This window comes from Theropithecus gelada, chromosome 2, assembly GCF_003255815.1.
Source record: "Theropithecus gelada isolate Dixy chromosome 2, Tgel_1.0, whole genome shotgun sequence".
Taxonomy (NCBI): domain Eukaryota; kingdom Metazoa; phylum Chordata; class Mammalia; order Primates; family Cercopithecidae; genus Theropithecus; species Theropithecus gelada.
The window spans coordinates 99909882-99981970 of record NC_037669.1 but is presented as its reverse complement, the minus strand read 5'-3'; the positions used below and the strand labels follow the sequence as shown (position 1 = coordinate 99981970).

The 72089-nt window shown below is 41.4% G+C and overlaps 1 protein-coding gene across 3 annotated transcripts; it reads left to right on the top strand.

Annotated features, from left to right (window-relative positions):
* Positions 1-15944: 15944 nt before the first annotated feature.
* On the top strand, positions 15945-57763 carry ENTPD3 (ectonucleoside triphosphate diphosphohydrolase 3). 3 transcript variants are annotated; one of them, XM_025376763.1, is made up of 11 exons: positions 15945-16048; positions 16835-16886; positions 21107-21234; positions 29853-29970; positions 41441-41591; positions 44300-44459; positions 45455-45688; positions 51985-52257; positions 52426-52536; positions 52971-53108; positions 56417-57763. In XM_025376763.1, the coding sequence occupies exons 2-11, from the start codon at positions 16847-16849 to the stop codon at positions 56651-56653; spliced, it is 1590 nt and encodes a 529-aa protein (XP_025232548.1). In that variant the 5' UTR covers positions 15945-16048; positions 16835-16846; the 3' UTR covers positions 56654-57763. The 3 variants fall into 3 exon arrangements, with proteins under 3 accessions (XP_025232548.1, XP_025232550.1, XP_025232549.1); XM_025376765.1 differs by lacking the exon at positions 56417-57763 and adding an exon at positions 53934-54166; XM_025376764.1 differs by lacking the exon at positions 15945-16048 and having other exon boundaries at positions 16791-16886.
* Positions 57764-72089: the final 14326 nt, after the last annotated feature.

Here is a 72089-nt window from a genome sequence, read left to right as displayed (position 1 = left end):
CCAAAGCAGCATGGTGCTGGTACAAAAACAGATACATAGACCAATGGAACAGAATAGAGAATCCAGAAATAAAGCCACACACCTACAGCCATCTGATCTTTTGACAAAGTTGCAAAAATAAGCAATGGAGAAAGGGCTCCCTATTCAACAAATGGTGCTAGGATAGCTCTCTAGCCATATGCAAAAGAATAAACTGGACCCCTACCTTTCACTATATAAAAACTTAACTCAAAACAGATTGAAGATTTAAATGTAAGACCTCAAACTGTAAGAATTCTAAAAGAAAACCTAGGAAACACCATTCTGGAAATGGGCCTTGGGAAATAATTTATGACTAAGCCCTCAAAAGCAATTGCAACAAAAACAAAAATTGACAAGTGGGACCTAATTAACTAAAGAGCTTCTGCACAACAAAAGAAACTATCAACAGAGTAAATGGACAACTTATAGAATGGGAGAAAATATTCACAAACTATGCATCAGACAAAGGTCTAATATCCAGAATCTGTAAGGAACTTAAACAATTGAACAAGCAGAAAGCAAGTAACCCCACCTTAAACTGGACCAAAGATCTGAGCAGACACTTCTCAAAAAAAGACATACCAATGACCAAAAACATATGAGAAAATGCTGATCATCACTAATCATTAGAGAAATGCAAATCTAAATTACAACGAGATACCATCTCACACCAGTCAGGATAGCTATTATTCAAAAGTCAAATAACAACAGATGCTGGAAAGACTATGGAGAAAAAGGAATGCTTTTACACTGTTGATGGGAATATAAATTAGTTCAGCCACTGTGGAAAGTTGTTTGCAGATTTCTTGAAGCACTAAAAATAGAATTACCATTTGACCCAGCAATCCCATTACTGAGGATATATCCAAAAACAAAAAATCATTTTACCAAAAAGACACACCTATGTGACAGAGGCAATATTTTTGGAGATAAAATCTGAGAAGTTTTCAAAATTAAGGTATAAATTTTCAGATAAAAGGATCATGCAACACCCAAAGCGAGAATAAAACAAATTATTAATTCATTATAGTGAAATGAGCGATCAAAAACAATGAGAAAACCTTAAAGACATCCAAAAAGAAAACAGATTATCTCAAGTGGAACTGCAATTTGGCTGACAGCACTTATTATCAGCAATAAATAAATGCCAAAAGACAATTTAATATCTTCAAAGTGCTGAAGGGAAATAACTGCCAGTGTTGAATCCTATACTAACCAAATTCTTAGTCAAGAGTGAGAATAAAATAAAATGTACCAGTTGGGGTTGAACCAGATTAGGAGAACCATTAGGAGATGGGGGAGAGAGAGAGAGAGAGATTTGTCAGAAATAATTGATTTATGCAACTGTGAGGGCTGGGAAGATCACAAATAGGCTGGAACTTCATGGACAGGTGCTGAAGCTTATTGTCCACAGATGGCAATCAGGAAATCAAGATCCAGGGAGAAGGGAGAGCCATTGCAGACCCATAACTGTTTGGAGTCTCCCACACAGGGAACGGCTAGGCCTTCCAAATGATGTCTTCACAGAAGTACCTAAATTAGTTTACTTGAATAGTTGAGAGAAGGTGTGTATACTAGAAAATTGCTACTATCTCTCTTCCATCCTCCAGCTCTTGGAGGAGAATATTCCTTGTGGCCCACCATAACTGGAAACATTCTGTAAAGGAGATTCTGGAGATTGTAGTTCAGTCTAGCCAAGTTGCCTCCCATTGGCAATCCAACCACAAGGCGGCTGGCAAGAGAGCGTGGGTGACACAGCTTGTGGGCCAGAGCAGGGAGAGAAGGGTGGAGAATGTATTTAGTGCACAAAGGACATAACAGCATTTATGTCTGATAGAAAGGACTTTAAGATCAAAGCATTATCAGTAGTGAAAAGGAGCATTACTAATGATAAAAGGAATAGTTCACCAAGAAGATATAACAATACTGGACCTATACAAATCTAACAAAATAAGCTTTGATATTTAAAGAAAACATCACAGGAGTTATAAGAAAACATCCACAAATACACTATCATAGTAGGAGGTTATAACAAAAATCTCCCAGAAAGTGATGGATCCAAATGACAAGAATTTTCTGTCTATAGGAAATATAAACAACCCAGTAAGCTTCATATAGTGAACATATTTAGAATTCTCCTCCCAATAATTAAGAACACGCAGTATAACTGAAAACCATTCAAATGTCCTTCAGCTGGTGAATGGATAAACAAACTGAGTACCATTCAGCAATAAAAAGTAAATGAATTGTTGATACATGCAACAACATGAATGAATCTCAAATGCATTATGCCGAGTGAAAGAAGCCAGACTCAAAGGGTCACATGTTATACGATTCCATTTATATAATATCTGAAGGAGGTAAAAATTAAAGAAATAGAAAACAGATCATTGGTTTCCAGAAGGGTAGGGAAGGGGTTGACTACAAAAGAGCAGTCCAAGGGAATCTGTGGGGGGGCATTGAAAATGTTCTGCCAGCCCAGACAACATGGCAAAACCCTGCTTCTACTAAAAATACAAAACAAAACAAAAAAATTAGCCACTTGTGGTAGCATGCACCTGTAGTCCCAGCCACTCTGGAGGCTGAGGTGAGAGAATCACCTGAGTCCCGGAAGTCAGGGCCACAGTGAGCTAAGATCATACCACTACACTCCAGCCTGGGTGACAGGTGTGAGACCCTGTTTCAAAAAAAAAAAAAAAAGGAAGAAAGAAAAATAATGTCCTATGTCTTGATTGTGGTGGTGGGGTGGTAGTTACATGACTCTATGCATCTGCAAAAACTCACAGGACTGTACACCAAAAAACAGTGAATTTTTCTGCATACAAACATGTTTTTAAATTAAATGTTAAAAAGTCTTTTCAAGCTCAATAAAATAACTACAAAATTGACCCAGAACATGATCACAAAGAATGGCTTAAGAACTATCAAATGTCAACACCTCAAACCCCAAATTTTCTAACTATGGCACAATAAAACTCCCAATCAGTTATAAAAATTTAGTTCCCAAATCTTCTACTTTTGGAAACCAAAAAAATACTTTGAAATAATTCAAGGCCAGGCACTGTGGCTCATGCCTGTAATCTTAGCACTTTGAGAGGCCAAAGTGGGCGGATCACCTAAGGTCAGGAGCTTGAGACCAGCCTGGTCAACATGGTGAAATCCCATCTCTACTAAAAATACAAAAAATTAGCTGGGTGTGGTGGTGAGCGCCTGTAATCCCAGCTACTCAAGAGGCTGAAGTAGGAGAATCGCTTGAACCTGGGAGGCGGAGGTTGCAGTGAGCAGAAATTGCAGCATTGCACTCCAGCCTGGGCAACAGAGTGAAACTCTGTCTAAAAAAAATATTAAAAATGAAAAAAATAATTCAAGAAGAAATCACAATAGAAATCATCAAATATTTAGAACTGAATAATAACAAAAGTATCAAATATAAAAATGTGTTGAGCATAGCTAAAGCAGCACTTGGAGTAAACAGTATAGTCTTAGATGAGTATATGAAATACAGAAATTTTAAAAATAATAAGCCAAGTGTTTTGCTTAAGAAGCTAGAAAAAGGACACAAAAATGTTTTTAAAAATAGAAAGAAGAAAATAATACAAATAAGAATAAAATTAGCCATAATTGCAAACGAAGGCATATAAAGAGGACTGTTAATAAAATGACAGTAGAATTGTGGCTGAGAGCCAAATAAAAAAACTATGAAAAAATACAGAATCCAATCAGGTGGAAAAGAGGTAAATTGAAGCCAGTCAAGTGGAGAAGGAAACTAGGCGTATTCCAGCTAGGAGTATAGAATTTCATTTCCCCAAATCAGGTGATAAAAACTGGAAAGCGATTGCTATTAAAATTGCTGCCCAGGGAACATGTGAGGCACTTGTTTATAAACTAGATCCCACTGAAGGGCTTTGGCTGAACCTGTCCATGCCTGCTTGGTCCCAGGCATAGGCAGAGTCCAATTCTTAAAGAGGGTTTAGTGTGTGCCCATCTCTGCTTGGGTAGAAATTGGCTTAATACAGAAGTTCTCAGGAACCCCAAAAGCGTTTATTTCCATGAGGTTTAGTTCTCAATATTTAATGCATTAGAGTTAAAAACTTTATTCATTTAAAAATAAAAATAATAAAACCAATACAACATCATTTGCAAACAATGCAAAAATGAGAACAATCAAAATATCCACAAGTAGGGAAATCCATTAGTGAACTGTAGTTTATTTATATAGTAGAATACTATACAGCCTATTTTAAACTAAATCTATAAATATCAACATGGATAAATCTCAGGGAAAAAACATTTTGAGTGAAAAAGACACGTGGCCAAAAAAGTGGAATATACAATATCATGTATGTAAATTTTTAAGTCAGAAAAAATTAATTGGTAGAAGCAGATCTCCAAATGCCAGGTTGCCTTTGAATTTATTCCAGCAGGCAGTAAGGGATCACCGTTGAGTGAATGAGTCATAAAAAGAGTTTGAGCAGGAAACCCACATAACTTGACCTTTGCTATAAGGAGATCAGTCCTGCAGGGTTCTTAGCCTGGGAGCCACATAGAGAATTCAGGGAGTTGTGTCCTTACATGGGGAAAATATACATCTTTATTTATAGAAAATGCAATGTTTCCTTCAATTATGAACACAGGTAATGAAGCACAATAATAGCAAGACCTTGACATTGTCCCCAATAGAAATCACACATATTTTCATGTCACATTATAGTTGTGATGGATGTCTTTAAATATTCTTTATGTTCATCACACTTTAAAATCAGAGTGGAAGTTAGACCTGCTTCTGAATTTCATTATGTAATGAGTTAATAAAGAAGCACATATATATATGTTAAACCACAAATTTGATTTTTGATATGGTTTGGCTGTGTCTCCACCCAAATCTCATCTTGAATTATAGTTCCCATAATCCCCATGTGTCATGGGAGGGACCCAGTGGGAAGTAATTGAATCACAGGGGTGGGTTTTTCCCATGCTGTTCTTATGATAGTGAACAAATCTCATGAGATCTAATGGTTTTATAAAGGGGAGTTCCCCTGCACATGTTCTCTTGCCTGCTGCCATATAAGACGTGATTTTGCTCCTCATTCACCTTCAGTCATGATTGTGAGGCCTTCCCAGCCATGTGGAATTATGAGTCCATTAAATCCCTTTTTTTAAATAAGTTACCCAGTCTTGGGTATGTCTTTATTAGCAGAATGAGAACAGACTAATACAATTTTTAAAACATTTTGAAATGCATTTAACATAAATAATTTATTTGTAATTCTGTTTCATTTTATATATTTAATAACATGTTTCTGAGAACATCCATCAGCTTAACCAGACTGCCAAAGGGGTTCATTGCACAAAAGTGGTAAAAACAAAGTAAAATGGCTAAGAATATGAAGAAGCCTGAACAGACCAATAACAAGTAACAAGATTGAATAATAAAAAGTTTTTCATCAAAAAAAGTCCAGGACCTGATGGTTTTACTGCTGAATTCTACCAAACATTTAAAGAACTAATACCAATTATTTTCGAACTGTTCCAAAAAATTAAAGAGGGAATTCTTCCGAACTCATTCTATGAGGCCATCATTACCCTGATATGAAAACCAGAGCGAAACAACAAAAAAAGAAAACTACAGGCCAATGTCTCTGATGAACATAGATGTTAAAATTTTCAAATAAATGCTGGCAAACCAATTCAGCATCACATTTAAAACATTATTCACCATGATCGAGGAGGATTCACCCCAGGGATGCAAAGATGGTTCAACATATATAAATCAATAAGCATGATACATCACACTAACAGAATCAAATATATAAGCCATATGATCATTTCAATAAACACACAAAAAAGCATTTTGTAAAATTTGATATCCCTTCATGATAAAAACTCTCTACAAACTAGATATAGAAGGAATGTGCCTCAACACAACAAAGGCCATATATGACAAACTCACAACTAACATCATACTGAACAGGGAAAAGTTGAAAGCTTTTCTTCTAAGATCTGGAAAAAGACAAGAATGCTCACTTACAACAATTTTATTCAACATAGTACTGAAAGTTCTACAGATCAGTTAGGCAAGAGAAAGAAATAAAGGGCAACCAAATTGGAAAGGAGGAAGTCAAATTATTCCTGTTTGTGGACAACATAATTTTATACATAGAAAACCCTAAAAGCTTCACAAAAAACTGTTGAAACTAATAAACAAATTCAGTAAAGTTGCATGACATAAAATAAACATACAAAAATTAGTAGCATTTCAATACACCAATAGCGAACTTTCAGAAATCAAGAAGCAATCAAATTTACAAAAGCTACCAAAGAGAAGAAAAAGAGAAAGACAGGCGGAAGGGAAGAAAGGAAGGAAAGAAGGAAGGAAGGAAGGAAGGAAGGAAGGAAGGAAGGAAGGAAGGAAGGAAGGGAGGGAGGGAGGGAGGGAGGGAGGGAGGGAGGGAGGGAGGGAGGGAGGAAGTGGCTCATACCTGTAATCCCAGCACTTTGAGAGGCCAAGGTGGGCAGATCACCTGAGGTCAGGAGTTAGAGACCAGCCTGGCCAACATGGCAAAAATCCATCTCTACAAAAATACAAAAATTAGCCAAGTGTCATGGTGAGCACCTGTAATCCCAACTACTTGGGAGGCTGAGAAGGAAGGAAGAAAGGAAGAGAAAGGAAGAAAGGAAGGAAGGAAGGAAGGAAGGAAGGAAGGAAGGAAAGAAGGAAGAGAAAGAAAGAAAAAAAAGAAAGAAAGAAAGAGAAGTCTAGGAATAATCTTAAGGAAGTGAAAGTTTTATACACTGAAAACTGAAAAACATTAGTAAAAGAAATTGAAGAGGACACAAATAAATGGAAAGATATCACATGTTCATGGATTTGAAAAGGTAACATTGTTAAAATGTCCATAGTATACAAAACAATCTACAGATTCAATGCAATTCCTATCAAAATATCAATTATACTCTTCACAGAAATAGAAAAAACAATAATAAAAATATTTGTATGGCACCACGAAAGACTTTGAACAGCCAAAGCAATTTTAAGCAAAAAGAACAAAGCTGGTGGCATCACACTACCTGACTTCAAAATATACTACAAAGCTATAATAATCAAAACAGCCTGGTACTGGAATTAAAAATAGACACATAGGCCAATGAAACGAAATAGAGAACACAGAAATAAATTCACACACTTACAAATTTATAGCCAACTGATTTTTGACAGAGATGCCAGGAAGACACACAGAGATACTGGAGGGGGAAGAAAAAAACAGTCTTTTTAAATAAATGATCCTGGGAAACTGGATATCCACATGCAGAAGAATGAAGCTAAACCCTTTCTCTCACCACATACAAATATCAAATCAAGTGGATTAAAGACTTAAATGTAAGATCTGAAACAAAAAGACTACTAGAGAAAATATATGGGAAATGTTTCATGACATCAGCTGAGCAAGAAATTTTGGATCAGACCTCAAAAGCACAGGCAACAAAAGCAAAAATAGACAAACGGGATCACATCAAATTAAAAAGCTTTTGCACAGCAAAGGAAATAGTCAACAAAGTGAAAGAATAATCCACAGAAGGGAGAAAATATTTGCAAACTATGCATTTGACAAGGAGATACTATTTAAAACATGCAAGGAACTCAAACAACTCAGAAAAAAAAAAAAAACCCACAAATAATACAATTTTTAAGTGAGCAAAAAACCTGAAGCAATATTTCTCCAAAGAAGACATACAAATGGCCAACACATATATGAAGAAATGCTCAATATCATTAATCATCAGGGAAATGCAAATCAAAACGACAATGAGATATCACTTCACCCAAATTAGAATGGCTACTATAAAAAGGACAAAAAAATAACAAATGCTGGCATGGATGTGAAGAAAGAGGAACTCTTTATATACTGTTGATAGGAACATAAATTAATATAGCCATTATGGAAAGCAGTTTGGAGGCTCCCAAAAAAGTTAAAAATGAAACTAGTATATGATTCAGCATTCCACTGCTAGTTATATATCCAAAGGAAATGAAATAAACATGTCAAAAAATATCCACACTCTCATGTTTATTGCAGCACTATTCATAATAGCCAAGATATGGAATCAACCTAAGTGTCTGTTAACCTAAGTGTCTATCACTATCAATGGATGAATGGATAAAGAAAATGTGGTATGTTTACACTAGGGAATACTACTTAGCCATAAAAAGAAATGAAATCCCGTCATTTGTGACAACATGGATCAACCTGGAGACTATTTTGTAAAATGAAATAAGCCAGGCACAGAAAGACAAATACTGCATAATCTCATGCCTATGTGAAACCTAAAAAAATTGATCTCGTAGAAGTAGATAGAATAGTGGTTACCAGAGGCTAAGGAAGATAGGGAGGAGTGGGGCATAGGAAAAGTTTGGTCAACAGATACAAAGTTACAGTCAGATAGAAGGAATAAGTTATAATATTCTATTGCACAGTAGGGTGACTATGGTTAACAATATTATTATGGTATATTTCAAAATAGCTACAAGGAGGACTTTCAGTGTTATTATCACAAATAAATGATAAATGTTTGAGGTGATGGATTTGCTAAATATGCGGATTTAATTATTACACAATGTGTACATGTATCAAAACATCACACTACATCCCATAAATATGTACAATTATTATGTGTTAATTAAAAACAAACAGGAAAAAAGAATAGGGGAGAAGGTTGGGGTAGATTCCTGGAAGGCTGTTGCAGGAGTCTGCAGTCTGATTCTGTGACAAGAGGGCCCAGATAAGGGTATAGTAAAAGGAAAGGACTGAAGTTCTGATACATGAGTGTCTGACTCATTTCCTGCCCAGACCCAGTATCTAGCACAGTGCCTGGCACATAGAGGCCACCAAGTCAAATCTGTTAAATGAATAGAAAATGAAACTGGCATGAGAGGCAAGTGTGAAGTGGAATACACTGGGTTGGTCCAGCGAGTGGGCTTATGAGGTTAGGAAGAAGGAAGGACAAAAGGCATAGAGGCTGTTGCATCAAACTCTGACACGTTCCAATGAGGTCTGAAGCTAGAGCAGATGCAAGTGGATGGCAGATTTGCAATGTGCCTACCAAAAATAAAGGGCTCATTTGTCTTCTGAGCCTTTGGATAGCCCATTATCACACAATGCTCTTAGTTTTTAATTTCACTGGATCTTGTTCCAGATTTGCTTTTTCTCCTTTATAGATGGGACTCTTGAACATATTTGTCAGTCCTCCTGGATGTTTTCCACAAAGTCAAGTTTGGATGAGGCTTTTCTTAACCCAGAACCTCTATTGCAAGGAAGAGTTTGCCCTATATAATACCACCCAGGCAAGACCTGAATCTAGGGCCAGAATCACAGATTTTTTCAAAAGCAATTGGATTTTGAGATGGTTAATTTTACATATCAAGTTGACTAGACTGAGGCAGGGGGTAAGATATTTGGTTAAACATTATTCTGAGTGTGCCTGTGACGTTGTTTCTGTGAGATTAACATTTGAATCAGTAGCTTGAGTAAAGCAGTTTACCCTCCCCAATGTGGGTACACATCATCCAATCCTATGAGGGTTTGAATAGAACAAAAAGGCGGAATAGGCCAGGTACAGTGGCTCATGTCTATAATCCCGGTGCTTTGGGAGGCTGAGGCAGGAGGGTTGCTTGAGGCCACAGGTTCAAGGCCAGCCTGGGCAACATAGCAAGACAGCACCCCTACCGCAAAAAAAAAAATTTTAATTAGCTGCGCATGGTGGTAGATACTTGTGTTCCCAGCTACTCAGGAGGCTGAGGGAGGAGGCCAAGAGTTTGAACTCAGGAGTTCAAGGTTGCAGTGAGCTATGATTGTGCCACTGCATTCCAGCCTGGGCAATAGCATGAGACCCTGTCTTTAAAAGTAAATAAATAATTTTTAAAAGGTGGAATAAGGGAGAATTCACTGTCTTTGCCTGCTGTCTTCTAGCTAATACGTTGGTCATCTCCTGCCTTTTGGCTTGGGCTAAAACTGAAATTTACGCCATCAGCTCTCCTGGTTTTCAGGCCTTTGACCTCAAATTACAACTATATCATGGGCTCTCCTGGATTTCCAGGTTGCTTACTGCAGATCCTGGGGCTTTTCAGTTTCCGCAACCATGTAAGCCAATTTCTTACAATAAATCTATTTACATATATACATATATATGGTTCACTTTCTCTGGAGAACTCAGACTTATACAATTTATTTTGGAAATTTTAGTTGGACACAATCTTCTTTGTCTATAACTCTCCATCCACAAAAACATTACAAGACCATAAATTTAGAGCAAAATTATTTGTTCCTTGTGCTTGTTAGATTTGCTGGACCAACAAGGTGCATCAAGAAAAATGAAGAAAGTAATAAATTTCAGAAGAACTTAAGTCTGGCTAAAATGGGGAGGGGGAGGTCTGCTTGGAGGGGGCAAAAATGAGGGTTGTGTGGGACACATGCACACATGGGCACACAAACATGCACACACACACACACATCTGCTCCACTTCCTCCTCATCTACCCTTCATGACTTCTGGCAGTCTAACTTCCATCCCAAGGCTCCACTCTTAGCCCTTTACTCCTGTTCATCTCTACTTTCTCTGCAAACTCCAACTATTCCCTTTGTGGTAATGATATATATCTCTAGCCTTGTGCTTTCACAAATAATGGAATCACGGGCTGTCTGATTCATTTAACGCCTTCATTTCACAGATGAAAAAACTGGGGATCCTAGAGGTCTACAGATATGTCTCAGATAGCACATCTGCTGGTAATTAGCAGAGTTGAGACTAGGAGCCAGGTTTCCTAACTACCGGTATAACACTCTCTGATAACTTGGTTGTCCCTCTGGTCCATAGTTAGCTATGAATTGTCTCCAATACTACAAGCCTCAACATACAATCAGAGAGATAGCAGTCACTTGTAAAATGTTGAGTCTTAAATAGAAAACTGGAGAAAAGTATTTATCATATAAGGTAGTAAAAGGGTTAATATTCTTAATCTATAAAAGAGCATCCTATTCATTCAACACATATTTACTGAGTGCTCACTAGACAGTTAACAGTGCTAGGCACTGAGAATGCAAAAGTGATGTAAGGAAAGAATGACTTCTGCTTGCACATGGTTTACTGTCTAGCGGACAGAGAAATACTGAGAGAATTCCTGTTACGAAAGCTAGTTGAGAAAGAATAACAAGAGAATTCCTGTTATGAAATGCAGTTGTGCACAGCTTCTCACCCCCTGCATGGTTACATAAGAGTAGCCTCGGACCTGGAACATTTTCTTGCACAGAGATAAAGAGTCCTCATAGCCTGTGCTAGGCATATCTCTGCTTTGTAATAACTTTCCCTGTTCCGGGTTTCATGTGTACTTCTTTGTTCTCAAGCGCATGGGTCAACAGCCGTCAAGTGCACCTCCAGCTTCCTATAGTTCTGGCCCCAGGGGGGATGGGTTGAGGATCTTCACCTGCAGCAACAGAGTGGTGTATGCAGTCCATCTCCCTGCATCAGTTAGAGGGTAAGACCCGCAGCCATGGGGACACACAGTCATCACTGAAGCTAATCTTGTTCCGTCTCTTCTCTATATGAGTAAAGTGTTTTCCATCCAGTGCCTGTGTGAATCATCTTTCTTGGTGACATGGACATCTGCAAACCATACAGTGAGTTAACATCCTGGGACTGCTGCTTTGGTGATAGGCAACAGGGGTCATTTGCTCAAGAATGGTGATAATGAAACTCTAGCTGAAAGAAAGGAATGCCTGATTTAAAAGCACATAGTTGAGGGACTTGACCCAGGTTGGATGTATGATCCAGATTAGGGGATGTCGGGGAAGTATCAGTGAAATGACTGAGGTGAGAATAAAAGTATAAACAGGTGCTAATTAGGAAAATAATGTACAAAGGTCCTATGGCAGGAGTAAACATGATATACTTGAAAAACTGAAAGAAGGCTGGTTTGTCTTCAGAGCATGAAGTAAGAAGTAGTATGGGCTGACAGAGACTGGAAAGAGAGATAGAGAATATACCTTGCAGGGCCTTCTAGATCACGTTGAGAATTCGATTGTGACTGCACTAAGAAATGGACAGCACAGAAGAGTGTTTTACAGAGAGTTTTGACAGAGAGATCTGGGTTTTAAAGAGACGGGGCCTGGTGGCTTGGGAAAATGGATCAGAAAGGAAGAAAATGGACACAGAGAGATTTGTGAGACTGTTGCCGAGATCCAGAAGAAAGAGCATGGTAGCTTAGACCAGTGGTTCTCACCAGGGAAATTTTACTCCTCTGAGGACACTTGGCAATGTCTTGAGACATTTTTGGTTGTCACACCATGTGTGGGAGGATGTTACTGGCAACTAGTAGGGAAAGGTCAAGGATGCTACTAAATATCCTACAATACACAGGACAGCTCCCTCAACAATCATCTGACCTGAAATATCAATAGTGCTCCAACTGAGAAATCCTGGCTCAGACCATGATGGTGGCCGAGAGAGAGAAGGAAGTACATATTGGAGAGACGATTAAGAGGTTAAAATCAGCAGTAATTAGTGACTGATTGATCGTGTGGAGTGGGGAAAAGACTATCAAAGGCAACGCTCAGGTTCCTGGCTTGCTCACCTGGGTGAGTGGGGAGTGCCGAGATGAGAAATGCTTGAGGAGTTGATGGTTTGGTAGGGGAAGATAAGGAGCTCTGCTTGAAACCCTGTAAATGTGAGGTGCCTGTATGACACTTGAAAGATGAAAAACACAATTCTCTAGGTCTACAGATCAAGAGCGGAAGCCTGAGCCCTGGATTTGAGAGCTTCTGTGAATAAAACAGAAGACATAGGCATGGATGAGATTACCTAGGAAGAGAATACAGACTGAGAAGAAAATAATCCTGAAGACTGAGTCTTGAGATACTCCCAGGAAAGGAGCATGAACCAGCGAAAGTGTCTAGAGAAGTGGGAGGACATGGCACACATCAGATGCTTCAAGAGGGCCTGTTTCCTGGCACCTTCTCCAACACAAGCACCACTGATTTTTTTTTTTCCCCCTTTGGAGACAAGGTCTTGCTGTGTAGTCCAGTCCAGGTTGGAGTGCAGTGGCATAATCTCAGCTCCTCAGCTCATTGTAGCCTCCACCTCCCAGATTCAAGCCATCCTTGTGCCTTAGCCTCCCGAGTAGCTGGGACAGGCATGCACCACCACGCCTGGCTAATTTTTGTATTTTTTGGTAGAGACGGAGTTTCACCATGTTGGCCAGGCTGGCCTTGAACTCATGACCTCAGGTGATCTGCCCACCTTGGCCTCCCAGAGTGCTAGGATTACAGGCGTGAGCCTCCGAGTCTGGCCTAGATCTTTTCAAACTTTGCTAAGCTAATCAGTTTGTTTTTAATCTTGTTTAAATATACCAAAGTTTTAGTTTTGGTAAATAATGAGATTAAGCATCTTTGCCATGTTAGTCAGCCATTCATATTTCTTTTGTAAATTGGCCAGTGCATGTGACTTGCCCATTTTCTATTTCAGATATTCATATTTTTCTATAGACTTTAGTATATATTTATGGTTTTAAACTCTTTACTGTCACATTCTTAGGCATTTCCTGAGAATTTATCTTTTTTCAGGGGGGTATTGCGGTGGGTGGTGTTTTTCTATTCAGTTGTTTTTCATTTTAATGGATTCAAATTTGTTGACATTATTTCTCTTCCTGCTTTGACCGCATAGTAGAAGAGACTGTTCTTTTCCAAGGATGATAAAAATGTTCTTCTACATTTTTTAGCACATTAAATTATTTTATATATTTAAATTTTTAAACCACCTAAAATCTATTTTTGTGGAGGATGAGTAATTAGAATCCTTTTCCAAATGAGCCAGTAGTTTCAATACCAGTTATTGAATAATATGTTATTTCAACCTCTTCTTTATCTTATAATCCTATATCCAATAGTCTGTTGTGGCCTATCTTTTTTGTTCTTTAGATCTCTCAGTATATTCCTGTGCCCAAGACAGGCTGTTTTTATTACTGTAACTTTACAATATGTTTTGATAACTGGTAAGGCAAATCTGTATTATTTGATAATCAGGAAAACTCACAAAGGTGTGTGTGTGTGTGTCTGTGTGTGTGTGTGTGTTCTTGCATGTGGAAGGTCAATGAGGAAATGCCTTTGAATGACTAGGTCTACTTTGGAAGCTGCAAAAGAGTTTGACACAGTGCCTGGAGCAGAGAGTTTCCAGAAAAGCTTGGAAAAATAAAAGGAGAATTAGAGACAACAGGGCTCTCAAAGGAGGCTGATGCTCACACTTACAAGGTCTGTAGGTTGATGCAAGCAGAGAGGAAAGCTGGCATGGACTGATCTCTGTTATTTTTATATACTAGCACTAACTGCATTTCAAGGCCCATTAGGCCTGGAAACCTTTTCCCAGCCCCTGGGAAGTCACTGGGGATGCTAAGGTTAGTCATTCACCCACTGGGGCTATCTTACTGAGCTCAGGTCTGGGTGCACTGCCAGCAGCTGTTTGTGTACTTACAGCCTCCTGGGTGCAGACAGACTTCAGCTGCCAGCCATATGCCTTACGTTTCATTGGCCCACAGCTTTCAAAGAAAACAAGTCTTTTAATTCAGCAAGTATTCACTGAATGTCTGATACCGCCAGTGCAGACCCTGTCCCAATCCCCCAACGGGGTGCACCTCCATCCAACTCTGGGTGAGTGACCATGGTGCTCTTGCGCATGCGCGCGTGAGCACACACACACACACACACACACACACACACACGCACATCCACATAGCTCAGGCTTGGGGCCCACCTCTCTGGGCTCACAGGTCTCAAAGCAGGGGCATTCCTATTTTAAGGACTTCTTGTCTCAGGGACTTTGGCCCCACCTGCACAGGACAGGAAATTAGTGGATTTCTAGGAGAAAGCAGGCCATCGCAGGGTATAACCAGGGACTCAGCTCTTTCTTCCAGACATGCAGGAACCACAAGAAGGGATGGTCAAACAGGGCCTGCTTAGGCCTCTTGCTGGGATCACTCCAAGGGTCTTTGGGGTCACTCAGAGGAGCAGGGCGGCTGCCTGCTGCTGTACACTGAGACAGACTCCTGGGGTGTTTGGATCAACACAGCCCGCATGCTGCCTTTTTGTTATCTTTTCTGTTTTGCCTCTTCCGGGCTGTACTTGTCTTGAATTTTGGCCTTATGACACCCGTGTTAAATGGGGTAGGGCAGAGCATTGCCCAGTAAACAACAAGAATGTCCCTGGGCATGGCCAAGGCGGTTCTGCTAAGTATGAAAGGGAATGTGCCTGCCATACTTTGTGCTTTAGGCCCAAGTGACCTAGGGGCCAGCCTGCCTATTGGTCTCACTCCCAACATTACAGGTGTTTGACTCCACTCCACCCCGTGGAGAGACAGACCACAGGAGCCACCCACCGGGGGACCGCATGAGGTCATGCACACCCACAGAGTGCCCAGTCCTTGCCTGGCCTTGTGCCCATTTTCCCTTCCCCGAGGGTGGGGGTGACAATGGAGGTAACTAGAAGACAGATCAAAAGGTTCTTGGTCTTGACACAGATGCAAGAGGGAGGCAGATAATAGACACCTCCCTTCCCCCTCACCCACATAGGCTCCACTAGGTTCTCAGGGCAAGGCCTGGCGGCTCCGTCCTCTCTGACTTCAGGTAGAGGTGAGCGTGGAGGAAACTGAAAGAGGAAAGGTGAAGTGCTGTTTGGCTTGCACCTGGAGGGGGACAGAAGGCTCTCGGGGCAGGCAGGGTCGGTCTTTCGGCAGGAGGCGCGCTCTCTCTCCCTTCCCCTTCCATCGAGGGCTGGGTGTGAAGGTGAGAGCAACCAGAAAAGAAGGTGAAGAGGCCCTTGGCCTTGACACGGACGCGGGAGGAGGTCCCAGGCCGAGGCCGCCCCGCCCCCACCGCCGCCCCGCCTCACCCGGCGCCGCCTCCCGTGTTCTAGGTTGACACCTCCTCAGCGCTGGCCGCCGGCAGCCTCTGCGGCAGCGCTAGTCGCCTCCTCCGAATCGGCTCCGCACAGGTAAGGTCAGGGCACCCGGCGCCTGAGCTGCCAAGGAAGGAGTCGGGGGTGCTGCGTGAGACTGAGAGTTGAGGGGCAAGGAAACAAAATCGGATTTCCTCAGAGGGCCAGAGTAAGAGACTGAAGCACTCGAGCCCTAAATCCTTGGGCGGGGGGAGGTGGTCCCTGCCATGCCCACGACGGGTGGGCGCGTCTTTACCGACTGCCTGCACGGATCCGCAGATGTGCTGGGCGCTTAGATGCCCGCGGCTATGCAGAGACGCAGTCCAGAGCGGTGACCCCAGATCCTGGTGGGGGCTGGATCCCAGGGCCCCGACATCCCTTTGCAATTTCCAGCCAGCAGCTAAAGACTCCCCTCCCGGGGCTTTAAAGAGAGGCTCCAGGCTCGCGATCCACGAACACACAAAAACCTTCCTTGCTGATGTTCTGAAGAAAAGCCCCGCCTCAGCCCTATGAATGGTAATAATAGGGGGAAGATTTATTCTTTCTTGGGTGTGTGTACAGGTGGAACAATCTGCAGAAAAAGACCTTTTTTTCGGAAAATCTTTTCAGTTTGAAGTTTCAGCAAATCTATGTTTGATTTCCTTGCATTTGGGGAGATGACATGGAATTTAAGCTCCAGCTTTGGGGCTGTCTCTGAAGTCCTGGGTTGGGCTGACCTTTCCAGGGATGAGGTTTTGATTTGGAGGAAGTAGAATGGGTTTTGTCTGAACCTGTGCTCGTTCTTTAAACTTCTGAGGTCGGGGGCCGTGGACTTACCGACATCCTGTCTTCTCTCACCTGCAGCTGGGAGAAAAGATGTTCACTGTGCTGACCCGCCAACCATGTGAGCAAGCAGGTTAGTATCTCTCAGCAGGCAGCAAGCGTGGTTTTGCCAAATCGCAAGAGAATCCCAGGTCCGGCCCACAGTTTTTCATCCATATCCCCTGCAAATTATTGTTTAACTTTGTTGGTTTGAGACTCAGTATTCAACTGGGTTTCGCCACTGGCATTCCTCAAATAAAAGTAATGCTCTTCATCAAAGCCACACAAAACAAGGACTAACATGCATGTTTCACTTAAAAGGTTTTTCCGGTTTGTATAATCCATTAATTTGGCCCTTGTGGTTTCCCTTACCTAGCTGTATGTTAAGTTTTGCTTTAGAATACTGTATTGTTGATTTTGTGATCAATTGTAAAGTACTTGGATCTTTCCTGTATTCCCATCCAAATGTTGCTGGCACAGTGCCTACAACACCCCCACCCCTCACCGTGGGTCAGTGTTGTTATGATTGATACTGTAGGCAGGAGTGCGGGATTTTCTCAAACTCGCAGGCACGAGCGCGCGCGCACACACACACAGACACACACACACACACACACACACACACACTTCTAAGCTTGCCCCGCCTGCCTCTAGAGTACTTTTTGGAGTTGCTCATGTGGAAGCCCAGAAGGCTCTGGCTTCTCCACGCTCAGGTAGGTACCTTGCAATTACCATGTTTGTCCAGCCCTAATGACAGTGCAGCTCTAGGCTGCATTTCCTAAATGAATAAGACCTGGTCTTGTCCATTTTGCTTTGTAATAAGCTTTTCTGCTGGGACAAGGGTTTGCTTAAGGTAATCATAGCTTTTTACTTGAAAACTGCTGAAACACAGAAGACTTAGGAGGCCAGCCACGTAGCTGTGGTCAGGAAACTGCATACATATCACACACTCCTTCCCCATGGATAGACATTCTTTAGTCATGCCCCTGAACTGGGTATTCTTGTCTTCCAAAAGGATATGATTTTAGGATAGTAAGGGCAATCTATGTGAACTTTTATTTTTGTAAAGGGAGATTGCACGTGAGGAGCTGTTTTCCTTTGATTTTTAGGTTTTCCCCCGAAACACTTTGAAATGCTAACACAGAGATTGTAACATCACTCATATAGACTAACCTGTTACATTCCTTCCAAAGGAAAAGTTTAACTTGGCAGATTAAATTTCTACCACATTTTATTAGGGGGAAAAAAATCCCTTAAACTTCTATAGCTGACACTGACAAATGCATTCTTTGAAAGCTGATGCAAAAGTTCGCCTCTGTGGATTAACTGGTTCCTGGCTGGTTCTTGTACTTTTATTTGGAATCACAGAAAAGTGATATAGGACCTCTTCATATGCTCTGCAGGTCAACTCCATGGCAGTTGGCTCTCCTTTCCTTTGCTATTACCCACAATTCTGTAATGAGTAACCTTGTGTCTAAGTCATTTTACACATGTGGAGCTAGTTCTGTGGGACATTTTTCCAAAAGTTTGATTGTGAGTCAGATGGCATGCTTATTTGCAGTTCTGATAAATATTGACAAACTGCCCTCCATTGATGCTGTACTAGTTTACACTTTCAATGACAAGGTAGGAGGATTAAGGTGTTAAGTGACCAACTTTGACACCAAGAAGTGTCTGTGACTGCAGCTACACTGCAGGGGAATCAGTTGAGATGGAAAGAGTTAGTTGTTCTGAGCCACGAAGACCTACTGCGTGAGTGCCCTCCTGTAGCAAATGTTGTGATGTGACTGAATTTGTGGGCTGAATCTAATTATATCCTGGGCGCATAGACACGCCCTTTTTTTCTTCTGGGCAAATGTCTTACAGAAATAATGAAAGGGTAAAGCATAGGTTATGATGATCTAGGAATAATGTTCTGGAATAAGACAGGATCTATCAAATTGCTGTTCAGTTGATCTTCCTATAATGATGAAAATGTTATATGGCTGCACTGTCCAATATAGTAGCCACTAGCCCACACATGGTTATTGAACACTGGAAATGTGGCTAGTAAGATTGAGAGACTGCGTTTTTATTTTATTTTATTTTAATTAATTTACATTTAGATAGCCAATTGATTAGATATATATTGGAATTCGATGAATCTAGTGATCCTTCTATTAGTGTTCATCATATTTCAACCATTTGGGTGTCATTTATGCTTATGTCCCAGTAGTTCTACCAAGACTATTATTATTATTTTTTTAGAGACAAGGTCTCACTCTGTCGCCAGGCTGGAGTGTAGTGGTACAGCTCACTGCAGCCTTGAGCTCCTGGGCTCAAAGGATCCTCCAGCCTCAACCTCCTGAGTAGCTTGGACTACAGGTGTGCACCACTTGCACAGTTGATATTTTTTCATTTTTTGTAGAGATGGGGTCTCACTATGTTGCTCAGGCTGGTGTCTAATGCCTGGCCTCAAGTATGTTCCCACCTCAGCCTGGATTACAGGCATGAGTCACTATACCCGGCCCAAGATTATTATGTAGTCAATATTTTCATTGAATGTCTTTTTATCTTTTTTAAAAATTAGATATAACTTCTATTCAGTGAAATGGATAGATCTTAAGTTGTGCCCCTAAGTTGGGTTTCTTGCCTTCTAAAAGTATGTTTTTGGAATAGTAAGGGCAATTTATAAGAATCTTTTTTTTTAAGGGAAATTATAACTAAGACACTGATTTGCTTTCATTTTCAAGTTTTCTCCAAAGGACTTTGAAAGGTTTGATGAGTTTTGACAAATACACACATCCATATACCCCACAATGCTATAATGTATAGCGCATTGCCATTACCCCAAGAAAGTACCCACATATTCCTTCCCAGTGAATCCCTGCCCCAACTTCCACCCCCTGGCAATCACTATTCTGATTCCTGTTACCTGCCTACTTTAGAACTTCAAATAAATGAAATCATCTCGGTATAGTATAGTGCTAATTTTTTATTTTGTTTGTTTATTTATCTATTTATTTATTTATTTTTGAGGCAAGGTCTCATTCTGTCACCCAGGTTGGTGTATAGTAGTATGATCTCAAGTCATTGCAACCTCTACCTATTGGCTTCAAGCAATTCTCCCACCTCCGTCTCCTGAGTAGCTAGGACTACAGGCGCATGCCACCACACCTGGCTAATTTTTGTATTTCTTGGTAGAGACAGGGTTTCACCATATTAGCCAGGCTGGTCTTGAACTCCTGACCTCAAGTGCTCCCAAAGTGCTGACTTTGGCCTCCCAAAGTGCTGGGATTACAGGGGTGAGCCATCAGCCCAGCCTAATTTCTTTTTCTTTAACTGAGATTATTTTTAAATGAAATATTCTATCACCTGGTTTAATTTTTTAAAAATAGATTTTTTGAATCTCCATTAAAACAAATGTTAGCTGGGCATGGTAGCTCATGCCTGTAATCCCAGCACTTTAGGAGACCAAGACAGGCAGATCACTTGAGCCCAGGAGTTCGAGACCAGCCTGGCCAACATGGTGAAACCCCGTCTCTACTAAAAATACAAAAATTGAGTGGCGTGGTAGCACGCACCTGTAATCTCAGCTATTCAGGAGGCAGAGGCAGGAGAATCGCTTGAACCTGGGAGGCAGAAGCTGCAGTGAGCCGAGATCACAGCACAGCAGTGTAAGCTGGGCGATAGAGTGAGACTCCATAAGAAATAAAGAAGGAAGGAAGGAAGGAAGGAAGGAAGGAAGGAAGGAAGGAAGGAAGGAAGGAAGGAAGGAAGGAAGGAAGGAGAGAGAGAGAGAAAAGAAAGAAAGAAAGATAGAAAGAAAGAAAGAAAGATAGAAAGAAAGAAAGGAAGAAAGAAAGAAAGAAAGAAAGAAAGAAAGAAAGAAAGAAAAAAAGAAAGAAAGAAAGAAAGAAAGAAAGAAAGAAAGAAAGAAAGAAAGAAAGAAAGAAAGAAAGAAAGGAAGGAAGGAAGGAAGGAAGGAAGGAAGGGAGGGAGGGAGAGAAAAAGAAAAAAGTAAAACGAATGTTATTGTAATTCATCTCAGGGATAACCACAATATCAGAAAACTAGACCATGCATACCTTCCCTGCAACACTGTTTTAGTACACAATTTGTGAGGAAGGGCAAATGTGTACTGTTTGTCCTTCCCCCAAAACTGGGGAGAAGGGGAGCTTATTTGCTACTCCGTCTTAGAAGTGTGGGTCTCGCTAACACCAGAGAAAGTGGTTTATGCATGTGATTATGGGGCCAGTCCATCGATTCTACAAAGAATACCAGTGCCTGGTTTTTACCTTCCCCTCAAGTGCCTTCTGGGTCTTCTTGTTTTAGGCCTCAAGGCCCTCTACCGAACTCCAACCATTATTGCCTTGGTGGTCTTGCTTGTGAGTATTGTGGTGCTTGTGAGTATCACTGTCATCCAGATCCACAAACAAGAGGTCCTCCCTCCAGGACTGAAGGTAAGTGTGAAGGGACTGGCAACAAAGGGAAGAAATGGGCATAAAGGGGAAGAAATCAATTATTCCAAAACCATGAGTTAGAAGTGCAGAAAATCCTTTCCCCCACCCTCATTTCTGGCTTCAGCCAGGAGAAGGCAGTGTAAGACTCAAGGGAGAAGGTCTGGACGTGCTGGGTTTGTGATATTTGAGGCTACAAATTGAGGGTAGTGACACCTTCTCCAAAGACTGTGTTGTCTTGCTTTGACTTCTGACTCCAAAGCTAAAATTTGTAACCAAAAGTTGCAGATGGCTATCAAAGATTTACCAGTTCAGCCAGGTGCAGTGGCTCATGCCTGTAGTCCTGGCACTTTGGGAGGCTGAGGCAGGTGGATCGCTTGAGCCCAGGAGTTCGAGACTTGCCTGGGCAACATGGTGAAACCTGTCTCTACCAAAAAAATTAAAAATAAAAATAAAAATAAAAAAAATTTACTGGTTAGTACAGTTTCCATTTTGACCCGTTTATTTGTTCTCCCAAGCACACAACCCTGATAATGAGTAAAGACCAAGGCTGAGCACAGTGGCTCATGTCTGCAGTTTCAGCACTTTGGGAGGCCAAAGCAGAAGGATTGCTTAAGCCCAGGAGTTCAAGACCAACCTGGGCAATTAGAGAGACTCCATCTCTACCAAAAAAAAAATTTCCAAAAAAAGGAAAAAACAAGTCAAGACCAGGAGACCAAGGCACCTCTTCTGGCCTAGGCTGAGTGAACAAAAAAATCAAGAACTTGAGAAGGTCTCCTTGAGCTCTATTTGTGCTGCTACTCTTGAGTCTAGAACATGTGCTGTGATCCTTCCAACACTTCGCTCAACAACCCCGCCCCCACCAAAAAAAATTACTCAGGACCTTGTGCTTAGTCCCAGAGGCCCCTCTTAGCTCTCAACAAGTCCATCACCAAATGATCTTTAGGCTCAGAATCATAATACATCCCCCAAGCTTGGCTCTGAGGATGCCATTGGAGACGGGAGGTGATTCCATGAGAGGCTGATAAAGGAAAGGTGAAGCGAGTTGATGAGTCCTTCAATCATTTTAGGTAGGGGTCAGCAAACATTTCTCACAAAGGGTCAAATAGTACATATTTTAGGCTTTGAGGTCCATTTATAGTCTCTATTTTATAACTCTTCTTTGTTTTTTGACTCATTAAAATTGTACAAACCCTTCTTAGTTGTGCCATAGGGACCAGGTAATTCAGCCATGTTCTTTGAATCTCATTTAACCTTTACACTTGGCCTCGCAAGTCTTTTCCATATCTTCCTACTGTTAGTGACTATTCAAAGGTAATATTTGAAATACATAGACTTTTTAAAAGAAAAGAAACTAATATTGTTTTGGACTCTAAGGATGGGTTTGAGCTAACATTCTAAGGTGGATTTTCTAAAAGATTAGAGTAAAATCTCCAGTAGATAATATAATAACATTTAGTTCCTTGATAAGATATTTTATTTAAGAATCTCAGCCCTCATTAATAACATGAATAAAAAAGAAAAAAAAAACAACCTTATGCAATCACCCAATAATGAGAAGAAAGCAAATTACCCGATTGTCCAAAGATACTAGCTAAGGCCTAAAAGAAGCTGTTTTCCCAAGCTCCAGGCACTGCCTTTTATAAACTACCGTATATAAAATTGGGACTTTGGGAGGCCGAGGCAGACGGATCATGAGGTCAGGAGATTGAGACCATCCTGACTAACATGGTGAAACCCCGTCTCTACTAAAAATACAAAAAGTTAGCCAGGCCTGGTGGTGGGCACCTGTAGTCCCAGTTAGCTACTCAGGAGGCTGAGGCAAGAGAATGGCATGAACCTGGGAGGCGAAGCTTGCAGTGAGCCAAGATGGTGCCACTGCACTCCAGCCTGGGTGACAGAGCGAGACTCTATCTCAAAAAAAAAAAAAAAAAAAAAAGACTGCAAGTAAGAGTAATATGTTTTTTATTTTATTATTATTATTTTTTGAGACAGAGTCTTGCTCCGTCCCCTAGGCTGGAGAGCAGTGGCGCGATCTTGGCTCACCACAACCTCCACCTCCTCAGTTCAAGTGATTCTACTGCCTCAGCCTCCCAAGTAGCTAGGATCACAGGTGCCCGCCACCCCACCCAGCTATTTTTTTTGTTGTATTTTTAGTACAGACCATGTTAGTACATCACTGTGTTGGCCAAACTAGTGTTGAACGCCCGACCTCAGGTGATCCACCCACCTCGGCCTCCCAGAGTGCTGGGATTACAGGCATGCGTCACCACGCCCAGCTGCAACTAAGAGTAATATCTCTTTACACTTCGTATAGTGCTATTCAGTTAAGTGAGCACTTGTCCCTGATTATGTCACTTAGGTCTTATGCCAACCATAGAAGGTGGGCCGGGTTTGGTCAGTGAATGACAGGTCCTGAACTGAAACCTGGTCCTTTCTGTTCCCAAGGCCAGGGCTCTCTTCACTGCCTCCCACTTCTCCCTGACCCTGAGTTCTGAATGGAGATCCAAGTGGAGGGAAGGGATTGACCTCAGATAGGAGAACACTTCTTGCTTTGCACAGGAGTGAAGGTAGGGAGGCTGGATGCAGATGCAGGAAGGTTTGTTGAATTGAGGGCGAGGAGTTAAGCCTAATACCACCCTTAGACCCTGATAGCTGGGCTGCCTGCCCTGGGCCCCACATTTCAGAAAGACCAGCTCTAGCTGCACTTCAGGCTTATCTCTCTCTATGACCCAAAGGAATATGCTTACCCAGAGCCCATACTTCCCCTTCTAGAACATACTGTGGTGCCCAAGACTTCAGAATCTAGGGTCTTCATGGACCTCCAGAAGGTGGACATCACCAGTGGTCTGAGGGGTGGCCAAGAGGCAGCTGATTACAGGGAGTGTAAACAGAGCATAGCCGTGTGGTCTGAACTGTCCCCACACAGATGCATGGGCTCTTTATTCTGTAGATTTGCCAGGGGTGGGAAGAGAACAGGTTTGGGAAAGTGACAGGGCAGAAGCCTCTATTCATAAAATTTTGTCTCTAATCCTACAAATGTTAGAAATGGGCTGGTTAAGGCAGTTGCCAGCTGATGGCTTCTACTTGTTCTGGACAGTAACAGGCAAGCCCTCTGTTCTTGCTGGAAGACTAGAAAATGAGTAGAGAAAATCAGATGGAAGACTAGTAAAATGAGTAGAGAAAAATAGATCCCTGGGCAGTCTAGAGGGCACTGTTGAAGGAGAAGACCACACACATTGAATGCTAGTGTCTTAGGTTGGGCTCTCCAAGTCAAAGACATACATGCAAGTAGATCATCTGGGGATGATCCCGGGAAACACTGGTGTGGGACTAGGGAGCTGAGATGGGCAGGCAGCCAAGAGAGGGCCTGTTATGCAGCAGGTCAGCACTGTGGGCAACTGGGACTCAGTCCTGCTTGGGACCCTGTGAGATGGTACAGAGACCTCAAAGTTGCCCCATATCAAGGGGCATACAGGCATGTACCTCCCAGATATCCCACTCAAGGGCATATTTATCTGCCAACTTCCATCAGTCATTAGCTGAGAGGCTGCTCCCTGGATGTTAACTCTCTAGTCTTTCTGGCATATTTTGTGATCAGGTAGACTCGGGCCACTAGATAAAGACTTCAGGCAGGTGGAAGATGGATGGTTGTACATCACAGTAGTAAGGTCTGAGGGGATGTGGGCAGAGAATTGCCAGTGACTACTCCATGTAAATAATATTGTTACTATCCCTGTATTGCAGATGAGAAAACAGGAAAAGAAAGGGCAAATAGCTTCCCGTAGTTACACAGATTGAAAACAGCAGAACTGGTGTAAAGGAAAGAAAAGAGAACAGACAACAGTGGTCTTAAACAAGGGTTTGGAGGAACCAGGAGACACACCCTCCACCAATTAGCAGGCAGTTCAAAGAGGGGATTTTAAATCTCTTCTGAATCTTGCTAACAGACCCTAGCCACCATTGCGAGGGGCAGGAAATTGTAAAACATGGGAAGATGAGCTCGGAAGGTCCATTCTGCTTAATTGGGTGGATTAAATGTGAGAAAAGACAGATGTTCTGGGCCACTTGACCCAGAAACAGAATGACAGCTTTGGAAGAGAGCGCTCCACATGCAGTTTTTCTCAGGATATGGAGAGATCTGTCTTTTTTTGTTTTGAAGAGCATTGCAGGTGATGAAGTTGAGCAAATACGAGGGATTTTACATTATTTGTTATGTTTATTTTTTTATACCATGAGCCCTGTTTTGCTTTTGTGTGCAGCTGACAGTTGGTTCTAAAGGGCCAGCTCTACAACAGCCTATCTGGAGGGCTCTGAAATGTTACAGGGGATTCTCATGCAAAGTCATACCTGGCTATTAAATCTAACCTTGGCTTGCCTAACCTTGGCTTATGTGAGGTTATGGGCAGAACTATTAAAACGCAGTCAAGGGGCAAAAATGTCCAAGTCTCTTGTGTTACTGGTCTGACTTGCTCCACAAGCTTGAAGAGTAAACATGATGCCATCACTTGTAATTTTCACTCAGCCCCCACTCCCGCGCTTTATTATCATGAAGTCCAACACCTTCCTCTTGAGGCTTCGCCCTCCCTACCCTTTAGGACTTTAGAGCTTCTCAGCCCAGTGATCAATACTATTGAACTGTCTCTTGCAGCCATGTGATGTCACTGCTGAAGATGGGTTCTGCACAGTCTTAAAGTTTTAAGGATGGGCTTTTCCACTGTGACCTGCTCAGCCCACATTAGTTCCCCACACTAGATTCACGATCATAAGCCATTTTAGTCTACACTCCCATGCTCAGCCATTACTCTCCAAAGCACAACCACTGGCCCAGTCTGTGTTGAAATCATTCCCTCATTGAGCCTTGCTCATCAGCGTGGATTTCTGGTGCCTTGTAGCCCACCCTGGTCTATTTCTTGGAGAGCAAGAGTTGAATACTTAGTTTCTTTTTTCTTTTCTTTTTTTTTTCAGAAAAACTCAGGCTCCTTATAAAAATGGGTCCTCTTTTCCAGCCAGATCTGCACACCCCTTAACTAAGAGTTTACTTTCAAGGGACTTTTTGTTTAAATAAGAAAGTCTGCAAAGCGCCTGATTACTGAACAGTCACACCATTAAACTTGGTTTCCTTGGAGCTCAGTGAAAACATCATGGCTCTGAGTACAAGTTTTAGAGTCCGTTAGACTCAGGCTTGATCCGAGGTCTGTGATCTTGGGCATTTATGTACTACTGTAAGCCTCAGTTTGCCCATGTGTCGAATGATATGATATGATATGACATGACATGACATATGTCTTATACAGGCAATAACACAAAGCACTTTCTGCAGTGCCTAGAATAAGTGCCGGACAAGATTTATTACTACTACTATTCTTATTATCATAGTAATAATGATAATAATAATAAACAAATCTAAGAAAGTTGACCTTATGACTCTGCTTTTGCTATTGCTTTAGACAGATCACCCAATCCTTAAGTGTTGGACCACGGAGACTGGCCCTTTCAGTTAACATTAATCGCATTCACTGTTAGATAGAGAGTAATTTAGCCAATTTCCTGATTCTATACCTTTCTAAACTGAAAGACTGTTTCCTTTTAGTTAACCCACTGCTTCAGATCCACATTCAAGCCATGATTTTTTCTGACACTGCATTAGACAGAAGATTACTTATTACTTTTTATCCAAACATCAACTGGCTAGCTGAACTGAAATTGATTCCCATCCCCTCTCCCCCAAAAGAATCACACTGAGTTTCACTGTTTAGGCAAAAGAGCTCTGAAAACTGGTTAAAGACCATTTTTCCCACTTTCAAAAATGTGAGTGGATGATGGTAGGGCTAGAAGAGTGTGAGTCAGTAGAGGTGGGCCTACATCAGCAGGTGCCGGAGGGACAGTTGTTTCTCCAGTCTCACAGAGCAAAGTCTGGGTGCTGCAGATCCTGGTGAAAGCTGGATCCCAGCTGGAGTTACAAATGATAATGGATACGCTTCTTCTCTGATCTTGGCCCAGCAGCCCTGAGCTTCACACACAGGGAAGACATGCACCCTTTTAGAAGGGTTAGAATAAAGATATGAGGAAAGGAAGGTGATAGTTTTTCACTTACTCTCTCTCTCCTCTTGTTTTATGGGTCAGCACCAGGCGTGGCAGGGCCAGTTGGAGTGGTGGTGATCAGGAGGGAGGAAAGAAAGCAGACCAAGAATATAGAGGCCCGGACCTCTTTAATTTAGTGCCTGGTTTCCTTCTTGCCTTCAGTTTCAACCTGTGCTTTAATCTCATTGTGAGTCGCTGCCTGTGACAGATTATGAACAATGCCACCCTTGTTCCCCATGAGGGATGTCAGGTCAGGATCCCGATCAACGTTCATCATACTGAAGGGCTGAGATTAAGAGACTGTCCAAATTCGCATACCAGTGGACACAGATGTTCTATTTCAAAATAATGGAGAGGCTATGATTCAGGAGCTGGAGCAACTTTTTAAAAAATTGGTCCCATTTCAAACAAAACAAGCATTTGTAATACAGATAATAAAAAGTTGGAAACCTCCTAAATGTATAGGATCAGGAAATTGGTTAAATTACTCTGTATCTAACAGTGAATACAATGAATGTATGAAAATGGTGATATGAATCTGTTTCTACTGTCAGGAAGACATGTTCATGATATACTTTTAAGAAAAGAGCATTGCATGGTCAGATGCGGCGGCTCATGCCTGTAATACCAGCAGCATTTTGGGAGGCCGAGGTGGGTGAATCACTTGAGCCCAGGAGTTCGAGACCAGGCTGGGAAACATGACTTAACCATCTTTACAAAAAATACAAAAATTAGCCAGGTGTGATGGTGCACGCCTGTAATCCCAGCCACTCGAGAAGCTGGGGCTGAGAATCGATTGAGCCTGAGAAGTTGAGGCTGCAGTGAGTCATGATGGCACCACTGCATATATACAATGATATATGTATATATCCAGATACATATATACATATATCATTAGAAAAGATATAACAAGGGCTAACGCAATATCTGGATTTGAGGGATACTTTGTTTTCTTTTCTGTTTTTCTTGTTTTGTGATTTTATTTGTTTATTTTGTTTGACTGGCTTTTCTATATATGCTAATAGCCTGTATTTATGAGTAGCCACTAAGCATCAGGCATACAGCCTTCTATTTACTTCTGCAAATAAGTCCTCTAAAAATGAGGGAACCCAGAAAGGTCAGGCAACTTACCCAGGCCAGCATCATAAAATCAAGAATCTATCTGAGTCAGCCTGCCTCCAGACCCAGCTTCATCATCTTCTGTGGGACAGGCTAGGTTAACCCAAAGGTGGTGGAGTGGGGGACTTCAGGCCACCCTGAAGGCCTCTGGATGCCCTGGGATGACTGTGAGCACAAGCAGATACTCGGCTTAGGTATGCATTGCTAATTCCAAACTCTATAGGCTACTAATACATGCTCTTTCCTGGTCAGGTTTGGTCCAGAGCCTGGGCTGGGCCAAACCTGCAGGTGAAGCTTTCTAGTGCCTGCTCAAGTTGGGCAAATCGGTCCAGGACTCTCAGCCTACTCTCCTGCACACAGGCAGCCCCAGCACTGCCCAGCAACACCTGCCTGTTCGTTTGTTGACATACACATTGCCAAAGTGGGATCAATATGTCAATATTATTTTATTTTGCTTTTTTTCTCCTTAATTATGAATACTTTAATTCTGAGCACTGATGCAGGTATTAACATGCCTCAGCCGGGCACAGTGGCTCACGCCTGTAATCCCAGCACTTTGGGAGGCCAAGGCGGGTGGATCACCTGAGGTCGGGAGTTTGAGACCAGCCTGCCCAACATGGTGAAACCCCATCTCTACTAAAAATACAAAAATTAGCCAGGGATGGTGGCAGACACCTGTAATCCCAGCTACTTGGGAGGCTGAGGCAGGAGAATCTCTTGAACCTGGGAGGCAGAGGTTGCAGTGAGCTGAGATCGTGCCATTGCACTCCAGCCTGGGTGACGAGAGTGAAATTCCATCTCAAAAAAAGAAAAAAAGAAATGCCTCTACCATGTGAAAAACTTCCTATAGCTTCTTCCTACGCTTTCATTTTGGTTGTTTATTTTTAGACTGATAAACCTAGAAGTTTGGAAATATAGGGCATCCAGGTGACTATTCATTTTTCTTCTGAGATGAAGATGGCTTTTGTACCTCCCCCCAGAGGTCTAAATGAGGAAGAACCAGGCAACCCGATTGTATACAAGATCTATGAAGTACAATTCTCAGCCTTGGCTGAGTGTTGGACTCACCTGGGACTTTTAAAACCTGTTGATGCCTGAGTCCACTCTCAGAGATTCTGATTTAATTGGTATGGGGTGTAGCCTTGGCACTGGGGGATTTTCTAAGCTCTCCAGGTGATTCTAATGCATGGCAAAGTGATAATTATTTCCTGGAACCTGCCCTACCTTTCTTCATCCTCTTCCTCCACAATCCAAGGAGACAAAATTGGTTTGGAGGAAATAGTTTTTCTTATTGATCAGTCCTTCCCTAAGTGAAGCAGTGCGGATTAAGGTACTCAGGGTTTTCAGTGGCCCACCGAGAAAGCAGTGATCAGAGGAGTCCCGCCCATTTCTGACTCTCCCTTTCCCTTTTTATTCAGTATGGTATTGTGCTGGATGCCGGGTCTTCTAGAACCACAGTCTACGTATATCAATGGCCAGCAGAGAAAGAGAATAATACCGGAGTGGTCAGTCAAACCTTCAAATGTAGTGTGAAAGGTAAGGACTGAAGTGTGTCTGGGAGTTGCAATGGGAAGCAAGGTGAAGTTCTAAGTGTCTTGGAGGCCTGGAGAGGTCCTTAGATGTTGCTGGGAGGCAGGGAATGAGCATTGGACTGGGAGTCAGGAAATAGCAGATCTTGTGCTAGTGCTGCTACTCATCAGTGGAATAAACTTGCTCTAGTCACTTCCCTTCTCTGGGCCTCAGTTTTTTAATCTGTATACATGGGAAGGGGTGGCGTCAAGAACTGTGGATGGTCTGAGATTTTACCCTGCCATATTTTCATGGGTGCTGGAAGACATAAGACTCCTGGTTCAGAAACAAAGGATAATTTGTTACTCACAGGAGTAGCCCAGAGTATCAGCATTTTCTTACACTGGTACTGATTCCCAATTTGCCCAGGATGATGGAAAGAGGGACAGAGAGTATGCACTCATGCAATAGGTTCTGTCATAGGAAAGGAAGTCTGGGATTTTAGAGAAGCATTTATAATGGGCAGTGAGCATGTCTGCCTTTTGCTGTGGAGGGAAACACAAGGAACACATGGAAAGCTGTCTTCCAACAGTGATAAGGAGTAGTTGTGTGTACTGACGGGCAGGCAGAGAGAGAATGACAATATATAAACAAATGGACATGGCTCTGTTCCAGTAAAGCTTTATTTATGGACACTGAAATTTTGAATTTCATATAATTCTCACATCATGAAATGTAATTCTTCTTGTAAATTTTTTCCCAACATTAAAAAATGTAAAAACTCTCTTAGCTCACAGGCTGTACAAAAAAAAGGTGGTATACTGGATTTGGCCCATGGGGTGCCAGCCCTTGAAACGGAGTATTAGCAGCAATGATAATAAATGATCCTCCATGCAGCTCCCTGCCTTTTCCACAGCATATTCTGAGTTTTATATTAACTGTTTCCTTGTTCTTTATAGTTTCGTTTTATGTATGGTTTCTATTTTTTAAAACAAAATCAAACATGTATTCATATAAATGGAATCAACATATTTTATGCTGTATTTGCTTTGTTCACTAACAACATTGGATTTTTAAGATTCATCTGTGTTGATATGAGTAACTATCTTGCTCTTTTTTTTTTTTTTTTTTTTTTGAGACAGAGTCTCCCTCTGTTGCCCAGGCTGGAGTGCAGTGGCACAGTCTTGGCTCACTGCAATCTCTGCCTCCTGAGTTCAAGCGATTCTCCTGCCTCAGCCTCCCAAGTAGCCGGGATTACAGGTGCCTGCCACCACACCTGGCTAATTTTTGTATTTTTAGTAGAGATGGGGCTTCACCATGTTGGCCAGGCTGGCCTCGAACTCCTGACCTCAAGTGATCCACCTGCCTTGGCCTCCCAAAGCGCTGGGATTACAGGCATGAGCCACTGCGCCCAGCCTCATTTTTCCTTGTTGATAGGCATTTGTATTTTCTTGGTTAATTAATATCTTTACATATATTTATAGCAATTTCTGTTTTCTGTGAAATGCATGTTCATGTCTTTTGTTCATTTTTCTATTGAATTATTGAATTTTTCTTACTAATTCATTGAAATTCTTTATAAATATTCTAAATATGAATTCTTTGCCATTAATATTATCATATTATTGCTAATATCTTCTCACAGTTTGTAGTTTGTCTTTTTAGTTTGTGATGTCTCTTGATGAATAGAGGTTCTTGATTCTTATGTAAATACAACCATCAATATTCCCTTTTGTGGCTTGCTTTTTTGTATGTTTTATTTAAGAAATCCTTTCCTATCTTGAGGTCATACAGATATTTTTCTATGAAAAGTGTTATAATTTTGCCTTTTACAATTAAGTAATTAGTCGAAGTAATCGAGCCTAGTTAGGGAGTGTGTATAATTAGGAGTGTGTATAATTAGTCCAAGTAATCGAGCCTAGTTAGGGAGTGTGTATATGTGTAAGTCTTTTTCAAAGCCACTTATCTTCCTCATTCGAGCATTAGGATTTTTGAGTTGGCCTGTAGCCTCCCAACCAGGGTGTTCTGAATGTGCCCAGTGTATCCTTGAGCCCACAGGACAACAAGTTAGAGACTCCAGACCTGTCCTCCCAGCCCAGCAACCTCCTTTGTTTCCCTCAGTGAGCTGCCAAAACATTGTAAGTTCATGGGGATCATGGCATTGAAAAACTTGGGGAGCAGAGTTAGTCTTTCTCACCGGGAGACCAAGAGTCTTATTTGGATAATCAGAGTGAATTCTGATCATCCGCCCTCCGAGGAGGGCAGCCAGGAGCTTGCCTACCCTGATGCACAGGTGTTCCAGGTTAGGCTCTCCAGAAGCAGATGTAGAGACAGATTATGGAATGCAAGGTGGTTATTAGAGATGCACCATTATAGCAGAAAGCAGGCAGAGAGAAGGATTGGACAAAAAAAGAAGTCAAACTTCAACTCAGGCCTGATGAAGCTTCAACTGATCTGTTATGCTGCACTGGGTTGAAATGATGTGAAGTGGCTTGGCTGTAATACCCCTGTTGCTGCCACTCATCAGATGTTTGCCACCCTGGAAAGAGCAAGATCTTGAGCAAGGCAGCTCTCTGCAGCTCAGGCAGACCCTGAAGAAGCTGACAGCTGGAACAATAAGTCTATTTGAAGGGGTATTTGCACGGCATGTTTTTGGGTTCACCACACAGGGGACTTGGATATTTTCCCTTCTTTTTTTTTCTTTTTGAGATAGGGTCTCACTCTGTCTTCCAGGCTGGAGTGCAGTGGCACAATCATGGCTCGCTGCAGCCTAGACTTCCTGGGTTCAAGCAGTCCTCCTATCTCAGCCTCCTGAGTAGCTGGGACTACAGACAGTGCCACCACATCTGGCTAATTTTATTTTTTGTAGAGATGGGGTCTCACTATGTTGCCCAGGCTGGTCTTGAATTTCTGGGCTCAAGCCATCCTCCTGCCTCAGCCTCCCAAAGTGCTGAGATTCCAGGTGTGAGCCACTGCACCCAGCAGATATTTTCTGAGTGTTGCTTGCACTGTTATCCACAAGACACAGGCAGCTGTAGCCCTGCTGTGACCTCAACCAGCAATCCTCTATCTGCTCGGGTAACTCCTGAGCCATTTCCTCACCTTCAACCATGAAATAGGACAGCAGGCTGCTCCTTTCAAAGAGACTATGTGCTCTGAGTAAAGAGAAGAGAGTGTAAGATCGAGATTAAGACTTCACCTCATCCCTACTGTGTGAACCTTGGAAAGTTATCTAACCTCTCTGAGTCTCGACTTCCTCATCTTTAAAGTAAAAAACGTAATAGTAGTTATACCTACCCCATAGGAGTGATTTGAAGATTAAATGACATAATATATGTCAAAGAAATGCCTCGCATACAGTAAGTGCTCAATAAGCATTAGCTGTTATTCATGGGGCACCACAATCCAGAGCTCCTGGTGGATCCTCTTGCCACTTGTTACTCTGTCCCACAGTTACAAGATCTCTGTTTTTAGACCCAGGAGGGCAATTCAATCAAGTTAGTCCTGACAGCCTTACGACTGTGGGGAAAAATAAGACTTACGTGGGGAGGTGTTACAGCAGTCCCTCAGGGGAAGGGTTCCTTGGCCCACCCTGGATGGCATATGTGATTTAAGGAGGCACAGAGTCATGGAGGCCACAGCACATCCATAAATGATCTTCCCTTCTTTGATCACAGTAGCCTCAGGGATCCATATATACTCTGAGTGAACAGAAGACCACAAACTAAAGCTTAAATTACGAGTTGAAGTTCAGCAAGTGTCATCCCCTCCAAGACTTGTGGCTTCTCCAAGGATAATTTGGGTTTCTGGTTCCTCTGTTGCAAACTTCCCAGGACTCCCCTGTCTTGGCCAAACAGAAGCGGGTGATGAATGCTTGCTCACCCAGCAGGGATTCCCAGATGCCTAGGCCCTCAGAAATTTCTTTCTGGTAGGTATCAACCCCCAGTTGCTACTGTTTTCCATGAGTTCATTGCCTTTGCTGGCGGTTTCTGTGCTGGTGTCTGTGCCTCTGGCTGCTTGTGGCGAAGCCACCCCCTGGAGGTGCTGGGTTCTCTGCATGTGTCTCATCTCATCTGCAGTACTCATGCCTGCTGCTGCCTTTCCCCACAAGGGACATTCACAATGCCTTTCCTTTAAACCAGTAACTAAAAATTACTTAAGCTCCACTAGAGCCTAAACTTAACTATCTCCTACATTAAAATCCCTCAAAGAGTTGCATCAGAAACCAGGTCACCATAGCATTAAAAAACATCCTTTGCCGCTGGGTGCAGTGGCTCATGCCTGTAATCCCAGCACTTTGGGAGGCTGAGGTGGGTGGATCACCTGAGGTCGGGAGTTTGAGACCAGCCTGGCCAACATGATGAAACTCTATCTCTACTAAAAATACAAAAATTAGCCAGGCATGGTGGTGGGCGCCTGTAATCCCAGCTACTCGGGAGGCTGAAGCAGGAGAATTGCTTGAACCCAGAAGGCAGAGGTTGCAGTGAGTGGAAATCACACCACTGTACTGCAGCCTGGGTGACAGAGCGAGACTCCATTTCAAAAAAAAAAAAAAAAAATCCTTTGCCAATAGTTGGCCGGAGCTCAAGCTGAGGCGCGTGTCTTTGGCTTCTGTTTCCCCTCAAGTAAGTTTTGTGCCATCTGTTTAACCCTCTCTCCCCATATTGAAATAGCAATTTCCATGCTCCTCTCATGGGACCAAGTATCCAAGTCCAAGTATCCTAGGAGCCTGTGAATCCTATCTCCTTTTCCCTCTGGGAGGCTTAATGGACCTTATGCAAACAGGCTTTCTGGTGACATACTCCCAAGGTTTCACCATTCTATCTTGCCTCTCGCCAGCCGCTATCCAGAGACCAGCTGTTGCAGATTATATTTTGTTTAGCCCAGATTGGACTAGCCAATCTCCTTACTATAGAGATGTATGGTGGTTTGAAAGTCTCATTGATTGGTTGATTTAATAAATATGTATTAGGTGCCTGCTGTTTGATACGAACTGTTCTTGGCACCAGGAATTCAGAAATAAGCAATATATACAAAATCTGTGGTTATGTGTTATGAGACTTGCATTCCAATGAAGAAGATAGACCAAAAAAAAAAAAAAAAAGGGCATATAACGAGTGTCAGGGAGACATGATGTGAAGAGAAATCAGGCAGGGTGGGAAATAGAAAGTGATCATGCTGTTTTGAACAGGACTGTCAGGGAAGTATGAAGAATATGACAGCTAAGCAGAGACAAAAGTGAGACGAGACAGTGAGCCATGTAAATGTCTGGGGGAAGAACATGCTGAGCAGAGGCGTGGTAAGGGAAAAGGCCAAGCGTGGAAGCTGCTCAGCATTTTCTAGGAAAAGCCAAGGGGCCAGTGTGGCTGGAAGAAAGATGAGAAATGAGACTGAAGCTATACCAAGGCCAGCTCCTTGGAGGGCCTTGAGGTGTCATAAGGGTTTGACTGTGACTCAGATGAAGTTTCTTCAAAGTATATTGGGAAGCCATTAGAAGATTCTAACCAGGGAACTAATATGATATGACTTCTGGGTTTTTAACGGATCGCTCAGTTGATATAGAACACGTAGTCAGGGGCTAAGATTGGAAGCAAGGACACCAGTTAAGTGCTGTTAAATCAGTATGGGTGAGAGATTAGGTGATGGTCAATTTGTCCTTGACTAGTGCTTCTCAACACAAGGTGAATTTGTCTCCCAGGAAACATTTTGCAATGTCTGGAGATCTTTCTGATTGTCATGACTGGGTCCGTGGTGCATAGAGGACATTTCTCATCTTTCTTCCAGCCACACTGGCCCCTTGGCTTTTCCTAGAAAATACTGAGCAGCTTCCATGCTTGGCCTTTTTCCTTGCCATTCTACAATGTTCTAAGCATTGTACAATGCACAGAACAGCCTCCACAACAAAGAATTATCTACCCCAAAATGTCAGTAGCACCAAGGTTGAGAAACCTTGGTTTACGAGGTTCTGGGGAAGGGGGTGAGAAGTGCTTAGATTTGCAAGGTATTTTGAAGGTAGGACCAACATGATTTTATGATGGACTTGATGTGAGGCATCTGAGTTGATAATACATGAGCAAGAGTTTGGATATGAGCAACTGTGTGCATCACAACACCATTTACTGAGATTGGGGAACACTGGGAATGGAGCATACTGGGGGCAGGGCAAGACTTAAAGAGTTTGGTTTTGGGCATATTAAGTTGGAGATGGCTATAAATCATGTGAGTCAGGGGACAGCAAACTTTTTTCTGTAAAGAGTTAGACGATAAATATTTTAGACTTGTGAGCCATATGGTCTCTGTCATAACTGCTCAACTCTGCCCCTTTAGCATGAAAACAGCCATAGACAATGTGTAGATGAATTAGCATGTTTGTATTTCAAAAAAAAAAAAAACTTTACTTATGGACACTGACATTTTAATTTCTTATAATTTTCATGTCATGAAATGCTGTTCTTCATTTGATTTTTTTCCAACTACTTGAAAATGTAAAAATTATTCTTCACTCGCAATCCATACAAAAACAGGTATTGAGTCAAATACATTGCTCACTCCTGATCTATATAGTGCTGTGTGGTTGTCAGATAGGCAAGTCAGGAGTCAGGGGAGGAGGAGGTTGAAGAAATAAAGCTGAGGGTCATCATAATACAGATGATATCCAGCCCCAGCTCATCTAGGGAGTGAGTAGATACTAAAGAAAAGAGATCTGAGGACTTAGCCTTACACACTCCAGTACTGAGAGACTGGGAAGAGGAGGAGGATCCAGCAAATGAACTTAGGAGGAATGGCAGCCAGTAAGGGGAGAAGAAGTTCAGAACCCAAATCCAAGGTATTTGAAGAAAGAGGAAGTGCACAATTAGGTAAAAAGTGATGGGGAGCTTCTAACCTAAGAAGTTAGACAGACATGATATGCCCCCAGTGTGGTGATGTACAGCAAGAAAAACCTAGCACACCTAGGAAGTGCTCTTGCCAAAAAATCAAACCTGAATCTGATCACATTTCTAGAAATTAACTCCCAGTTTATAAAAAACACAGGAGATAAAGGAACATGTTCAATGACACCTCACAGATCCAATCAGCAAAATCCAAAATGAGAGAGCTACTCCATTAAAATTATTTCTTTAGGCCGGGCGCGGTGGCTCACGCCTGTAATCCCTGCACTTTGGGAGGCCGAGGCGGGCGGATCACGAGGTCAGGAGATCAAGACCATCCTGGCTAACACGGTGAAACCCCGTCTCTACTAAAATACAAAAAATTAGCCGGGCGCGGTGGCGGGCGCCTGTAGTCCCAGCTACTCGGGAGGCTGAGGCAGGAGAATGGCGCGAACCCGGGAGGCGGAGCTTGCAGTGAGCCGAGATGGTGCCACTGCACTCCAGCCTGGGCGACAGAGTGAAGACTCCGCCTCAAAAAAAAAAAAAAAAAAAAAAAAAAAAAAATTATTTCTTTAATAAATAAATGGCAAGAAAAAAGGGGTCATGAAAACTGTTACAGAATAAAGAATCTTAAAAAACATCCAAATGCACATACAAGGTATGGACTTCGGTTTCTGCATCACACTATAAAGAAAATGTTAGTTATTCTGGGAAATTTGAACACTGATGTGTCTTTAATATTAAGAACTTTTTTAGGAGTGATTTTTTTCTTAGGTATCATGGTTATACTTTTCAGAGTCCTTCCCTCTTCAAAACATATACTAATGTGTTTGCAGATGAATTAATATAATGCCTGGGATTTTCTTTACAATAATTCATAGAGATGGAAAAAAGAAAGCATATAGATGAAAATAAGGTGGGCTGTGTATTGATTAACTGTTGAAGCTGAATGATCAGTGTATGGGGATTCATTTTACTAGTTTCACAGAAAAGAATTATGAGGAACGTGAACACTTACCTGTGATGTTCAGCACAGTTTTGTTGTTTTTATTGGCATTGTGGAAAGAAAACCCTGTTAAATAACCTGTCACATAAGAATATGCCTGAGAGCTTAATCTGACATTTTATTTACTGAGAGAGTTGTGTCTTTTTAAAAATAACTTTCTAATTACAAAATAATATATTTTCATTGTGTGAAAATCAGAAAACATAGGTAAATAAAATGGAACCAGGCACAATGGTGTGCACCTATATTCCCAGCTACTCAGGAGGCTGAGGCAGAAGGATCACTTGAGCTTAGGAGTTTGAGACCAGCCTGGGCAACATAGCAAGACCTCATCTTCATCTAAAAGTAGAAAAGGAAGTAAGATCATCCATAATCCTTCACACCAGAGGGGAAAATAATTCTTTTTTTAGGATTAATATATTTTTGTATTAAAAATTATTCATACAGGCTGGGTGCAATGGCTCACTCCTATAATCCCAGCACTTCAGGAGGCCAAGCAGATCAACTGAAGTCAGGAGTTTGAGACCAGCCTGGCCAACATGGTGAAACTCCGTCTCTCCTAAAAATACAAAATTAGCCGAGTCTGTTGTTGCATACCTGTAGCCCCAGCTACTTGGGAGGCTGAGGCAGGAGAATCACTTGAACCTGGGAGGTGGAGGTTGCAGTGAGCCAAGATGATGCCATTGCACTCTAGCCTGGGTGACAAGAGCAAAAAATTCCGTCTCAAAAAAAAATATATATATATACACACACACACACACACACAAAAATATATATATATATTTATTTAATTGTTGTCATTAGTGTTTCTTACAGCTACTTCAGTTCTGAACTCCTGAGATCAAGCCACCAAGCTCATCAAGCCCAGGGCTTATGGTGCTGTCATTTGTCTGTTGTAGGAGGTCATTCCCCCAGGAGAGAAGATTACATTAGAGGCTCTCTCCTTGGCCAAGGTTGGGAAAGCCTGTCTTTGCTTCTCTGGCACTGTCGATGAAATCCACATGTCTGTGCATCTTAATGGACACATCCAAGTAAAACTTGTAATTAGAGAGCTCAGGGTTTTTTTATTGGTTTGTGGTAGTTAGAAGATGGGTGGGAAAGGTTAAGAAAGGGCCGTTGAAGGAGGCAGTGGCTCTACCAATTCCAAAGAAGGAAGTTTCCAGAGGGACCATATTCCCTCCATCTTCCTTGTCTGTCCTATACTTAGTCTTCCTTCAAGTAGGACTTATTTAAACTCAGAGCCTGGACTGGGAGAACAAATTAAGTTACGTTCATGCAATGGCATGCAATGCAACTGTAAAAAGAAATGAAGAATATTTATATACTGCTATGGAGTGGCTACTAGGAAGTATTGTTGAATGCAAAAAAAAAAAAAGTGGAGAAAGGTATATATAGTAAATTACCATTTATCTAGAAGTTGGGGTGATTAAAAATATATGTACTTGCTTATTTTAAACAAACATTGGTTAAACTTTTTTTAAAAAAGAAACTACTTACAGGAAGAGGAGACAAGGAGAGAATCTAGATGTCTCTGAATATACCTAGTTTTGTAGATCTGATGTTAGAACTATGTAATTATTTTAATAACTATAAAACAATATCGCTTTTTAAAAAGTAATTCCTAAAACTCAAAAGTAAAATGCAACAGGCCAGGCATGGTGTCTCACACCCATAATCCCAGCAATTTGGAAGGCCGAGGAAGGTGGATCACTTGAGGCCAGGAGTTCGAGACCAGCCTGGCCAACATGGCGAAACTCTGTCTTTACAAAAAATACAAAAATTAGCCAGGCAAGGTGGCATGCGCTTGTAATCCCAACTACTTGGGAGGCTGAGGCACAAGAATCGCTTGAATCTGGAAGACGGAGGTTGTAGTGAGCCAAGATCACACCACTGCACTCCAGCCTGGGTGATGGAGCGAGACTCCATCTCAGAAAAAAAAAAGAAGATATCACCATTTGCAACCCCTAATGAAATAATGGATCTAAGCCATTTTCATTGATAATGCTAACAGCACAAAAAGAGAGACAACCAGACACTGTGCCTCCTATTATAAGTCCACACTAATCCCTATATATTTTTTTAAAAATTCAAACCTGATCTGATCAAGCCTCTACATTCAATTAACAATTTATAGAAATACAAAGGACCAAGAAAGATGTTCATTGAATTATGAGGGTACAATCGACAAACTCAAGACTGTGGAAATTCTTCAGGACAGAGAAATTGCAATAAAAACTTTTAATAATTAGGAGGAAAAATAGAAAGGGAAGGCAGAACCAATAGACAGAAAGAGACTTAAGATTGCACTGTACGGAATTTATTGGGATCCTGACTCATACAAATGAGGAAAGGGTGGTGGATGGAGTAAGAAGGAGGGAGGAAGAGGAGGAGGAGGAAGAGAAAGAGACAGAGAGGATGAGAATGAGAATGGATATGGAGGCAATGTGAACCATGACTAGATAGTTCATGATATTAAGAAATTATTTTTTTGGCCAGGCATAGTGGCTCACGCCTGTAATCCCAGCACTGTGGGAGGTCGAGGCAGGTGGATCACCTGAGGTCAGGAGTTCAAGACCAGCCTGGGCAGCATGGTGAAACCGTGTCTCTACAAAAAAAAAAAAAAAAAAAAAATTAGCCAGGTGTGGTGGTGCACACCTGTAATCCCAGGTACTCAGGAAACTGAGGCAGGAGAATCACTTGAACCTGAGAGGTGGAGGTTGTAGTGAGCCGAGATCATGCCACTGCAATCCAGCCTGGGCGACAGAGCAAGACTGCCTCAAAAAAAAAAAAAAAAAAAAAAAGAGAGAAAAAAAAGAAAAAAAAAAGAAAAGAAAAATTATTTTTAATTTGTACAGGTATAATAATTCAACTGTAGTTAGGGCTTTTTCAAAGAATTTTTACTTTTTGTGATACACACTGAAATATGGGAATTAAATGACACATCTGCAGTTTGCTTGGTGGGGAACAAGTGGAAGACTGTACAGATGAAATAAGAGTCGATTATTGTTGAAGCTGGGAGATAGATGCATGAGTTTCAATATACTATTCTCTCTACTTTTACTTATATTTGAAATTTTTATAATGAAAACATTTTTTTTTTTTCTGAAACGGAGTCTGGCTCTGTCGCCCAGGCTGGAGTGCAGTGGCCGGATCTCAGCTCACTGCAAGCTCCGCCTCCCGGGTTTACGCCATTCTCCTGCCTCAGCCTCCCGAGTAGCTGGGACTACAGGCGCCCGCCACCTCGCCCGGCTAGTTTTTTGTATTCTTTAGTAGAGACGGTGTTTCACGGTGTTAGCCAGGGTGGTCTCGATCTCCTGACCTCGTGATCCGCCCGTCTCGGCCTCCCAAAGTGCTGGGATTACAGGCTTGAGCCACCGCGCCCGGCCGAAAACATTTTTTAAAAGTAGGCCCTGGCTTACTTTTTTCACAATTGTAATTCATTCCTTTAGAGGTTGCAAGTAGACTGATCAGTGTGACCATATAGGACTTACCACATCCAGCTGTTTTCAACCCCCTACCAAACCCCAATAATTTTCAAAGCCAGTCTGTTTTTTATTTAAAGGTTGTATTACCGCTGTTGGTTCCTGGAAATGCTGACAGATGCTGACTGCTTGCTTTTCAGGCTCTGGAATCTCCAGCTATGGAAATAACCCCCAAGATGTCCCCAAAGCCTTTGAGGATTGTATGCAAAAAGTCAAGGGGCAGGTTCCATTTCACCTCCACGGCTCCACCCCCATTCACCTGGGAGCCACAGCTGGGATGCGCTTGCTGAGGTAAAGGCTAAGTGGCACAAAGGGGCCCATTTGACCAAAATAACCAAGAATGTGTTGAACCTTGCCAAGAATGTAAGTCTATTTCTGGGAACAACCCTCGCCCCCCAAAAAGAAGCCATATTCTGCCATAAATTTGGGCTTTAAAGATTGGGAAACTTTTAGTCTTTATTTTAATACCCAGAAAGAAACAGTTCTAAAATTGTTTCCCTCTCACTTGGTGATTTTACTGGGAACTTTGAAAAAGAGAGAGGTAATATGAAATCCGCTCATGGGATATAACTCTACTGCTTTGGAAAAGTAGCTGTTTTGACACTTGGTATTTTGACACCTGTGGACAACCAGCTAAGTTTGGTAGTAAGTACAACCCATAGCTATGTAGCTTCTGCTTGTGTACAAAATACCACTGAAATCTGCTTTAAAACAATGGCATGTCTGCACCTCAAATCAGTCAAAGCTTTTGCAGTTGTTATGAAACAAGCATCTCATTTCACTCACTCAATTAGTTACTTCTAAATTTGTAGTCATGGCTTTTGGCCCAGTTGCATGTTTTTGAATGTCTTTTCTCTTTTTTCTCCATTATAGCATTTCCTTGACCTTGAAATTTAAAAAAAACAGTTTCCAAAAATAAACATCAAACTTAAATCTACTCAGAGTAGAGGCTACTCCAAGTGTTGGAATAAGGTTTTATCACAAGAAGACATCACTTATTCTGCTTCAAAGGCACTTTATGATTCCAAGCATGCAAAATTATCTATGTCGGAGTATTAAGAAAATAAAAAAAGAACAAACAGAGCTCCTTTAACATGATAATGAAAAGAAATCATGACGTGCTCTCCGTTAGACTGGGCCTTTTCCTTATAGTCTCATAATTCTCATTTCTAATCTGATTTCCTGGTTGACCACATTGAATGTGGAAAGAAGTCAGATTTCTTTGCTCACTCTTGGAATCTGCAGTGTATTTCTAAATCATTTCATTTACGTGTAACAGAAATGACTTAAAAACTCCTTCCTTTTGCCTTTTCTTTCTTATAAAAACAGTTCTTTCAACAAGGGTGGAACGGAAACCTTGTAATCTCAGAGAACACAGCAAGGCAGCCCCTTTACAGGCTCTTAATTCCATGGACCTAAAATCCTCATCTGCTGTAGTGGATGCTTCCTTAACACAACATGTGTGGAGCTACTTATAGAAAAGTCAGCTGCAGGATGTGCTCATGAAGTTTTCAACTTGGAGACTGAATGCTTAGGGCTTAGTTTGTGAAATCCTTCTGCTTTCACTCTATTCAATCCACATTTTCAGGCTGAATTTCCCATTTCAGAATATATTAGGATGCTGTTTACCCTCCCTGGGATTTGACTTCAGGTAACAAGTTTCAGCACAGGACCTGAGCAATACCAACAATATGAATGGGATAAGTGACTACAATCAGAGAGAAATACTGGTCCAATTCCATTAAATGTCTGTAGAAGTTACTCTAAAATATCTTTGCTTTACCAGTAGTGTTTGTACCTATGTAAACTTCTTGGTTGAACTGGCTCTGACCTTATGACTTAAGTGGACTTCTACTACTCTAAAAACAAAAACAAAACAAACAAACAAACAAACAGCTCTTAAGAACCTGACTTTTTTTTGGTTGCTTCCCCTCCCTCCCCCAGTCTTTCAGTGAGAAATAATTAAAAGGCTCTGCAATTTACAGCTCATGACAAAAACCACGGAACAGAAAACTCACCCCTTAGGAAAAAGTGAATGTCTCCTTTGAATAAATTAAGTACTAACTTTTTCTTGTAAAACTGTTTTCTGATGATGATCTATTTCTTCTGAGGAACTAGCTGATATTTTAATTACTAGACAAGTAAAACAGAAAAGAAAACAATTAATGAGAATTAGCTGGGATGAGAATTGATGAAACTGGGAAAACTCTGAATTATTTTCCAAGCAGTGATAACTGGCCACTGAATTGGAATGGATCCTGCTTATAGCCTTGCTCTTTCTTCTTCCTGATTGTCAGCCAGTGCCCCTGGCTGTCTTAACCCACGGATGAAAGAGGAAATAATCTCCCAAGCGAGCTCTTTCATAGCGTAAAATGGCAGCGATGGATGCCATAACATTCTGTCACTAGGAATAGAATGCTGTGTTGCCACTTGTCTAAGAGTCAGCACACCAGTGGTTTTTCAATCCAGTGACAGCCATGATGACTGTCATATCCCTTCATGCTAAAGCCCTCCCAAAGACTGAAGCAGAAACAGCTGAAAACTCAATGTTCTTCCTTTCCCCTTTCCTACTAAGCTCCCCTTCCTTCTTGTCAGATGAGGGTTCCTTCGTATGGTGCCTTCAAGAGATTATTTATGCCACTCTTATGCCTTCATCAATCTCCTTTCCTCTGCTGATCTGAGAGAGCAATGGCAGTTAAATAGGAGGCTCTTTTGATACATGAACAGATGATATAGGTGGGGAGAACAAATTGTACTTTTACTGAAAGCAATTTTCCTACTTGGCAGCTTGACAGGTAACAAGTGGATCCTGCCTTCACGGTTGCCCCAGAAGACTTCAACTTGCAAAAGGGATTGTGGTGTACAGCACACATCTGGAAAATCATTCATCCCCACCAGCAGGGAGATGGGGAAGTTTGCATTTTCACCTGAGTGAGACTATATATTTTAAGACTCTATTGTCTGGGCACTCAGACTTGTTTGTTTTGTGCCTTGCATAGGTTGCAAAATGAAACAGCAGCTAATGAAGTCCTTGAAAGCATCCAAAGCTACTTCAAGTCCCAGCCCTTTGACTTTAGGGGTGCTCAAATCATTTCTGGGCAAGAGGAAGGGGTATATGGATGGATTACGGCCAACTATTTAATGGGAAATTTCCTGGAGGTGTGTGGAAACAAATGCATGGTTTTTAATCTTACTGTTTTTCCTATCTCTTGTGAGTGATAGCCTAAGTAGAGGTACACACCATTAGGGATATCTGTCCTGTATCACTCCTATCATGTAATGCATTAGGGAAATACCTATGAGACAATAGCTAAGAAAGACCTATATAGCTGGGGAGAAAACATGGTCATAAATAGGACTAAATGCTTGGGAGGGAGGGAATCTCATCACTTTACTAGCTTGTAAGAAATTGAAGGGGGTGGGATCTAAATTTAACACTAGGCTATGGGTCTTTGGGAGGGCAGTTGAATAATCCTTCAGAGAGGCTCCATGACCATTTGAAATTTACAAAGCCCTCAGTCCCTGCATCCCTAAGTCCCCAGAGACAGGAGGAAGTCTTCACTCTGTGTTCCCAGGTCTCCTCACAGTCCAGTCCCTGCACTCCCTGCTCCCTTGGTGCAGAGGAAAGTTGACTCCAAGAGACAACTGCCATGTTACAGGGGGCACAAAACAGGAGTTACTCAGAGCATATCCAGCCCAAGACCTATTTTGTTCCCTTTCAAATGTATTTTAAATTTTTAAATAGTTACCAACAATTAACATTTGGGAAATTTCACATAAAAATCCATACTTCTAGCTTCTTCTGACCTCCTCACTCCTCCCAAAAATCGGAGGAACTGGTCACAGTAGATGCACATTCCTGCCCGGTAATGGGAACAGAGTGTAATTCATGGACTCTCCAGTTTGCCACAGACCCCACCACTCCCTGTTATACACCTAATCTACTTCACTCATTTATTACTTACCTATGTTACTTGCCCAGCTCTTGTAAGCACGTGAATTCACCACCTCTGAAAGAAAAGGAGAGAATTGGCCTCACATGCTCTCTCTGTCCTACTTCTTAGTAATAGGAGACGAGGCTTGGGTGGAGAACTTTGGGCAAACAGAGATGGTGCCTTTGGCTTTCTTTCTCACTTCCTTTTCCCACTGTGCAGAAGAACCTTTGGCATATGTGGGTGCACCCGCATGGAGTGGAAACCACGGGTGCCCTGGACTTAGGTGGTGCCTCCACCCAAATATCCTTCGTGGCAGGAGAGAAGGTGGATCTGAACACCAGCGACATCATGCAGGTGTCCCTGTATGGCTACGTGTACACGCTCTACACACACAGCTTCCAGTGCTATGGCCGGAATGAGGCTGAGAAGAAGTTTCTGGCAATGCTCCTGCAGGTACTTGAGTCGGGGGTAGGGGGTGGCAGGTGTTGTCTTGAGGGTTTGAGCTGAGGGGAGAATGCCCTGCCTTCTGGAGTCTGTCCTCTCCACTTCAATTGAAAGGTAGATGGAAATAACCCCATTTTCCAATTTACTCCTGGGGGTCCAAGTCCCTTTCCCCTCTCTCTCTCTTTCTTCCCCTCCCTCTCCCTCTCATGTTGCCCACTCCCAGTGAATTTGAGTAAGAAGTCTAGGGAATTTCCAGAGCTTCACATGTTTTCTAAATGACTCAAGACCTGGAATCCCTTTATGGACACAAACAGTTTTAAACCGGGAGCTAAATAAGCCTGAGATTTTTGAGACTCCCCTGGGTGTAGACAAAATAATATTAGTGGTCACAAGAGAAATGTGTGCTGAAGGGGGAGAGGGCAGAGCCTTCCCAGGCTTAGCCTCCTTTTAGATGGGTCTATATTAGGCAGGCTTGATACCCTTTATATGGTGGAACTTTAGAGCAACCACATTCCATCATGTTGATCAGTAATTCATTTGGTAAGTGTTTCAGAGCCCAGAAGGCTAATTCAGGCATCAGCTAGAAAGTTGTTGCTGATATTAAATTCAACATTATGTAGTGTGTGTTCATGAGGGCACTAACTCCATAGGTGAGACCCCAGACCCAAACGCTACTGCTCTGGGGACATCAATCTTAGCCATGGCTAGGTGGCTGAGAGGATGGGCCTTGACTACCTAGAGGGGTATGAGGAAATCAGAAGCCACAGATTCTGGCTTCTTACGGGACTCAAAGGCAGGGGAATTAGCCTAGGAACAAAATGGACACAACATCAGTAGGTTAACCCAATTAGCCTAGGAACAAAATGGACACAACATCAGTAGGTTAACCCACATTCCTCCAACCTACTCTGATAACTGAAGACAGGAGCAGACTCTATCCTGCAGAAGAGTTGAGGGGGATCACAAAAGTGCATCTTCAGCAGGACTCACAACTTCAGACCCCTGCATTTACCCAGTGTTCATGCAGGGTGGGTTGTGGGAACTCAGCTTCCACTTCTGGCCCCTCCTCCAAACCTCTCCCCAATCCTCCCTGAAACGGCTGAGGCCCTGGGACACACGCATGGGACATTTATTGTCAGGAGAGTCTGAGCACTGCCTGGAAAGAACAGATGTGAGAAGCCTGCAGACAGCCCTCAACTACCCTTCTGTACTAATCCGTGCTCACACTGCTATAAAGAAATACCTGAAACTGGGTAATTTATAAAGAAAAGAGGCTTGTTTAATTGGTTCATGGTTCTGTGGGCTGTACAGGTTTCTGCTTCTAGGGAGGCCTCAGGAAACTTACAGTCATAGTAGAAGGCAAAGGGGAAGCAAGCACTTCTCACATGCGGGAACAGGAGGGAAGACGCCACACACTTTTAAACAACCAGATCTCGTGACAACTCACTTACTATCATGAGAACAGCAAGGAGGAAATCTGCCCCCATGACCTAATCACCTCCCACCAGGCCCCTCCACCAACAGTGGGATTACGATTTTACATGAGGCAAAGCCAAACTATGTCACCTTCCATGGCTCCCACCCCAACTTCCACTTCCCTCCCCAGTCAGCCAAACCAAGCCCTACAGGTAACTCAATCAATGCTCCCTATCAGGGGTCTCAATACTCATCACTCATCCCTACTTGCTCATCAAAGTAGTTCAACCAACATGCTTCTTTCTTTCTGGGAGAGAAGCTCTAGAAAATCCTCTTTTCTCCAGCTCCTTTTACTTCTAGCAATGCTTAATGTCCTTTGCTCCAGCTCTGACTCTAGCAGGAGTAGAATGTGGAAGCTCAGGTGAAATCCTCCTTTTTCCAGGGTGAGTGGGGATCAGAGAGGCTAATCTTCTAAATTTGGCTGGCCCTGTGGAATGTGTGTTTCTGTCTGTCTGCATGTGTCTGTGTGTTTTTGTACTTATACAATGTTTACTAAAGAATGATTATCTATATATCCAGCAGTCCACAGAAGAGAAGTAAATACTTTACCTTTCTGAGGTCTGATTTAGGCTTGAGAATGCCAGTCTCCAAATGTGAGCCCAGCACTGGGGGTGGAGGAGTGAGCACCCATCCTCTCACAGTCAGCTCACAGGAACAGGGACACATGTCTTCAATTTGCCTGGTAACCTCTAGATGCCTGATAGGGTGACTCTGCCCTCAGAGGCTTCTGACTCATCCAAGAGGAGAGATTCATATGAGATGAGGATTACTGACAAATTCATGTCAAGACCTGCCTGACCAACAGTTTCATAGGTCAAATATGTATTGCCAAGCCTTGACTTGGAAGGTTCACACAAATTATTGCATCGTAAACACTGACTGAGTAAATTCCATCAGTCTGGATCTTGTTTCCTCATCTGTAATATAAGGAACTACGTAGTGTGGTGAGAATGATAGCTGGATATGTACTTTGCAAATTACTTTCATATTAATAAGTCTCCAGTCACCTTGGAGCTGAAGTCTCATTCTGACAACATGTTGGATATTAGGAATATGTATTCACTTTCTTTCCATTTTTAAGTAAGAAATTTGTCTTCTGTTTTTAATGTAATATATGTTCAGTGAAAAACATTTAGAAGATGCACACCAAAAACTATAAAGGATTTCTTTTTTTTTTTTTTTTTTTTTGAGACGGAGTCTTGCTCTGTAGCCCAGGCTGGAGTGCAGTGGCCGGATCTCAGCTCACTGCAAGCTCCGCCTCCCAGGTTCACGCCATTCTCCGGCCTCAGCCTCCCGAGTAGCTGGGACTACAGGCGCCCGCCACCTCGCCCGGCTAGTTTTTTATATTTTTAGTAGAGACGGGGTTTCACCATGTTAGCCAGGATGGTCTCGATCTCCTGACCTCGTGATCCACCCGTCTCGGCCTCCCAAAGTGCTGGGATTACAGGCTTGAGCCACCGCGCCCGGCCAGGATTTCTTTAAAAACAGAATTAACCACTATTAATCATACTATTGCATTTTCTTCCACTTTTTTAATGTATGAAAGTGTAAAAACTTGGCTTCATATGGTATATATAATTTTATATTTACCTTTTATTTTACCTAACCATATATTATGGTCAATTTCCTGTGTTGTTAATGTCCTTTTAAAATATTATTTTTATGAGAGCATAGTATTCCAAGTACCATAACTTAAAAAGAAAAAGAAATTGACCATTTGATTATGAAAGAAAGTACATTCTTATTGTAAAAATTTAAAGCCATACAAAGAGTGTTAAAGTCAAAATGAAAGATCCTCCTTCCAATCCCATTTACTGAATGCCATCACTGGTCAAAGCTTAATATGTTGTTCTTCTACACTTTCCAGGTCAGTATATTAACTTATTTTCTTTACTATTTAATATCCCATAATGTATCAATCATTCCCTTCCTCATGGACATCAGGCTGTGTCCTGTTTTGTTGCTACGACAATAATATAATAAGCCTTCTTACCCATATAACCTTATGAACCAGTGATTTTATTTCTGTAGGATAGGTTCAAAGGACAGGTGTATTTTTTTTATTTAAATGAACAAATAGGTAATCTTCCAACAAAATTAAAACCATGCAGATTACCACCCATGTTGTGATGACTTTTTGAAATAAGCTTCAGGAATTCCAAAACATTCTAATAATAAGTACTTAGATAATGAGGATCTGTTTCTGGATTTTCTGTTCGATACATTCATTGTTCTATTTTGGGACCAATATCATGTTGTTCTACCTGCAATAGTCTATTTTTTACTCTCAGATGTTTATCTTGAACTTCAAAGTCATTTGAAGCAGTAACAAAAAAGAAAGTTTTTTGTTGAGATTGTGATTGTAATTACATTGATTCATACATTAATTTGGTTAAAATGTGCTTATTAGTGACATCAACAATTTCTATCCAGAATTATACAGTGTATTTCCATTTATTTAATTCTTGGCTTGTATCCTTCAATAAAATGTATAGTTTTCATCATTGGTTCTGTACCTCTGTTGTTAAATGTATTTTCTTTGTGTGTATTTTTTAAACTTTCTGTCACTAACGAGAATAGTTTCTATCACTGTTTTTTCCAGTTTTAACCAGTTTAACTCTAAAATCAGATTATGCTATAGTTTTCTAGTGGACTTTTCTCCCTCGAACCCGCTGATTGACTTTTTCATGACAGTGCCCTTCAGCCACTAAGCTCGGTGAAGACTGTTGAATGCTGAATGCCTGAACTTGGCACATTGGCCCATTATATGTAAAGAATGCCACAACAAAAATTCAGACACACAAAAAAGAAAAGAACTAATATTTACTAAGTTTTTCCTATGTACTAAGTCAGAAATAATTTATGTTATCTTGTTTCTTCTCTGGACCAAGCCAGAAATAATTTATAGTTTTAATCATTTTAAAAGTATAAATCTCCCTTCAGACTATACTAGAAAAGGAAAAAAAAGTATAAATCAGATTTGGAAGTAGATACTAAATAGCCAATTGATTGATTTGATATTTTTTTCTTTCAACCAATATTTCAGCTATAGGGTGACCCAAGTATGATATGCTATAAATTATATGTAACGGCTTTTGAAAATCATAAATTGTTTTCATACCATAGAGGCAGAAAGGGGCCTGTTTGCCTCTTTCTCAGTCAAATGAAGATCTTTCTGGAAAACACTCATTTGGGTTCTATTTGATGAATGTTAAGCTTTTATAGGATTTTTGCAGAATCTTGTCACTGACCTTTGTTAAACAATTGCATTACTTGAATATGTACCTCAGTTTCCTCATTAGTAAAATGAAAGGGTTGGGCTAAATGTCTGAGTCAAGATTTTACTGTAGGGTGGCCAGGTGCAGTGGCTCACACCTGTAATCCTAGCACTTTGGAAGGCTAAGACAGGAGAATCTCTTGTGCACAGGAGTTTGAGACCAACCTGGGTAACATAGGGAGAACCTACCTCTACCAAAAAAAAAAAAAACTAATTAAAAAAAAATTTTTTTTAAATTTTTTTGAGACAGAGTCTTGCTCTGTCACCCAGGCTGGAGTGTAACGGTGCAATCTCAGTTCGCTGCAACCTCCACTTCCCGGGTTCAAGTGATTCTCCTGCCTCAGCCTCCTGAGTAGCTGGGACTACAGGTGCATGCCACCACGTCTGGCTAATTTTTGTATTTTTAGGAAAGATGGGGTTTCACCATGCTGCCCAGGCTGGTCTCAAACTCCTGATCTCAAATGATCCGCCTGCCTCAGCCTCCTAAAGTGCTGGGATTACAGGTGTGAGCCATCACACCCAGCTAAAAGAAAAGATTTTACTATAGGGGAAGCAGTATGCCTTAGTGGCTTAAGTTGAACATAGTTCAAATCCAATTCCTTCAAAAAGAGAGTTCATAAATTGAATCAACAACATTTAGGATTTTAGCATAAAATAGAGTATTTTGCACCAGTAGATTAAAGATTGAATAGTCATATGGAAAAAGTAAAGCCAAGTCTCTATCTGAATCTTTAAGTCAAATAAATTGCAATGGATAAAAGATTTATATGTGACAAGGCTATTTGTTTGTAATGGCAAAATGATTGGGAACGACCTCAGTGTTCATCTAGATGATATTCCTTAAATAAAGTATGATTTATTTGTACAGTGGAATACTATGCAGCTACTAAAAAAATAGGCCACTCTGTAAGTACAATGAATGGAAATATCTCAAAGATACATTTTTAAGTGAGAAAAGCAATGGGTACAATGGGGTATATAAAGTGCTACCATTTATGGCTTTAAAAAAAGAAAAGCGTGGGAGAAAAAAATATATTTGCATGTGCATGCCAAATCTTTGGAAGGATACACAAAAATTGGCAATAGTGATTGTTTCCAGAGAGAGGCCTGATGGCTGCAAGTGGATGAGAAGGAGACTTCACTTTCATATGTTTATTTGTACCTTTTGGATTATTTTGCTAGGTGGATAGATGACATTCTACTTAAAATGATACATTAAATATATCCATTTTCTCAACATGTGAAGTTCATAAAACCTGGTTCACAGGGCTATCATAAGAGCTGGATCAGATAATGTGAGAGAGAGCCTAGCGCTATGCCTGGTACAAGGTAATTGTCACACACACACACACACACACACACACACACCCTTTCCCCCCACCCCCACTTGAATTATCTAGACAACCTATGATCAAAGACAAGCTGACATAGAATGGTATTTTTTGTTTTTCTCTTGGCATTGGAGGATAGTGATAGAGAGAATTTGCAAAAGGGAGATACTTGGCTATCCACAAAAAACGTGGTTTCTAACACCTTACTCTTATACCTACAGAATTCTCCTACCAAAAACCATCTCACCAATCCCTGTTACCCTCGGGATTATAGCATCAACTTCACCATGGGCCATGTATTTGATAGCCTGTGCACTGTGGACCAGAGGCCAGAAAGTTATAACCCCAGTGATATCATCACTTTTGAGGGAACTGGGGACCCATCTCTGTGTAAGGAGAAGGTGGCTTCCTTATTTGACTTCAAAGCTTGCCATGATCAAGAAACGTGTTCTTTTGATGGGGTTTATCAGCCAAAGATTAAAGGGCCATTTGTGGTAAGAGCAAAACCTGAAAGATTCCTTTCTTTCCCCGTTGAATATTTATTTCTCACTTTTCTGTTTCTCCTCTGCTGACCTGTTAGCCACCTTCTAATTCCTCACCCATAAACCTTTCTATTATACCCATTCTGAGAACTAATTTCCTTCTGTATTACTTATTTCCAGGCTTTTGCAGGATTCTACTACACAGCCAGTGCTTTAAATCTTTCAGGTAGCTTTTCCCTGGACACCTTCAACTCCAGCACCTGGAATTTCTGCTCACAGAATTGGAGTCAGGTCAGTATTTAAAGAGAAAGTATCAATGTCAGTACAAAAAAATATATATATGGTAGAATCTATTCTATGTGTGTATATTCTGAATTTAGCCTTTATGCTCTTCTATTTCCATCACATCTGTAAAATAAAAAGAATAAGGGAATCTACTCCCAATCTACTCCCACACCTGTGGTGTGAATTAATGTTATAACTACATGCACAATGGTTAGAACAATATTTGGCATATAATAATAAGCACTCAATGAGTTTAAAGATTTGTATATTGTGAAATTATATAGTGATATCTTCATAATTATATGATTGTATTATAAAGTCTTTTCTATTATGAAATTATGGATGATAAGATTCTTTAAAACATGACTTTTAACCCAAGGTGTTCATTTTAAAACATACCTGCCTGCCCTGCCTCTAAGATGTTTTAAACCTCCTTTCAGCTCCCACTCCTGCTCCCCAAATTTGATGAGGTATACGCCCGCTCTTACTGCTTCTCAGCCAACTATATCTACCACTTGTTTGTGAATGGTTACAAATTCACAGAGGAGACTTGGCCCCAGATACATTTTGAAAAAGAAGTAAGTCAAAGCACAAATCATTTTCTCTTCTTTTTCCCAACAGAGAGATTTGTATGTATGTGTGTGGAACAAATGTAGAAGGTAAAAGGGTATTAACAAGTTAAACTCACTGGGTGGAAGCTGATCAGACTGATCCCTTGTGAGTTTCCCAGAAGAGGTCGTGGACAATTTAGTGGAGTTGCTCATGGGTGTCCATTCTCCTGGAAAAGACTGGAGGCCAAGGGCCAATGGACTAGGAGGTCCTGGAGGGCAGAGACTTGTCTTGGTATCTTCATATTCCCAGCACTCAGCACAAGGGATAGAGCCTAGAAGGTGCTTAGTAAATGTTTGTTGAATTCGTAAATAAATATGAATTCATAAATAAATATGAATTAAGGATATGAGACTTTTCATCCTGAAAAGAAGCTTGAAATGTAACCATTTTTAAAAGAGGATAGCAACTAATTCTTCTCCATTTTATGCAGATGTCAGAGTAAGATACAGGCCTTAGAGCCTGACGGATTTGCATTAGCATTAAATAAACATTTTCTCTTTGAATGAACCTGAAGTCATTACATTTACTGACAAAGATTTGGGGGATGGGGAAGATATTCTTAGCTCAGGGTTTAATATATCTAAAAATATGTATATTTATAGATATCTATAAATACATACATATATATATATGATGGTCAAGTGACCAGAATGGTCCAAAGCTGGAATCACAGCTATCACCTGGTGACAGGTGAAAGGACCTCCATACCTTGTTTCAGGCAGGGCTCAGCCTTGCGAATATGTTCAGCCAGCACTATGTTCCCCAGGTTCCAGAGAATTTTCTCATTTCAGGAATAGCTGATATGAAGCCTGAAGGATGTCTGGAGTCAGCCTGTTCAATACCAGCTTCAGCAATAATTAGATTAAATCAATCAATATCCTGCATTAGGCCTCTGACTCTCTACTTTTACATAAATAAAATTGAGTCATCTACAAAAAAATAAGGATGTCTGGAGACACAAGGACTGTTGGTAGCATGTACTCTCTAAGCTTTGCTTCTAATGAATCTAATTACCAGTAAAGTATATTATAAGAATTGAGAATGACTTTCCATTTGAATGCCAGTTTGAGTTGATATAGTATCTAAGTTAAAAGTTCCTTTTTTCTAATTATAAAGAATGTTATGTCCAGCCAAATTAGTAATTAAATGTGAAGATGTAGGCTGGGTGCGGTGGCTCACACCTGTAATCCCAGCACTTTGGGAGGCCGAGGCAGGTGGATCACCTGAGGTCGGTAGTTCGAGACCAGCCTGACCAACAAGGAGAAACACTGTCTCTACTAAAAATACGAAATTCGCCGGGCATGACGGTGCATGCGTGTAATCCCAGCTACTCAGGAGGCTGAAGCAGGAGAATCACTTGAACCTGGGAGGTGGAGGTTGCCATGAGCCGAGATCATGCCATTGCACTCCAGCCTGGGCAACAAGAGCAAAACTCCATCTCTAAATAAATAAATAAAAATAAAAATGTTAAGGTGTAAAAAGACTTAAGAAGATTTGCTGCACAAAGACTTACATTGAAAATATTTTTGATGGAAGTAATAAAATAAGAAGAGAAATAAATCCAGGAGATGTTACAAAAATACTGGAAGTAAGAATAAATGATGTTGTGGCTTAAAATTTACATTAAAAAGGCCAGGTGCTGTGGCTCACACCTGTAATTCCAGCACTCTGGGAGGCTGAGGCAGGTGGATCACCTGAGGTCAGGAGTTCAAGACCAGCCTGGCCAACATGGTAAAACCATATCTCTACTAAAAATACAAAATATTAACTGGGTGTGGTGGCATGCGCCTTTACTCCCAGCCACTCAGGAGGCTGAGGCAGGAGAATCACTTGAAACTGGGAGGTGGAGGTTGCAGTAAGCCGAGATCTCACCATTTCACTCCAGCCTGGGCAACAGAACAAGACTCCGTCTCAAAAAAAAAAAAAAAAGATGTTAAAAAAACAGAAAACAAACACTAAAGAAAACTATAAAAATAAAAGCCATTCATATGACTCAAGTGTAGAAAATACCCAACATGATAAGGGTGTGGTAAGGAGTTATAAGATACAGGGACATAAGAGTAACCTAAAATTCAAATTCTCTTCTTGTCAAAGGGAACACAGAGATATCTTTTTCTTTTTCTTTCTTTTTTTTTTTTTTTTTTTGAGATGGAGTCTCGCTCTGTCACCTAGGCTGGAGTGCAATGGCGTGATCTCAGCTCACTGCAGCCTCTGCCTCCTGGGCTCAAGCAATTCTCCTGCCTCAGCCTCCTGAGTAACTGGGATTACAGGCACCCACCATCATGCCTGGCTAATTTTTGTATTTTTATAGAGACAGGGTTTCACCACGTTGGCCAGGCTGGTCTTGAACTCCTGACCTCAGGTGATCCGCCTGCCTCAGCCTCCCAGAGTGCTGGGATTATAGGCGTGAGCCACCATGCCTGGCCACAGATATCATTTTTAAGGCAGGAAAGAAGAAAAAATATATACATATATATAAGCACTAATTGAAAATTTAAAAGTAAGATATTAGAAAGAAGTGTAAATATATTAATAATCACAATAATTATAAATGGACTAAACCTACCAGTTAAAAGACAGATGTCAGATTGAATTTTTAGAAATCAAGCAGGTGCCATTTATAAGAGAAACGTGATTCAAGCATAAAGACATGGAAAGATTGAAAGATAACTTTTTAAAATTATCAAACACTACCCAAAAGAAAGCTGGTGTAACTATTTAATATCTGGCAAAGCTGTCTTTAAGACAAAGAGCCTCATTCTAGACAGCAAGGGTTACAACATAATGATAAAATGTTCAATTCACTATGAAGATTGTAAAGGTGAAACATTTATACACCTAATAAAACACCCTAAAAACATGTAAAGCAAAAATGGATAGAACAACCAGAAGAAATTGACAGTCAGCTTCCCATTTGGGCTGATTTCCTATTCTTAGAAACTGGTCCTGGGATCAGCAAACCACTCATTAGCCTCTTTCTCTAGCCACAAACACTCTCGTGCTCCTGGACAACAGGAACACTTTCACTATTATTAACTGTGCCTTCTTCACTCTTGGCTATGACAAGATTGTGAGGATTTGTTCTTTTGACTATTTCTTCTGCAGTGCTGGAGGTGAGATTCCCCAAGTCTTTGTGGCTACAGTGTGGTGTCTTAACTTGGGCAAGTCCTTTGACCTCTTTGGGCCACAATTTCCCATGGGAGATTTGTGAGGTTGATAGTGGTATGCCTCTGGTATGTAATTGTAGCCTTGAGCCTTGTCCTCTACTCCACAGGTGGGGAATAGCAGCATAGCCTGGTCTCTTGGCTACATGCTCAGCCTGACCAACCAGATCCCAGCTGAAAGCCCTCTGATCCGTCTGCCTATAGAACCACCTGTCTTTGTGGGCACCCTCGCTTTCTTCACAGCAGCAGCCTTGCTGTGTCTGGCATTTCTTGCGTACCTGTGTTCAGCATCCAGAAAAAAGAGGCACTCCGAGCATGCCTTTGACCATGCAGTGGATTCTGACTGAGCCTTCAAAGCAGCTCCTGGAGTCCAGTGGCTGCTTAGAGTCAGCCTGGGTGGCACCAGGCAACAAAGGTAAAGTGGCTGCCTTCCGGAAATACAACTAACTAAAATCAAACACCTAGGTCACGTGCCTCTCAAATACTGATTTCTGCCACAGTACCTCTTGGGGCGTCCCTTGGCTATTCTGTGCATATTGCTCTTCAGAGACCTCACTACCCATGTGCTGATCTATTGGGGAACAGAGAAGAGACAGGCCACCAAGATCAGGCTCTTTATTTTAAGTCCCCCAGAGGAAGAGTAAGTTGAGAGGGTATCAGCTTAATGTTGAAGAATTGACCTCAGGGCTCAGTTTCTATTTCCCTCCCTCAGTATTCTTCCTGGCAGGATACCCATTAAGCATTTGGCCCAATCAGATATCTCATTTTATAGTTTTTTTCCCATTGGTCTTTAACTAAGACTTTCTTGTAGCAATCTCATAAGCAGTGAACCCCCTCAGATCAGTAGAATATAGTATCTGGGGGAGAAGACTTATTTCCCTCAGGGCAGTGGCCACAGCCAGGCTTCTGTCATACAGGTGGATCCCGAAGCACAGAAACATAAAAACGGTCTCCCAGAAAACTATAGGCCATTCTCCAAGTGGAATTCCCACTTAGGGCTCTGGTCACTAGATTGCAACCTTTGTGTTTGTCATCATCCTCATCTCACCACTGTATTGCTATGCCCTCCCATAAAAACACATTTATCCCGAGCAAGATTGTTGCATTCCAGATTTTACTGCCTTTGCTAGGCTTTTGTTTAGCAAAGGGCTGCCTTTCCATTGTTATCATGGTGTATATATTTTTGTCACCATTCCCACAGTATACTTGATGTTGTCATAGAACATCCTACTTTATGATTTACTAGCCAGTTACTTTCCTAGATCATAGACCTCTCTGCGTAGTAGTCATAGGTCTTGACTTTGGGGAAAGAAAAGGAAGCTGCAGGAATATTTATCTCCAAAGTCGAATGAGAAAGAACTCCAGCAAATCCAATGGCTACAAAGTAAAAATCAGCATTATTTCATATTGCTGTTTCTTAGCTGAATATGGAATAAAGAACTATTATTTTATTTTGACTTGCAGTGGGTGTGTGTGTGTTAACTTACATATGGTACTCTTCCTCCTAAGGACTCTAGGTGATATTTATGAGAGAAAAATTTTTCCCTAGTGAATTAAGAAACCCATTCATTAATATCACCTTTATTCCAGAGAGTTCAAAGTGCTTTTACTTCGATAAACCTTTGACTGCTTGAGATTATTGAGTCAAGCACTTCTGTACCTTATTTGAAATTCTAAGCCTCTGTGAGGCCACAACCTGACACTCAAATCTTATTTCTCATCCAGAATGGCTACTCCTATCCCAAACTGTACCTTTGCTCACACCATCCTCTCTACTATATTGCTAGATCATCCTCCCATCCTCCCACCAATACATGATTGAGAAGCAATCATGTATATTTGATTGAGAAGCAATCATGTATATTTCTCAAGATCCAGTTCCTTCCTGTAAGTCTTCCACAAAGCTTTCCTTGCATACACATACTATGCTGTATCTCCTGGACCACTTTTTCAAAACCAGCCACATAAGTCCTCATATTGTCATTTATCTTGGTGTATGTGTACAGCTTATTTCTAAAAGAGACAGTAGGCTTCTTAAGGGCAAAGCCTATTGTGCATCATTCCTCATTCATTCAACAGACATCTAAAAACACCTATTATAGCTGATGCCTTTTAGGTGTGATCTTGGATTTGGACATATGATATGAACATAGTATTTATTCATATTTGTTGATTGAGGTTGTTTCCATGAGTGACTAAGAATGGGCAATAAACCATAGAGATAGTGGGGAAAAAACAGCATCCAAATCACCAAGAGTTTGCAAGAAAAAAAAACTTGTCTGTGCAAGAAAGAGAGTCAAAGCTCCAAGAAGGCAAGTCCTAGTCAACATTTGTAACTCATTTAGGAAGTTAGAATAAGCTGAGGTACTTTAGGTTTTCTGACACACACCGAAGAATTTTTGACTGGGTGCAGTAGCTCACACCTGTAATCTCAGCCTTTTGGGAGTAGCTGAGGCAGGCAGGATTGTTTGAGCCCAGGAGTTCGAGAGCAGCCTGGGAAACGTGGCAAAACCTCTTCTCTCCAAAAATTACAAAAATTAGCCAGAAGTTGTGGGCACACTTGGAGTTCCAGCTACTTGGGAGGTTGAGGTAGGAAGAGTGCTTGAGCCTGGGAGGTGGAGGTTGCAGTGAGCCGAGATCATGCCACTGCACTCTAGCCTGGGTAACAGAGCAAGACTGCAAGACTCTCTCTCTCTCTCTCTGATTCTCTCTCTCTCTCTCTCTCTCTCTCACACACACACACACACACACACACACACACAAGAATTTTTATAGATAGACCATTGTGAAATCTGTAGTTCAAGTAGCATATCTAGCACTGTTACTGTGGTGAACAGAATTCTCCTTCGCCCTCTGGTGTTACTCCAATTATGTGGTTACATTGTCACATGGCAAAAGGGTTTTGCAGATGTAATTACAAATCAGTTGACCTTAAGATGGAGAGCTTATCCAGGTAGGCCTAACCTCACCACATGAGCTCTTTAAAGGCAGAGCATTTTCTCCAGAAGAAGAAGTCAGAGATTCAAAGCATGAGAAGAATTCCACGTGCAGTTGCCAGCTTGAGGATGGAGGGCGTCGTGTGCAAAGGCCCGAAGTGCAGCCTCTAGAAACTAAGAGCAATCCCTGGCTGGCATCAGCAAAAAATCAGAGACCTCAGTCCTGCAGCTGCAAGGAGCTGGATTCTGCCAACAACCTGAATGAACTTGGAAGCATATTTTCACCCAGAGCCTTCAGATAAGAGTCCAGGTCAGATCATATCTTGATTTCAGCCTACTGAGACCCTAAGTAGAGAACCCAGTTGAGCCCACCGTGACTTCTGACCTACAAAACTATAAAGTAACAAAAAGATGATGTTTAAAGCCACTAAATTTGTGGTAATTTGTTACACAGTCACAGTGAACTAATACAACTATGGAACCCCAAACCCCAAAGCTCCAACCAAAGTGAGTCTTTTGATGTGAAATATGTGGGGAAGATAAAAGTGATGAGTATCACAAATAGTGTCTATTCCTAACTACAACTATGTAAAAAAAAAGCATGGGTTCAGAGGTAAAAGTACATGCCAGCATTACCCAGCCACTGAGTGCTTTGGGGGATAGGGATTGGGGCTTGAGCTTTGGGCCTGGACGAGTCTAAAACCCACTGCGTAACTTTTCCTTTCACACAGAAAGGCAGTATCATATAGTAGTTAGGAATCTGGCTTTAGATTTCTGTGGTCTAACATACCCATTCACATACAGACACCTGATTTATAACAGAGGTGTCACATCAGAGCAGTGGGAAAATGCAAGACAGTTGGATATCTTAATGGAGAAAAAATGAATTTGACCCTTTCCTCACTCCACTTGCAAGAATTGTTTCCAGGTAGCTTAAAGACCTAAGTGTGAAAAACCTATAAAGGTTTAGAAGAAAATGTAGGAGAACAGTTTTAGGATCCTGGGTAAGGGAAGGGTTTCTTAAACACTACACAAAAACCATTAACCATAAGAAAATACTTAATACATTAAAATGTAAAACTTCTGTTCCTCAAAAAACATCATTAAAAGAGTGAAAAGACAAGCCACAGAGTGGAAGAAGGTATTCACAACACATATAACTGATAAAGGACTACTTTCCAAATTATATGAAGAACACCTACAAATCAGTAAGAAAAAGGAAGATGATTTAATTTTTCTAAACAGGCAATAATCTTGAAAATACACTTTTCAAAAGGAGACATCTAAATGTCCAATAAACATATGAAAAGATGCGCAATCTCATTATTGGGACAATGCAAATTCAAACTACAGAGAAATAGTACAACATGCTCGTTCGTTTGGCAAAACTTAAAAGTCTGACAATACCAAGTGTTAGTGAGGATGTGGAACTGGAACTCTCCTATACTGCTGTGGGACTGTAAATTAATGCAACCACTCTGGAAAACTGAGGTATTGTCTAATAAAGGTGAAGATATGCACATAAAATGACCTGGAAATTCCAGTCCAAAGTATATACCTTAGTGATATATAGTCTTAGATATACCAGGATACATGCCTAAGAATGTTTTAAGCAGCAACCAAGATGCCTATCCCACGGAATAAATGAATAAATAAATAGCAATATAGCCATACTAGAAAATACTGTACATCAATGAAAACAAAAGAACTACATAGTAAAAAGGTTTTTTTTTGTTTGTCTTTGTTTTGTTTTTGTTTTTGTTTTTGTTTTGAGATGGAGTCTCCCTCTGTCACCCAGGCTGGAGTGCAGTGGCTCAATCTTGGCTCACTGTAAACTTCACCTCCTGGGTTGAGGTGAGTCTCCTGCCTTGGCCTCCTGGGATTACAGGCACCTGCCACCATGCCCAGCTAATTTTTGTATTTTTAGTACAGACAGGGTTTCACCATGTTGGCCAGGCTGGTCTCGAACTTCTGATCTCGTGATCCGCCCACCTCGTCCTCCCAAAGTGCTGGGATTACAGGCATGAGTCATTGCATCTGGCCTAATACAAGGTTTAAAAACAGGCAAAACTGTTTAGTAAACGTTCAGGTAAACGCTAAAGAAAAGCAAGAAAATTATTACTCTGAAATTTGGGAGGAAATGGAGGCTGTGTCTGGAAAAGGATAAATGGGTGTCTTAGGCTGCTTGAACTGCCATAATAAAATACTATAAATTGAGTGGCTTAAACAACAGAAATTAATCTTCTCAGAGTTTTGGAGCCTGGGAATTCTAACATCAAGGCATCAGCTGACTAATTCCTGGTGAGGGCTCAATTCCTGGCTTGCAGATGGTGGCCGTTATGCTGTGTCCACATGGCCTTTCCTCTGAGCTCGCAGGGAGAGCGAGAGCGAGAGCGAGAGAGAGAGAGAGAGAGAGAGAGCGAGAGAGCGAGCGAGCGCACTCTGGGATATCTTGAGGGCCACTCCTTCATAATCTTGTCTAACCCTAGTTATCTCCCCGCCCAAAGGCTCTATCTCCAAATCCTATATTGGGGCATTAGGGCTTCAACATATAAATTTGGGGGATCACAAATATTCAGTTCATAACAACAGGGCTTCTGGGATGACAGCGTTATTCTACAACTAGGTAGTGGCTACAGATATTCCCTTTTTCAACCATTTATACATTATCTGTATGTCCTATACTACGATATAAAGTCACAGATCTGGGTTAACTCAAGAATTTTCTCCTTATTACCTCTACAGTTTTCATCATGTCTTTCAGTCTCCTTGAATCTTGACTTCCTCATATATAAAACGGGCATAATACCTACCTCATGGAATAGTTAAGAGAAAATACAGCACTTAGCCAGTGCCTGGCATGGATGTAGCCAATAAATACAAGTTTTAAAACATATTTCTTTCACTCATTTACTTGTTCATTATTCACTCATCACACTTTCACCAAAAGTCTACTGTATGACAAGCCATGAGTTAAATGACTAAGGGTGTAATAGAAATGAGACAACTGTCTTTTCTCTTGAAACATGAGACTTGAATGCCCTCTGTTGGAACTATGGAAAAAATTCTTCCCAGCTTGAGCCTCCTGCCCTTTTTTTTTAACCTCTCTAAATGTATTAGAAAAAAAAATCATTAGTTCAAAAATATTTTTAATAGTATAAAATAAGGAGATAATTGGAAATCTGAACATTGAATATTATCAAGGAATTCCTGTTAATTTTTGTTTAGGTAAAATAATGGAATTGGCCGACCGCCGTGGCTCTTGCCTGTAATCTCAGTACTTTGAAAGGCCAAGGCGGATGGATTACTTGAGGTCAGGAGTTCAAGACCAGCCTGGCCAACTTAGTGAAACCCCGTCTCTACCAAAAAATACAAAAATTAGCCAGGTGTGGTGGTGTGCGCCTGTAATCCCAGCTGCTCAGGAGGCTGAGGCAAGAGAATCACTTGAACTTGGGCAGTGGAGGTTGTAGTGAGCAGAGATCATGCCACTGCACTCCAGCCTGAGCGGAAGAGCGACACTCTGTCTCAAAATAAGTAAATAAAATAATAATAATAATAATAGTATCATGAATTTTTTTTTCAAGAACCCTTGCTGTTTAGATCAATGGTCCCCAACATTTTTGGCACCAGAAACCAGTTTTGTGGGAGACAATTTTTCTATGGATGGTGGGGAGCTGGGTGGGGAGGCACAGATGGTTTCAGGATGAAACTGTTCCACCTCAGATCATCAGGCATTAGATTCTCATAAGGAGCAAACAACCTAGATCCCTCACACACGCAGTTCACAATAGGGTTCGCGTTGCTGCTGATCTGACAGGAGGTGGAGTTCAGGTGGTAATGCTGGTTTGCCCGCTGCTCAACACCTGCTGTGCGGCCTGGTTCCTAAACAGGCCCCGGACCAGTACTGGTCTACCGCCTGGCTGGGGGTTGGGGACCCCCGGTTTAGATACTTGCTGAACTGTTTCCAGATGAAATGATATGTCTGGCATATCAGCCAAAGTTCAACCAGAGAAATATAGCCAGTATGAAGAGATCTATTGCAAGGAATTGGCTTGTGAGACTATGGGGCTGGCTAGGCAAGTCCTAAATCCGTAGGGCAGGCCGTCAGGAAGAGCAGGCTGGAACCCTCAGGCATGAACTAAAGCTGCAGTCCATAGATGGAATTTCTTCCTTCTCAGAGAAGTCTCAGTTCTGCTCTTATGAACTTTCAACTGATTTAATCAGGCTCACCCAGATTATATAGGTTAAGTCCCCTTTAAAATCTACTAATTATGGGCAGTAATCACATCCACAAAATACTTTCACAGCTACACCTAGATTAACGAATAACTGGGTGCTATAGTCTAGCCAAGTTGACACATAAAATTGACCATTACAGCGGGGCGCGGTGGCTCAAGCCTGTAATCCCAGCACTTTGGGAGGCCGAGACGGGCGGATCATGAGGTCAGGAGATCGAGACCATCCTGGCTGACACGGTGAAACCCCGTCTCTACTAAAAAATACAAAAACTTAGCCGGGCGAGGTGGCGGGCGCCTGTAGTCCCAGCTACTTGGGAGGCTGAGGCAGGAGAATGGCGTAAACCCGGGAGGCGGAGCTTGCAGTGAGCTGAGATCCGGCCACTGCACTCCAGCCTGGGCGACAGAGCGAGACTCCGTCTCAAAAAAAAAAAATTGACCATTACATCTGTGAATTGATTCAAAATCACAGAGGAGGGAGAATGTAGGGGTAGAACTGGCCCATACTTTGATGGTCCTTGAGGTTGGGGTGATGAGACATAGGGGTTTATTATAGTATTCTGTCTGCTTTGTGTATGTTTACAATTTTCTAAATAAAAGTTAAAAAGTATATTTTGAGGCCGGGCGTAGTAGCTTACGCCTACAATCCCAGCATTTTGGGAGGCTGAGGCGGGCAGATCACCTGAGATCAGGAGTTTGAGACCAGCCTGACCAACCTGGAGAAACCCTGTCTCTACTAAAAATACAAAATTAGCTGGGCATCGTGGTGCATGCCTGTAATCCCAGCTACTCAGGAGGCTGAGGCAGGAGAACTGCTTGAACCCAGAAGGTGGAGGTTGCGGTAAGCTGAGATCATGCCAGTGCACTCCAGCCTGGGTAACAAGAGCGAAACTCTGTCTCCAAAAAAAAAAAAATATATATATATATATACACACACACACACACACACACACACTCAGAATCTCACACTGTATATTTGATATTTTTCTTTCCAAATCTTTTTCTTTACACATTTGTACATAGTTAAGATCATGCTGAAATTACAAAGCTATATTTCATTCTTTCATAGCATTATACTATTAGCACTTTCAGATCTCATTAAAAATTATTCGCAAATGTCAAACAAAATGATTAAGAACTCAGGCTTTGACATCACAAAAACCTGGTTCACACATCCTGGTTCTGCTGTTCATTGTTGTGTGATCTTCATCTAAAATTCTTAGGTTTTCTATGCCTCAGTTTCCTTTAATATAGCCATTCAATTCAACTGCTTGTTCGTTTGTTCATTCAACTAATGTTGATTGAATTCATCCTCTGAGTAAGATCCTGTGTAGGTGGTGTAACTCCACCAATCAACAATGTAGACAAAGTCCTTGCCTTCAGGGAACCAACATTCTAGTGAGGGAGAACTAAATACACTAACCAACTAAATACACACTGTACAAGGGGATTATAAGTGATCTGGAGAAATAAAGAAGAGTATGGGGAAAGGAAAGTGCCAGGAGCATGAGATGGGGATTGCTATTAGGTCAGAAAAGTCTTTTCAGATAAGGTGATATTTGAACGAACACTTAGAGAATGTGAAGGAGTCGGCCATTTGAATATCTGGAGGAAGAGCATTCTAAGCAAAAGCGACCACAAATACAAAGGCCGTTGTGATTGGAGCAGAATAAATGACTGGAAGATGGGGGAGATAGGGTAAGGGAGTTAACAGGGAGTAGACTGTGCAAGGGGACCCCATTGAGAGTTCTGAACAAAGGAGGGGTATCTGGCTTCTGTTTCTTGTTACAGTGATAAAAAATAAAGGAGACAAGGGCAGAAACACGAAAACCAGTTGGTGGGTGATTTTAATAATCCAGATGAGAACTGCTGATAGCTTGGACCAGGTTGGTAGCAGTAGAGGCTGTGAGCAATGGTCAGACCCCGGATATATGTGAAAGTAGAGCCCACAGTATTTGCTGATGAATGTATGTGGAGTGAGAGAGAAAAAGAGGGGTTAAAAGTTATTCCAATAGTTTTGCTTGAGTGACTGAAAGGATAGAGTTGCTATTAAATGATATGTGAATAAAGCAGGGAGAGAGCGCTTAGTAAGAGGAAGGTTAAGATCCAGACTATTTTCTAAAAAAAAAAAAAAAAAAAAAAAAAAACTGTTTATACCAGCACATATCCATAGCATGGAGAGAAAAGAAGAAAAGAAAAGAATAGTAACATTTTGGCACTCGAAAGCCTGGTGGACCAGGGGTAACTGACTTAGGAGGCAAGAAAGTACAGTCCTAAATCAATGAGAAAATAAAAAATCAACCAATTTAAACAGTAGTGTTCTCAAAAAGCTCAGGAATCTGTGGCATCAGGTACAGCTGCAAGTTGGTTAGTGAGCGCAAAATAAAGATAATTAAACTGTTTAAGAATAGTTATTCTGGCTGGGTGCAGTGGCTCACGCCTGTAATCCCAGCACTTTGGGAGGCTGTGGTGGATGGTTCACGAGGTCAGGAGTTTGAGACCAGCCTGGCCAACATGATGAAACCCCGTCTCTACTAAAAATACAAAAATTAGCCAGGCAAGGTGGAGCACCTGTTATCCCAGATACTAAGGAGGCTGAGGCAGGAGAATCGCTTGAACCCGGGAGGCAGAGGTTGCAGTGAGCCGAGATTGCACCACTGCACTCCAGCCTGGGTGATGGAGCAAGACTCCTTCTTGAAAAGAAAAAAAAAAAAAGAAGAAGAAGAAGAAAAATAGTGATTCCGAGATCTGTTCTACTCCTTGCTGATGAATGACTGCCTCTTCCCAACTCAAGCAGAGGAACTGGAAGGCACAAGGCACAGTTAGGGGTGGAGGTGTCATACCAAAACAACAAGATTAAGGAAACCAAGGCATATTCAGTGTTTAGACTCCAAGCCCTCTAACTCCATCAATTCCCAGGTTCTAGGTTAACTCCACCCTCTAGTTAGGGCTTTAGAAGATTCTTCCTTTGTGAGGAATCCAAGTAGTCCAGGAGAAAGGACACAAATGTGCTGGCATTTGGAGTTCACTAGTCAGATTATCCTACAGTGAAGCTTGAATCAATAACTCCAAACTTCCAATCAGCTTTTTATCCCCTCACCTTAAATAGAAAACAAACGAGGTGCCAGGAGTGGTGGCTCGCTCACACCTGAAATCCCAGCACTTTGGGAGGCCGAGGCGGGTGGATCACCTGAGGTCAACAGTTCGAGACCAGCCTGACCAACATAGTGAAACTCCATCTCTACTAAAAATACAATCATTAGCTGGGCATGATGGCGGGTGCCTATAATCCTAGCTTCTGGGGAGGCTGAGGCAGGAGAATTGCTTGAATCCAGGAGGCGGAGGTTGCAGTGAGCTGAGATTGCACCACTGCACTCCAGCCTAGGCAACAGAGGGAGACCCCATCTCAAAAAAAAAAAAGAAAAAAAAAGAAAGAAAGAAAAGAAAGAAAGAAGAAAACAAACAAGTATTTAAGGACAGCCCCCATTGTTGTTCTAGTTGGGCATCAGGAAGATATGCACTTAGATGTTTGTGCTCTATCAGCCATTTTTACCCAGAAGTCTGTCTCTCTTGTTATTATTACCTCCCTCTATCTTCTGTCATCTGCTTTCTTCTTTTCTAAATAAAAGTAGAGTTCCAAGAAGCCCATGTTTTTATTTTACTTTATTTATTTATTCATTCATTTATTTTAGAGATGGGGTCTATGTTGCTGAGGCTGGACTTGAAGCCCTGGGCTCAGGCAATCCTTCCTTCTAAGCCTCCCACGTGGACAACAGGTGCACACCACTATGCCTGGCGGGTTCCTGCTTGTGTCTCTTTGCTCTTGTCTGCTTAAAAGTCACCTCTGAATCATCACTAGAACTTGACTTCTCACAGATGAAAAGGCGGTATGATGAATACAAGTAAAGATTTGGATGATGCACTTGAAAGATGGAGGAAGGGGCAAGTAAAGGAACACAGGTGGCCATGAGAAGCTGAAAAAGCAAGGAAACAAATTATCCCCTCAGAGCCCCCAAAAGGAACCTCTAAAGCCAAAACGTTGACTTTAGCCCAGTAAAACTGAATTCAGACTTCTGACCTTCAGAACTGTAAGAGAATAAAACTTGTTTTAAGCCTTTAAAACAAAACAAAATTTGACCTCTCACAACAGAGGGGAAGTCTTATTGCCTTTCTCTAGATTTCAGAACCATGGTCAGTGATCCAAATACACACTATGAGGGTGACACGGGCTCCATCACACACTCCTGAAGGGAGTGTAAATTAATCTAATGTTCTGAAAAAGTAGCTATAATATGCTGCAAGATTTTAAAAGTGCATATTCTTCAACCCAATAACCGTATTTCTAAAAAGTAATTCTAAGGAAACCTTTTTTAAAAATATGGACATTGTTATTACAGACACATATTGAAGTATTTATGGACACACTGATAAAATGTCTGGGATCTGCTTCACACTAACCCTGTTTGGTGAGCATATTCACACTTTCTTATAGGAGAGCCACTAGGCACATACGGCTATTGAGCTAGTCCAGTTGAGATATGCTATAAATGTAAAGTACACACTAGATTTTGAAGACTTAGTACCAAAAAAATTAAAATATGTCATTAATAACTTGGAAACTGGTTATATATTAAAATAATATTTTGATATATTGAGTAAAATAAAATATATTATTAAAATTAATTTCACAGGCGGGATACAATGGCTCACACTTGTAATCTCATCACTTTGGGAAGCTGAGGTGAGGTGGGAGGATCACTTAAGCCCAGGAGTTCCAGACCAGCTTGAGCAACACAGGGAGACTCTGTCTGTATAAAAAATTTAAAACTTAGCAGGCCTCTTGGCACATGCCTGTAGTCCTAGCTACTCATGAAGCTGAGGATGGAAGATCAGTTGAGTCCAGGAATTTGATGCTGCAACGAACTATGATTGTACCCCTACACTCCAGCCTGGGCAACAGAGTGAGATCCTATCTTAAATAAATAAATAAATAAATTTCACTTCTTTAATATTTTTCAAATGTAGCTACTAGAAAATTTTAGATTACAATTAAGTTATGTTTTAAATTACCAACATGGTTTTCATTTGTAGGTTACATTATATTTTTATTGGACAGCACTGGTATAGAATCCATATACTATAGTTAAAACAAGATTGTCCATTAAACATGAACATGTTTGGATACTTGACCAAAAATGGCTATTGTTGAAACTAAATAATGGGTATGTGGGAGTTTATTATACCATTTTCTTTACTTTTGTACATGATTGAAAATTCCATAATGAGTCTGGGCACAGTAGCTCACACCTGTAATACCAGTACTTTGGGAGGCCAAGACAGGAGAATTGCTTGAGCTTAGGAGTTTGAGACCAGCCTAGGCAACATAAAGAAACCCTACCTCTAAAAATAAAAATAAAAATAAAAAATTTAATTAGCTAGGTGTGGGTCACATGCCTGTAGTCCCAGCTTAATCAGAAGGCTGAGGAGGGAGGATGCATTGAGCCTGGGAATTCAAGGCTGCAGTAAGCTACGGTTGTGCCACTGTGCTCCAGCCTGGGTGACAGATCAAAATCCTGTCTCAAAAAATATATATATTACATAATGAAAGCTTTAAAATATGTGACTAAAGCCATTTTCAGAAAAATACTCATCCCTATTTATGTAATAGTAGAAAGTAAAAAGTAAGTCTGATCTTCAATAGCAGTAGAGGGATGGCTAGGTAAATTATGTTCATCTGTATGCTAAAAGAGTATGACACAGCCATTAAATAATAAAATAAAATATAACATCAAACATTTGAATGCTTACTATATTCCAGACTCTGTGCTAAGCAAATTATATGCATTACATCACTTAATTTTTATAACAGCTTTCTGAGTTGGATAAAATTTTTATTCTCCAACCTCTCCCCTTGACTCCAAATTTATATATTCAATAGCCTGCCAAAACCCATCAGCAAGGGTATATGGATAAAGAGCCCAACAAACTGAAAGAAAAAAATTAATTGGAAGAAACAGAAACTGTGCAAGGAAAAAATATTTTAAACATAAAAGGAAACTCATTAATATTATGAGAAAAATAAGGGACATTATATTAATGAAATGAAACAATTTTTTTTCTTTTTCTCTTTTTTTTTTTTTTTTTTAAAGACAGGGTCTTGCTATGTTGCTCATGCTGGCCTTGAAAACCTGGGCCCAAGCCTCCCACTTCAGCCTCCCAAGTAGCTGGAACTACAGGCACACCCCATCACGTCTAGCTCAGAAACAATTTTTTAAAGGAAAGATTAGATATTCAGAACAAAGAAACAGTTCTTGGAAATTTAAAACATGATAGCAGACGTTAAGAACTCGCTAGAGGCCGGGCGCGGTGGCTCAAGCCTGTAATCCCAGCACTTTGGGAGGCCGAGGCGGGTGGATCACAAGGTCAGGAGATCGAGACTATCCTGGCTAACATGGTGAAACCCCGTCTCTACTAAAAATACAAAAACCTAGCCGGGCGCGGTAGCGGGCGCCTGTAGTCCCAGCTACTCGGGAGGCTGAGGCGGGAGAATGGCGTGAACCCGGGGGGCGGAGCTTGCAGTGAGCCGAGCTGGCGCCACTGCACTCCAGCCTGGGAGGCACAGTGAGACTCCGTCTCAAAAAAAAAAAAAAAAAAAAAAAAAAAAAAAAAGAACTCGCTAGAAGGGTTGAAAGATAGCATTGAGGCAAACCCTCAGAGAGGAAAGAAAAAACACAAAGAAATGGGAAAAAGAGTAAGAAAACAAAATTCTAAGACTAGCCCACCGAAACCCCCATCTGAATAACACAAATTTCAAAAAGAAGAATCACCCATGAAATACATGGAAAATTATACCCTGAACAGAAGGATATGGACATGATTGAAAGGGCCCAGTCCAATAAATAAAAATTACTTTACACCAATGTACAATGCTATAAAAGTTCAGAACGTTAAAAGAAAAAGAATACCCCTTATAAATTTCCAGAGAGGGAGGGAAAAAAAAAAAAAAAAAAACAGGCCACATACAAATGATGAAGATGAGAATGGATTTAGTTTTCTCAACAATAACTCTGGAAGCAAGAAGCCAATGGAGTAATGCCTTCAAAATTCTGAGGGAAAATTATGTCCGAGCTAGAGTTCTGTATCCAGCCAAATGATCAGTTAGGTGTGAGAATAGAAAAGAGACATTTTCTGACAGCTTCCTTTTACAGGGAGCTAACTGGAGGGTGTGTTCCACCAAAAGAAGAGACTAACCCAAGAAAACGAAAGGCACGGACTCCAGAAAAAAAGGAGATCCAATACAGGAGAAAATGGGAAGGAAATCTCCAGGATGGTGATGAAGGTGTATGGGGAACCAGCCAGAATGAAGTGACTCAGTCGCCTCTAAACAAAATATCTTAAAGAAGATGAAGTTGATAGAACTTTACATCTGGGCCAGGCATGGTGGCTCATATCTGTAATCCCAGCACTTGCGGAGGCAACCTAGTAAGATCCCCGTCTCTATAAAAAAAATAAAAAAAAAAAATTAGCCATGGTGATGAGTGCCTGTAGTCCCAGCTCCTTGGGAGGCTGAGGTGGGAGGGTTACTTGGAGCCCAGGAGGTCGAGGCTGTAGTGAGCCATGATGGCACCACTGCACTCCAGCCTGGAGGACAGAGTGAGACCCCATCTCAAAAAAAAAAAAATTGTGTTATACTCATGCAATGGAATACTACTCAGCAATAAAAACGATAGAACTCCTAATACCTAGAATAACATGGATGAATCTCACAGATATAATGTTGAGCTGAAAAAACCAGACCCAAAATAATACATACTATATGATACAATGTATACAAAGGCCAAGAATAAACAAGAGGAACTTATAGTGAGATAGAGGCACAATAGTGGTTGACTCCAGGAAATGAGGTGAAGAAGAATGAGGGAACTTAATTTGGCCACATTTGAAACCAGCCTAGGTAACATGGCAAGACCAAGGCTCTACAAAAAAATACCCCCTAAAAAATTAGCCAGCCATGGTGGCTGCGCCTGTAGTCCCAGCTACTTGTGAGGCTGAGATGGGAGGATAGCTTGAGCCTGGGAGGTGGAGGTTGCAGTGAGCTGAGATCATGCCACTGCACTCCAGCCTGGGTGACAGAGTGAGACTCTGTCTCAAAAAAAATAAAAAATAAAAAATAGAAGGGTAACCAGTTGACAAGAATTTCCAGCCCAGGATTTTATACAAGAAGGCTGTTTTCTGTGTAAGCAAAGCAGTTTCTTTTAACGTTTTATGGTTTCTCCTAGGAATATGCCATTGATGAAATTATGAAAAAGTTTTAGGCCGGGCATGGTGGCTCATGCCTGTAATCCCAGCACTTTGGGAGGTCGAGATGGGCAGATCACCTGAGGTCAGCAGTTCAAGACCAGCCTGGCCAACATGGCAAAACCCAGACTCTACTAAAAATCCAAAAATTATCTGGGCATGGTGGTGGGTTCCTGTAATCCCAGTTACTTGGGAGGTTGAGGCAGGCAAATCGCTTGAACCTGGGAGGGGGAGGTTGCAGTGAGCTGAGATTGAGCCACTGTAACTCCAGCCTGGGCAACAGAATGAGACTCCATCAGAAAAAAAGAAAAGAA

Bases quoted from the DNA above. Each gene is read 5' to 3' on its own strand.
- ENTPD3 (XM_025376763.1), top strand. From the start codon at position 16,847: ATGTTCACTGTGCTGACCCGCCAACCATGTGAGCAAGCAG. The intron at 41,592-44,299 runs GTAAAGGCTAAG...TGCCTTGCATAG, and splicing joins GCTGGGATGCGCTTGCTGAG to GTTGCAAAATGAAACAGCAG. The intron at 53,109-56,416 runs GTAAGTCAAAGC...TCTACTCCACAG, and splicing joins AGATACATTTTGAAAAAGAA to GTGGGGAATAGCAGCATAGC.